General features: G+C 35.6%; 1 protein-coding gene and 1 long non-coding RNA gene across 6 annotated transcripts; both read left to right on the top strand.

The window, feature by feature from the left end:
* Positions 1-49,882: 49,882 nt before the first annotated feature.
* On the top strand, positions 49,883-52,496 carry LOC141670782 (transcription factor MYB83-like). Its single transcript, XM_074476780.1, has 2 exons — positions 49,883-50,303; positions 51,233-52,496. The coding sequence occupies exons 1-2, from the start codon at positions 50,020-50,022 to the stop codon at positions 51,897-51,899; spliced, it is 951 nt and encodes a 316-aa protein (XP_074332881.1). The 5' UTR covers positions 49,883-50,019; the 3' UTR covers positions 51,900-52,496.
* Positions 52,497-55,091: 2,595 nt separating this feature from the next.
* On the top strand, positions 55,092-58,245 carry LOC141672320 (uncharacterized). Of its 5 annotated transcripts, none has more exons than XR_012555451.1 (8): positions 55,092-55,475; positions 55,569-55,651; positions 55,726-56,607; positions 56,767-56,884; positions 57,019-57,091; positions 57,275-57,360; positions 57,599-57,670; positions 57,959-58,245. It is a non-coding gene; the product is annotated as an uncharacterized LOC141672320 (long non-coding RNA). The 5 variants fall into 5 exon arrangements; XR_012555449.1 differs by having other exon boundaries at positions 56,749-56,884; XR_012555452.1 differs by having other exon boundaries at positions 55,096-55,475; positions 55,726-55,768; positions 56,749-56,884.
* The last annotated feature ends 13,844 nt before the right edge of the window (positions 58,246-72,089 follow it).

The raw sequence follows: 72,089 nt of genomic DNA, 5'->3' as shown, positions 1-72,089 counted from the left end.
TATTGCAGTTAGCCTTGCATCAAGGGAATTCACTTTAGTGACAAGATCAGAATTCTTCCTTAGCTGTCTTTTAATGTCAAACATTGTTGCATCTGGAAGTTTAGCATCCAATCTTTCAGAGACATCCTTCTTTACTTGGTCAATCTCAGTTTTGATAGAAGTGACATCCTGATTGTGTTGAAGACCTTAGATTTTATGTAATTGTAGAGAGTTGAGATGTGCCTGTTAGATTTTCCTGGTGCTAGCATTTGTAGTGGATTGAAGAGCATTATGTGTCTCTTGAATTTGATGGATGAAAGTGGTCTTGAAGTGTTAAACATCATATTCCTTGGAAAATACCCAGGAAGGCAGACCAGATCTGGAGCTAGGGCCTTCTTCTCCCCCTGTTTCCATGAGCTCTTCTCTATCATCACCATCATCTCCAAAGAAATCTGTAGATTCACCAGTACCATAGTCAACATCATAATCAGTTCTAGGAGGCATGGTTGTGATGGCATCCTTTGCTCTTTGCATTTATTGAGTAGTATGCACCAAGTGCAGCATCTTTTCTGCATTTTCATTGCCCTGTCCAGCCAAAAGTTGATATGCTGGAATAGGATGAGTAAATGCCTCAGCATCCAAAGAGATGGAATCTATGACAGTTTGATCATGCTGAGATAGTTTCTCTCTGTTTTCATCATTGGCATTCATTGACTCACTAACAATGATGTACATCCTTATTTCTCCTGTACCTGCATTTCTCTCATCTTCTCTCTGTTTTTACATCAAGGGCTCCCCTTGGCTTCCCACCCTCACACCCTCACCTTCAATATCTAAGGTGGGACTCCCCTCACTCACTTTTGCCAGACCTGAAGAAATGGTATGCATTGGTTCACTCCTTTCCTCTCTTTTTGCCTGGGAGCAACCCAGCCTCTCACTCAATTCACTCCCTGCCCTCAGTCCTAAGAGTGATTGTACCACTACTAGGTCATCTGCACTTGTGACAATTATTGGGATTTGAAGTTGTGAGAGAGTACCGACGGATGAGGAACATCCATCGGGATAGTAGTTTGGCTAACCGAAGGATGACTGTTGTTAGGCACATCCGTCGGGATACAATCACTACTCGACGGATGAAGAATATCCACCGGGATAGAAGAAATGAATGAGTTTGGAGTGGAGACTATTGTAGACTCTGTGCAGATTGATGAAAATTTGGGCATAGATGTCTCATTAGACTCAGAAAGAATTGGCAAGTGAGCCAACAAATCATCTAAAAGATGATGCTCACTTGCTTGTATTTTTGGCTTCTCCGATAGAGTTAAAGATGGAGAATTTGGAAGTGATGTATGAATCATGTCTACATCCAGTGAGTGTGTGGATGAATTTGGTGTTTCAGGAGCTTCAATTGTCAATGATTTTGGCTGTGACTCCACATTTATTGGAGCCAAATCAAGCTGACTTTGAGATGGTGCAGTGACCGAGTCTTTAGCTCCAGTTTGCACTGTGTGTGTTCCTTGCGCATCCCCAAGGGTTTTAAATCTTTTCTTTCTGGCATAATTCTGTGGTGAACTTGTGTCCCTAACCCTCTTGGTCTGTGCTCCTGGTTGGGAGCTTGTTTCAATAGTAACATCCTTTTGGGAGGATGAAACTAGAATTGAGCTAATTTCCTTATTAGCAACCACAATTTGTTGGGAAACTGTGGTGTGGCTAATCTTGGGTACACTAATCTCACCAGCCTTATCCTTAGGGTTTCTTTGATTTTCATCATGTCCCTCACCTAACTCACTTTCCTTCACACTCCCCTATTTGTGTTTTTTGCAACTGGTTTCTTTTGAGAGAAACTAGAGGGGGTTTTCTTCGCTTTGGATTTTGAAATTGTTATTTTGGTAGCTTGGGTAGGCATCTGTTGGGTCATTGACACAGATGCCATGGCTGCACTTGAAGGAAAAGAAATTTATGAGGTTGGAAGAGTACAGACAGGGGTGCTTACCTCACTTACCTGAGGGCCCTCTATGATTGGAAAGTAGAAGGAGGGCACCTCTTTGTGGTGACTTACTCTGTTGAGATCTGCAATGATTCTCCTTTCTTGAACCCAACAATTCAGTTTGTTGGTTGGGTTCTCAACAACAATATTCTCAATAAGATGGTTAGCAAGCATCATAAAGAATCTAGCATATTAGACACTTTGCATATTAGACACTTTTACCTCTCTTATTAAGTTCCCCTAACTTATAACCTAACTCAAACTTGATCATGTCACTGAAGTTAAAGTACTTATCAGTAACTAGCATATAAAGCATGTTAAGCATGACAATGTTAACAGAATCAAAATTACTCACTTTACCAGAAAATACCTTAGTTACCACTTCACACAGATAGCTCCATTCCTTTCTAAGACCTAGCCTCCTAATCTCACTTAACTTAGAGGTAGAAAGTGCATAGCCCATATAATTTAGCATGGTAACTAAATTAGCATCAGTGTGTGGATCAGTAGTAGTGTTATCTGGAATTCTAAAGCATGCTTTTATAATGTCACTATTAATGCATAACTGCTTACCTTTAAGAGTGAAAGTTATGGTCTTGTCAGAAGATTGGTACACAGTAGTTGTCCATATCTCCTCCACAACTTCATAGTAGATTGTGGGTGATTCCAGCATAACATAACTGAATTTACAGTTCTTCACAAAGTCCATCATTTTGTGAAAATCTCCAGATTGTGGAATCTCCTTGTTCACAAGAGCTAAGAAGTTGTTCTTTTCATAGATGAATCCAGACTGGGACATGATTTTGATTACTGGTGCCATTGTTAGAGTATGGAAATTTGCAGAGAGAGTATTTGCTTTAGAGAAGAAAGAAGTGAGAGCAATTGATTTGAGAATAATAAAAGAAAAGAATAAAAATGAATTTTGCTTTAATACTATCTCAGAAATAAACTGTCAAAAATACTAAAGTGAAATAAAGTAACCAATCAAAATAGCCCAAAATAGCCGTTTAAAATAAATAAACTGTCAAAATTCTGTCAATTATCCGTCCTGTTATACTTACAAACTGTAAGTATACCCGATGGATAATGTTCAGAGTTTTAACGGCTAAGATTGAGACAATTCGACAGATGAAAGTAAAACAATTATCCGTCAAGTTATAAAATGATCCAGAAAAGTAATTGATTTTATTAACAAATAATATTCCGACGGATGATCAAACTCGATGGATAATGAGCATCCGTCGGGATGTAAATTTTGACTTAGCCAAAATTTCATCCATAGTAGAAAAATCAATTAAGTTTCTGGCTGCATTATAACTTGCAAAAATATCTCAAATGATTCAAGAATAGTTCATCATACCTAACTCACTTACCAACCTTAAAAGGTGGATTCATCAAGTGGCTTGGTAAAGATATCTGCAAGCTGTTTTTCACTTGGAACAAAATGAAGTTCCATAGTACCATTCATCACATGTTCCCTAATGAAGTGATACTTGATGTCTATGTGCTTTGTTCTTGAATGCTGTACTGGATTTTCAGTGAGCCAACCATGCCCCTGCAGCTTGAAATATCCACAGACTTTTCAGTAGTGTTTAATCCAAGTTTAGTTGCAGTGGCCATGGGAGTTTTTGCAGATGTGCAATCCATTAGATCAAACTTCTTTAAAAGATCATAAATATATTTAGTTTGACTAATGAATATTCCATCACTAACTTGCTTAACTTGTAAACCAAGAAAGTAAGTTAGTTCTCGCATCATGCTCATTTCATACTTACTTTGAATCAATTTGGCAAAGTTTTTGTAAAGTTTTTCATCTGTAAAGCCAAACACAATGTCATCTACATAAATTTGAACAAGTACACTAGAGCCATTAACATTTCTAAAGAATAAAGTTTGATCAATAGTACCTCCTGTGAAGTGATTTTCCAAAAGAAACTTTGATAAAGTGTCATACCAGGCTCTAGGTGCTTGCTTCAGTCAATAAAATGCTTTCAAAAGATAGTAGACATATTCTGGGAAATTTGAATCTTTAAAACCAAGAGGTTGACTGACATAGACTTCCTCCTCCAAATCTTCATTCAGAAAGGCACTTTTGATATCCATTTGATAGACCTTGAAATTGGCATGGGCTGCATAGGCTAAGAAAATTCTGATGGCTTCAAGTCTTACAACAGGAGCAAAAGTTTCATTAAAATCTATTCCTTCTTGTTATCAGTAGCCCTTAGCAACCAATCTAGCTTTGTTCCTAACCATTATGCCATTTTCATCCATCTTGTTTCTGAATACCCACTTGATGTCAATTGGATTCTTTCCTTTAGGTTTGGGTACCATCTTCCATACCATGTTCCTTTCAAATTGGTTTAGCTCCTCCTGCATAGCTAAAATCCAATCAGGATCCAACAAAGCTTCTTCTACCTTCTTTGGTTCTTCCTTAGAAAGGAAGCAGCTATATAGACATTCTTCTTGAGTTGCTTTCCTTGTTTGAATTCTAAAAGATGTATCAGTAATGATGAGCTCAATAGGATGATCTTTAGTCTATTTTCTTTGTTGAGGTAGATTAGCTCTAGATAAAGAGGCCTCATTGTTGTCTTGCTGTGTGACTGAGTTTTGATTATGAGAAACTCCCCCTGAGTTTGTGAATCTTTGATTTGAGAAAGGGGTACTTTTTGTAGGTGATCTGTTCTGACTCTCAGCTTCTCTCATTGTTTTGACAGATGATGCACTTTGTATCTCGACGGATGAAGCTGATTGTCTCCCGACGGATAAGGCAGATTGTCTCCTGACGGATGAAGCATTTTGTAACTCGGCAGATGTTGAATTATGTGCTTCATCAGTTGTAGATTTTTCTGCATTATCCTTAATCACTGTTTCTTGATCACTTTCATCATCACTGTCATCACTAACCATCTCCACATTATCAAACTTGAGGCTTTCATGGAAATCTCCATCTTGCAGTCCTACAATCTTTTTATCATCAAACACAACATGTACTGTTTCCATAACAATGTTGGTTCTTAGATTGTAGACTCTATATGCTTTTCCCACAGCATATCCAACAAAAATTCCTTCATCTGCTTTAGCATCAAACTTTCCATGTTGATCAGTTTGATTTCTTAAGATATAACTGTTAGGTCACACAACACTGTAGAAGGGGGTTAAATACAGTGTTTTACACAATCAAATCGATCTTGAACATAAGTAACAGTAAACAGATATATTCAATATAATGAATTATGTTACAATAAGAACTGTTCTCTCTCAGTGATGAACAAATATCACTAAGAGCTGCTAGGTTACAATGTATAATCTTCTCGATAATGATAACACACATAGTGTAAACCCTAAGTTGTGTTTATATACTACACAGTTACAAGATATATTCTAATTGATATGGAATATAATTCTGTCTCCTAAAATATATCAATCAGATATCTTCTACAAGTCTTTCAGTCCTCTAACTCTTTCCATGCATATCTTCCTTTGTTTTAGTCTCGATCTTCTACTGCAAATCAGCTTCCTTCCTTAACTATAAGTCCTCCCGTACTTAAGTTATAAAATGACCTTAAGTCCTGATATTATATTCTGACTTCCAGTAAGTCCTGATTTCAGTAAGTCCTGATATTTCCTGTTAGTTAAGATCTGAAAACTAAACATGAAACATATTAGACATGACATCTCAAATATATCTAACAATCTCCCCCAACTTGTAAATTATGCAAAATATACAAGTTAATAGATTTGATGATGTCAAAAACATTTAAGTACAAATGCATTAAGAGTTTAACTGAATAACTAACTACAACTTACAGTCCTTGTAGCTTTTACCAATCTCACTGAGTCAATCTGAATCCAAAATGATTCTTGACAAAGTTTGATATCAGCTTTTCTTCTTTAATCCTCAGGACCTGAGAGAGTGTAGTCTTGACTTGCTTTATCTCTTCATTTTAACTTCTAATATGATAGATTGCAGTCCTTATAGAAGAGATATGGTTTTTTTCTAAACCATCATTCAGTCTTATTACCCTAGGATGAGAAGAATCTTCATTGTAGTAGGGACATTTCTCATTCAGTATTACCTCAAGCTTAGCAAAATTCTTCTTTATAGGAATTTCACTTTCATCATCTTCAACAATACTTGGAATGAATTATATAAATCTTGAACTATAAATTCTTGCTTTATCTTTGATGGTCTTCAATATGAATTCTGACCATCTCCTGGTAATATCAGACTTTACCTCTAAAAGGTAATGAAAGAATTGAAGTTCTTTCAATGATTTGTTCAGCACATCTGATTCTAACATCTGATATGTCCTTCCATCTTCAAGAAATAGAATCAGATTTTCCTTAACATTGTGTTTGTCATGAACATCCAGTACCACTTGAATAGAAATAACCTTATCAAGGTGTTTCTGTGTAACATCTTCAAGAGGTTTGTCAGTTAACATAAATGGATCTCTATTAGCAACTTCAAGTCCTTTTTTAATTTTAGCTTCATCAGAACCTAGTCCAGCCCTGTCTCTTGCTTCTCTAGCTTTCAATCCTACAGTCATGAAATCAGATAACAATTGGCTTTTCTTTGGATCTGATGGTTTGACATTCATCCATAGAAGTTTCTTTTTGTCAGATATTTTTATCTTGTATAAATCAACTTGAGCGGTGTCAGAGATTAATTTCTTGACTTTATCAGAACTTGCTACTTTTATTGTAGCTTGTTGTTTCTCACTCTGAACAACTTAAGCTTTGTCAGAGGTTGTCTTTGATTCTTCAAAAATCTTCTAACTTTCAGAGTTTGAACATCTTCTTCAGTCAGAGTATCATCATCATGAATTGTAGTTTGATAGACGTGATCTATCTCAACTGATGGAATTTTCCTCTTTTGAAACTTTGTAGGTTCACCAATCTTTTCCTTTCCTTTTGACTTAGGATCAATCTCAGATTGTGATCTTGTTTTGAGCTTTGATGCCTCAGAAATTGTCTTTTCTTTAATCACAATGCCTTTCTCCTTAGGCCTTGGAGGTTTCTTTGCAATAGAAGATTTTGGCTTTAGACTTGTCTTTTCAGCTTTAAATCTAGCTTCTTCCTCTTTGAGATTATCCAAATCCATTCCTGGATTATGTTTCAGAAATAATCTTCTAGCAATTTCTTCATCAAGCGTCTGAATCTTGGGATCTTTGTAGTAGACTGTAGTCTGCTTCCCCTTGAGCTTCAGAGTTTGCATGAACTTTTGAGAATCTTGACTTCCACCATGTATCAGAACATCAGGCTTTGTCAGACTTTGCTCATTAGAACTTGATCTCAGATTTTGAATTTCAGTACTTGCTATCAGATTTTCAGTTTGAGCAGCTTCAGAACTTATCTTCTTTTGAATAGATGATTTGCTTGCATCAGTAATTAGTTTCCTTGAAGAAACTTTGCTGCTCTGCCCTTTACTTTGAACTTGACCTCTACCCTTGCTAGAGTTTCCCTGGTCATCAGTTTCATCATCTTTCTTCTTCAGTATTTGATCATTTGTGCATTTGGACTTAACTATCTTCTCCCCCTTTTTTGGCATCATCAGGTAGTAGGAGTGAGAGAAGAAGCTCTACTGAAGATTGAATTTTATTCAACTGAGTTTTCCGAGAAGTTTGATTTTGTAGGACCTCAGATATTTGGGCCTATTGCTTCTCTTGAGCTTTCTCAATTGCTTCTACCTTTTCAAGTGTAGCTCAGGATATGTCAATTCAAATTTAACATTTATTTGTCAAATCATCACAAATTATTAGTAACCACAATTTTAATCAAAATATTCATTAAGAAATACAGTTCAAGTAGATGAAGTAAAGAATAACAGGCTGCAATGATAACATTCACAAGCACATAACACGAAATAAACAAAGACTAAATCTTGCAATCAACAGAAATTTCATTAAAATATCAAAAGAGTACATTATACGAAATTTGTAGATTACATGCAAAAGTTTACAAGATAATCCTACTCTAAGATAGTGAACATCAACGACCTTGGTCTCAGAAGGAAAGCTATCAATTAGTTCCTCCTGCTGCTGACAAATAGCACTGCAAGATGGATGATCTGTTCTTGCTGAAGAAGAGCCTCTCTGCGTTCTTCTTCCTAGTGATCAAGATGGAGTTGATAGTCCATCTCAAAGAACAAGAGATTTATCTGAACCTCTTATGGAACCAAGTTCCAGATCTCTTCAGGAATGGCAGTGATGTGCCATTCATGTTCCCAGTCACCACAACTGAACTCGACGTTGAAGTTTTCATAATTCGTAAACATGTTTACAAGAACCATTTTTATGAAGAAGGAAAATGGTGAGAATTAAGAGAGAGAGAGAGAGAATGATTTTATGTGAGAATAGAAGATGATATGTCTGAGATGAAATGTTGGTTATAAAGCCAATGGAATATCAAGGGACTAGAGACTGATTAAAGATTAAGTGTAGAGTAAACTTAATGAGCGTCGCCCTAGACCGATGTGTAATGACTTAGGCAATATGCGAACAGTCAATAGTTAAAGCAGAAGTTAATGGGCACGAGAAATAAGTAATAATTACTGTGCACATGCAGTTTTTCAAGACAAACACGTTTACCACTAACCCAAATTATTATAATTGTTTTATCTTACCTAAATATATTCTGATTAAATATGACCGTTTCAGTATTTACCACAAATAAGTCAAATAACAAATAATGCCACATAAGCATCAGAGTTTCCATCAGGATTTAATATCAGAACTTGACTATTATCAAGTTTTAACAGTCATCAAAATATGGCTTCTTTACTCAAAAAGTGGATGTTTGTATCTGTGATTCTTCATAAAAATACGGACTTGTTTTCTTCAGAGTTTAATCATCAGAACTTGTCCTCAGAATTATGCAAATGACTCGTAACTGTTTATCTAAAACAACTTAATAACCACAGTAATTTTCATCATTCATATGGAGTGAGTGAGTATGCATTTAGCAAAATATCATATAAAGATTAAAGTCTGATAAACTTCAGTACATCTTAGAAATAAGGCTTAACTAAGAAAAGTGTTTAAAATCTGCATTAATAATGAAGTCTACTATAGAATAAATTTATGCAAGAATCCACCTCAGCTGTTTGTGCTCATTTTATGCATCTTTTAACATTCTTTTTCACAGTGGCTTCTCAGTGTAAGTGAGTCACGACTACTATAATAATTTATGCTATTATCTGAGTATTTCTCCAATAATTAGAGAATGTGAAAAGTCACCAAGAAAAAATTAATTGCTTTTCTAATGCATATCACTTAATACCAGTAATGCACTTGGATCTTCCCTTCCACATATTTACTATAGATCTCAAAGGAGTACCTGACTTCAATTTTCTTTTCTTTTCTTTTCTTTTCTTCAGATAAGTGAGGCTTATCAAGCATGTGGTTCATCCTTAAGATTTACTGACATCAGAATTTGACAGATGAGAAGCAAGAATCTAGTTTGTGACTTAGTAATAAGATACACAAAGTAAATTTGACTAAGCTCTAAATCAGAATTTGCTTGTGTTAATGAGTTTCCACATAAATAACTAATTCAAATATGGGATTTCTAGTATGTTAAAGACTACTAGGTCAGCATCTAGCACATGTATCCTCATTAGATTGAATAGTCACAGAACATTCAAAACATTATCATAGTATATAGAATCACATCAGATAACAATCAACATTTAATATATTACAATTTAAGCACAGATTTCATGAAGATAAGACAATCTGTAAACACTGATCATAAAGTCTGATGCATAAGAACAAAAACTAAGCAGATTTAGAGAAAGAACCTGAAACCATTCCAATTTCATTTACCAGTCCTGTAAAAGTAGCTTCATAGAGTGGTTTTGTGAAGATATCTGCTAGTTGTTGATCTGTTGGAATAAAATGCATTTCCACTGTACCTTCCATCACATGTTCCCTTATGAAATGGTACCTAATACTGATGTGCTTTGTCATTGGGTGTTGAACTGGATTACCTGTCATAGCAATAGCACTTTGATTATCACAGTAAATGGGTATTTTAGAAAATTCTAACCCATAGTCCAGTAACTGATTTTTCATCCAAAGAATCTGTGCACAATAGCTTCCTGCAGCAATATATTCTGCTTCTGCAGTTGATGTGGAAATTGACTTATGTTTCTTGCTAAACCAAGAAACCAATCTGCCTCCAAGAAATTGGCAGCTTCCACTAGTGCTTTTCCTGTCTATTTTGCATTCTGCAAAATATGCATCTGAGTAACCTATTAGCTTAAAATCTGATTTTCTAGGATACCACAATCTAAGATCAGCTGTACCCTTGAGGTACTTGAAAATTCTTTTCACAGCTATTAGATGAGGTTCTCTTGGATCAGCCTGAAATCTTGCACAAAGACAGGTAGCATACATGATATCAGGTCTACTTGTAGTTAAATAGAATAAAGAGCCAATCATACCTCTGTAGTTAGTAATATCTACTGATGAACCAGTATCTTTATCTAACTTGGTTACAGTGGCCATGGGAGTTGAAGCAGTAGAACTGTCTTGCATTCCAAATTTCTTGAGTATATTTCTGGTGTACTTGGATTGATTGATGACAGTACCATCTTCAGTTTTTTTGACTTGAATTCCCAGAAAGTAACTCAACTCTCCCATCATACTCATTTGATATCTTGACTGCATTAGCTTGGAAAATCTTTCACAAAGCTTTGTATTTGTAGAGCCAAAAATGATATCATCAACATATATATGTACCAGAAGTAAGTCTTTTCCATGTTTGAGGTAGAATAAAGTCTTGTCAATTGTGCCTCTGTTAAATCCACTTTTTAGAAGAAATTGAGCTAAAGTCTCATACCATGCTCTTGGAGCTTGCTTAAGGCCATAAAGTGCTTTGTCAAGCCTGTAGACATGATTGGGAAATTTAGGATCTACAAAGCCTGGAGGTTGTTCAACATATACCTCTTCCTCCAATTCTCCATTGAGAAAAGCAATTTTCATATCCATTTGAAAGACTTTGAACTTTTTGTGAGTAGCATAAGCCAAAAATATTCTTATGGCTTCTAATCTAGCAACTGGTGCAAATGTTTCATCATAATCAATACCCTCCTGTTGAGAGTAGCCTTTAGCAACCAGCCTTACTTTATTCCTTATAATTATGCCATCACTGTCAGTTTTATTTCTGAACATCCATTTAGTACCAACAATAGATCTGTTCTTTGGTCTTGGCACTAAGGGCCGGACTTTATTTCTTTCAAATTCATTTAACTCTTCTTGCATTGCTTGCACCCAATCAGCATCTTGAAGAGCTTTATCCACTTTCTTTGGTTCAAACTGAGATAGAAAGGAATGATAGAGACATTCATTTGATGTTGCAGTTCTAGTTCTGACACCTGCTTTAGGATCTCTAATTATTAAGTCAGGTGTATGTGCCTTAGTCCACTTCCTTGCAGATGGAAGTTGTTCTCTAGAACTGGATCATCCCCCATGATCCATGCTGTCTCTGAGACTTCAGAATTTGAGTTGGATCCATCGGGATTTGAAGAATCAGAGTTTCCAGAATTATCAGAATTTGGCTCATCAGAACTTGATGAATCAGAACATGAAGAGCTAGTGACAGGTTCTGATGCTTCTTGAGAGTCTTGAGTTGTATTAGGATCTTCAGCTTGCTCCCCCTGGACAGGTGCAATTTCCTTTGGAGTTGTTATCAAATTTTCAATGACATCGGAATTTAACCTGTCAGAACTTACAGGATCAGGATTTAAGTCATCAGAATTTGCAGAATCAGAATTTAAATCTTCATTTTCAAATCTCAGCTGATCATGATCATTGAAATCTTCAAGTCCAGTAATCTTCTTATCATCAAAAGATACATTGATAGATTCCATGACAACCCTTGTTCTTAAATTGTAGACTCTGAAGGCTTTTGTGGAAAGTGGATATCCAACAAAAATTCCTTCATCAGCTTTTAGATCAAATTTTGACAGCTGTTCAGGATGAGTCTTAAGAACAAAACACTTGCATCCAAATACATGAAAATACTTCAGATTTGGCTTCTTTTTCTTCACCATCTCATATGGTGTTTTTCCATGCTTGTTGATAAATGTAGCATTCTGTGTAAAACAAGCAGTTTACACAGCTTCAGCCCAAAAGTAGGTTGGCAGCTTTGCTTCATCAAGCATAGTTCGTGCAGCTTCAATGAGAGTCCTGTTCTTTCTTTCTACAACTCCATTTTGCTGTGGAGTTCCAGGTGCAGAAAATTCCTGTTTAATTCCATGTTCTTTGCAGAACTCTTCTATGATTGAATTCTTGAACTCAGTGCCATTATCACTCCTTATGATTTTAACAGAATCTTTGACCAATTTATCCAACTGTCTGACATGATCAGTTAGAGTAGATACAGTTTCAGTCTTCTTGTGCAAGAAATACACCCAAGTGTATCTTGTGAACTCATCCACTATAACCATAGCATATTTCTTCTTTGCAATATACATGACATTGACTGGACCAAATAGATCAACATGCAATAGGTGATAAGGCTTAAGAATTGAGGATTCAATTTTGCTTTTGAATGAAGATTTTCTTTATTTTCCCTTTTGACATGAATCACAAAGACCATCAGGAGCAAATACTGACTTTTGCAGTCCTCTCAGAAGATCTTTCTTTACAAGTTCATTTATGTTGTTGAAATTTAAATGAGAGAGTTTCTTGTGCCAATTCCAGCTTTCTTCAATTGATGCTCTACTCAACAAGACAGATTGTAGAACCATCAGAGTTTCTTGAAAGTCTGGCTTCATAAATGTTACCATGTCTGTAACCTTTCAGAACCACTTTGCCTGTAGAATTTCTTACAACTTCACAGTATTCTTCAAAGAAATCCACATGATAACCTCTGTCACAGATTTGACTCACACTTAGCAGATTGTGTTTAAGTCCTGAGACAAGAGCTACTGATTCAATAATGACATTCCCAAGAATGATCTTGCCATATCCCATAGTTTTTCCCATGTTTCCATCTCCATAAGAAACTCCCAGGCCATCTTTCTCTACAAAGTCTGATAGCAGGGCTTTATCTCCAGTCATATGTCCTGAACATCCACTGTCAAGAACTAGGATGTTTTTCATGTTGCCCTGCAATCACAAAGACCACTAATGGTTAGTTTTAAGGACCCAGACTTGCTTGGATCCTTTGGCCTTTTTAAGTTTGTTGGCATTTGCAGCGGGTTTAATATCAGAGTTTATGCTAACATGCTGTTTATCAGAACTTATATCAGACTTTGCATCAGACTTTATACTAGAAGGAATTAAAGTAACTTTCTTCAAAGAAGGTTTTATTTGATAATAATCATAGTACAAACTATGATATTCCTTACAAGTATAAATGGAATGCCATAAACTACCATAATAAAAACAAGGATTTTGTGGCTTAAATCTAACAGACTGACTCTTAACTCCTGAATTAGGAGGTAAAGAGTTTATATCCTTATTCTTCCTGCAAAAAGAAGCAAGATGGTTAGAGTTTCTACAATTATAACATTTCATTCTAGGAGCATTAGGAACAGGCATATAATTGTTGCTTTTATTCACACCTTCCTTTCCATTCCTATTTTTCCTAGCTTCCTTGACCTTGTTTATATTTCTGATCTCTTTCAGCTTATGCTTAAGCTGCTTCTTTGTCATTAAGCCTATGTTAACTTCAGCTGGTTTATCCTGTTTTAGTTTGTTAAAAGTTGAATTTTCTTTTACTTCTGTCCTAGATTCTTTCATCTTTTCAGAATCAGACTTTACAGTTTTAGCTACAAACTTAACAGGATTTACCTTTGGCTTAGCAGTCTGTTTAACAACAATTGGCTCAATTTGTCCAGTTCCTTTTTCACTTTTATCATCTCCATAACCTAAGTCATCTTTCCAGTTTCCATTATTTAGAAAATTCTGAGTTGTTCTGCCAGAGTTAGTCCAAGTTCTCATAATCTCTCTTTCCTTTTATAACTCAGTTTTTTGAGATTCATTCATTTTTAGCACTTCATCTCTAACATAAAAGGCATCATCTCTTTCTTTCTCAGTTTGATGGAACATGACTAGCTTTTTTTCTAAATAATCATTCCTTTTATTAAAAGCAAGATTTTCAGAAGTTAATTTTTCACATGTTAAAGTTTGATCTCTATAACTAATAAACATGGTTTTAAGATATAATCTCAACTCAGTAATATCATCAGAATGAAAGGCATAAGTTGTTTGAGGTACCTTAAGTTCAGCAGTCTCAGGGCTGCTATCAGCATTTGCCATCAAGGCATAGTTCACCTCATCTTCAGAATCTGAAGTGTCTGTCCGGCTTTTCTTCTTTGTGACAAGTGCCTTGACTTTGTCACTTTTTCCTTTCTTGCAGTTAGGAGATATGTGGCCTCTTTCACCACAATTGTAGCATTTGACATTTGAGTTGTCTCCTCTGTCAGACTTTCCTCCTTTGCCTTCAGACTTTCTGAAACCCTTCTTATCAGAACTTCCACCTTTCCTGGAAAACTTCTTGCCCTTTCTGAGTTTCCTGTAGGCAATCTTTGTGATACCCTTCACCATAAGAGCACACAGCTGCATCATCTCTACATCAACATCCACTTCAGGTAAACTTTCAGTTTCTGAATCTTCGTCCTCATCAGAACTTGATGAGTCTGAATCAGACTTTATGATGAGAGCCTTTTCTTTGCCTTTCTTAGAGACAACCACTTTAGGGGATTCCTCCTCATCTTTAAGAGCAACTGTCCTTGAATTTCTTCCATGTCACTTGCTCCTTTGATCCATCTCAAGCTCATGAGTCTTGAACATACCATAGATGTAACACCCCCAGATCCGGGGTCAGGGATCCGGGTCGTCACGGTCTTTCTTTCCAAAATATCACTTCACTTAATTAACAATAAATAACCTCATGATGTGACCCCACACTAACACACACCATAACCCGTTATAGTCTCAGAGAGGAAATTGAAATAAGTACAAGTCTTTGAATCCACAATTTAAAAGTTATTACAACCCAAAATGATTACTTGATAAGTTTACAATTAATTGCCATTATCTGCCACAAGTTATAATTATACAAAATTGATTCCCAAAAGTAGAAGGTCTGATCTACAGATAGATCTACCTCTGCAGCTATAGCAGCTATGATCTCAACGAGAAGGCGCGGGGCGCTTCCCACGCTCTTGCGCTGGGTCTGCTGGAGTCTGGCCATCTTTCCTAACTGTTGTTGTGTGATGAAGAAATAAAGCAAGAGTGAGAATTACAGCTCGCAAGATAATATATAGTGTAAACAATAACGCAAGTATCTAAATGGATAACTTGCTGGAAACCTTTATCAGGTGGAAGATAATTACTTACTGGATATAAGCAAAAACAAGGGATGAAGTTACCAAATACTTCACTATACTTATATCATTTATAAGGCTACTTGAACTACCACTGTTCAAAGTATTATAGGTTTCAAAAGGTCATCCCATAGATGAGACCACAAGTTAAGACTTGAATAGATTCAATCTTTGAAATATTATTGAATGAAATAAAGTTACGAGATACTTTATTTAGTCCCGATATATATATCCACATATATATCTCTTAAACATTTCCTGGAACCTCTGTTATGTAAAGTATGAACAGAGTTTGTAACATACAATGAATTTTGGAAAGGAAAAGAATTTTGGCATAAACCCGATATCTTGCTGATCAGGGAAAGATACCAATAAGTAACCTTTTCTACTAGTAGATGGATGAATCCCCCACCGGTCATCACCCTGGCCACATAAGGACCTTGTGATGGACCGCCACCCGGCCTCTTACGCGTTGATGGACTGCCACCCAGCCACTTACACTTTGATAGACCGTACCCCGGCCTGTCGCTTATGCCGACTCAATTAGATGGACTTACTTCCCGAACGTTGGGCAAGTAATCAATTCATTTACCAAAACAGCAATCACGTTGCGAATGTAAAATACACCACAGAGCCGGATCCCTCAGGTTTTGAGCGAGTATTTAAATCCCCTTTGAAAGGAAGATCTTAAATATAAAAATGAGTTTTGGGGTCCACTCTAACTTTAAAAATCATTTTGAAGACTCGAAAACATTTTTAAGAATGTTTGGAGTACTGCTGATTTATTAAAATAAATCAGTCCCGATATATTAGAAATATCTGAATATTATTCTTTAAATAATATTCTCATAAAGATAATCCTTATAAAAATAATCGAAGTATAAGTTTTAAAACTCATACTTGAAATGGATATTAAATAACCAAAGATATACTTATATGAAAGTACTATCTTTATTCGAATAATCGAAAATAAGTTCATTATCGAAATATTATTCTTTAATAAAATAAAGAATATTATTAAATAATAAGCGGAGTCATAATACCTCGAATGAATATTATAAATAATATTCATTAAATAAAATAAACGGAGTCATACATCCTCAAATGAATATCCAATTAATAATCATTAAATAGAATAAACAGAGTCATAAGTCCTCGAATAAATATTCAAATAATATTCAATAAAATAAAGTTATCGAATAAACCTTATTCGATCAATAGTTTTGAAAACTATATCCTTATATATATAAATATATATATATATATATATATATATATATAATATACTCGGGAACATCGACTCCCGGTTTAGAAATATGTTCGCCTTGGGGTCCCTTTTTTTAGGGTATATGCAAATTACCGCTTATCTCTAGCATAGGTATTATCAACTGAATCAACAGATATATGAATCAAGATTACGAACCAAGCATGCATATATACCATATCACATGCTACAATATATCGCAAGAATTTGCTAATTAACCAACATGCATTTATTACAAGACAATGCATATACATATATACAGCACAACAACAGTATAACGGGTAGAAAACTTGCCTGAGCGACTGGGGATTATAAATGGCTTGGGACGATTCTGGTAACCTATAAACAACATATAAGTTGGAATTAAACCAAAGTCACTTGTAAATCTATACTTTAACCAATTTAAACTCTAACGCTCGCTTTGCGCTTAATGATTCTCTTAAGTCGCTCGAGTACCCTCGGTTCCACCATTTTTAATAAATTAACCATTACAAATTTTAAGGAGATTCTTTCGCGAGTGTCTTACCAACTGCCTAACACACTTTACATAAATGTTTCATACTCCAATTAGCCCTTTTAGGTCTTTAACCTATGTTTCAAAGTAAGGCGAGGGGTAATGATTCGTTCGCGAAATGTCGTTACTTAAAACGGCCGTTTCTCCTAAACCGTACATCGGAATCAAACGAACTACATATCAAAATGAAGCTCGTAACATGAACTATCTAATAATGGCAATGGTCAAAACCTAGCAGTGAGTTCACTGGTCCTAATGTTAAGAACAAAAACAGCCTAAAGTAAATCGGACATTACGACGGCTATATTTACGCGATTACTCAAATTTAAAACACTCCAATTCAACCCACAATCAAGCCACAATCACAACCCAATCAAAACTCCATCCATACTACATCATAACAGCCCCAACAACTCATCATTAACAATTTATACTTATTCTTAAACTTGAATTTAACTACACTTAAGTTCATTACTCAACAATCCAAGAATTACCACTCCAACTTCACAAAACTAACTAATCTCTACATTCACAACAAGCAAGCCTCCCATGAATTAAAATCAACAAAACTAAACCTAATTACTCAAATAAAGTTAGGGTTTGGAGGGGTTATACCTTCCTTGGAGAGTGGAGAATCAAGAGAATGGGTTGGAATCACCCTTAAAGTCCTTATCCAAGCTTAAACTAAACAAAACTTCAAGAACAAAAAATTTAGTTCTTGAAAAACACTTTTCACCATCTTCTTCCATGATTTTTAGGAAGAGATTGTGAATGATTTAGGAGCTCAAACTTATAGGATATCCATAACTATGCATAAGGAGTCTTAGATAATTACCTTGTGATTTAACAATGCTTGGAACTAGGATTTTGATTTTTCTTTCTTTGGAAAAGAAGAAAAGCCGAGAGCAAGATGAAGAAAATAAAATGATCTTTGTGTTTTGGGTGAAATGATTGTTGGTTGGTTGTTTTTAGCTTGATTTTGGTTAATTACCTTTTTAACCATGAACTTTGTGTGGTTTTAAATCAGCCACACCTCCTTCCCCCTTATGTCATGCTTATGTCACCTTGTTATGTCATCATCCCTTACTTGCCCTCTTCTTATTGGTTTGATGACCTCATCATCCCTAACCTCCTTGATTAACTCCTAATTGTTTGCCTAATGACCGCTGATCTGTTATACGGTTCGCTTATCTTTCGTTCTCGTTTCTCGTTTGAGGGATCATACCCGGGATCTTATTACTTGGGTTTTCTTAACCTTTCTCAATACATTAGATTCCTTTTATGATCCTCTCTTATAATTCTTTAATTTAAATCCTTTTTATCCTGTTACCTTATACTCAATTCTTTCGATATCTGGTGGATTTCCGGGAAAAATCAAAGTGTTCGGATTTGGATTCTGACGATCTTTACATACACTTTTATATCATATAGAGTACCAATAAAATCTCAGAATATCCATAAAAGAACCCCTACATAGTGTGGCATGAAAAGTTTTCTTGTTCAGAAATTTCAGCAAAAACACTATTCATAAGGGTTACAAAAAAACTTCAAAATTTTGGGGTTATTACAGTCTCCCCTCCTTAAAAGGATTATGTCCCGGAATCAAATAGAAAACAAATGGGGGTACTTTTCTAGCATTGCGCTCTCTAGTTCCCAAGTTGATTCTTCCACATTATGATTCTGCCATAGCACTCTGACTAGCTTGATCACTTTATTCCGAAGCACCTGCTCCTTCTTATCCAGAATTTTTACTGGTTTCTCCACATAAGTCAGATCTGGTTGCATATCCACCTGCTCGTACTCCACTATGTGTCTGGCATCCCGATGATACTTCCTTAGCATTGACACATGGAACACATTATGAACTTGTTACAAGTTAGGGGGTAAGGCTAGCTCGTAAGCTAACTTTCCAATCCGTCTTAATATCTCAAAAGGTCCAATGTATCTTGGGCTTAGTTTCCCTTTCTTTCTGAACCTCATTAATCCCTTCCAAGGGGATACTTTTAGTAGTACTAAGTCCCCTACTTCATATTCCTTGTCATTTCGGGCTAGGTCTGCATATTTCTTATGTCTGTCTTGGGCTGCTACAAGCCGCCCTCTGATAAGATCCACTATATCTTTGGTCCTTTGGACCACTTCGGGTCCGAGCATCTTCCGCTCCCCTACTTCGTCCCAGTATAAGGGAGATCGACACCTTCTTCCGTACAGGGCCTCATAAGGCGGCATTCTGATGCTAGCATGAAAGCTATTGTTATAAGAAAACTCGATCAACGGCAAGTGATCATCCCAACTTCCTTTAAAGTCTATTGCACAGACTCTCAACATATCCTCTAGTGTCTGGATGGTCCTTTCACTCTGCCCATCCGTCTGGGGATGGTACGTGGTACTCATATTTAACTTGGTCCCCGCATATTCTTGAAAGCTCTTCCAAAATCTGGAGTTGAATCTGGGGTCTCGGTCTGAGACAATGGACGCTGGGACTCCATGTCGCGTCACTATTTCCTTAAGGTAAATGCACACCAGTCTATCGACTGTGTATCTCTCATTGATAGGAATGAAATGAGCTGACTTTGTCATTCGGTCTATAATTACCCATATGGCGTCATGATTGGCTTTCGTCCACGGCAAGCCTACAACAAAATCCATCGCTATATGTTCCCATTTCCACTCGGGAATCTCCAGGGGTCGTAAAAGTCCATTGGGTCTCTGGTGCTCTGCCTTTACTCTTTGGCAAGTCAAACATTTGCTTACCCATTCTGCTACGTCCCTCTTTATGTTGGGCCACCAGTAATATTCTTTCAAATCCCTATACATCTTGGTGCTTCACCGGGTGAATGGAATACCTTGAGCTATGACTTTCATCCAAAATCTCGTCTTTAAGTTCTTGAACATTCAGAACCCAAATCCTATAGGAATACCTCATTATCCCCTTATTGTCTCTCTCAGTATGGATCTCTTCTCCAGTCATTGACTCTCTGCCCTCATTCATCATTCTTTCTTGGCACAATCTAATCTTTTCTAATAACTCTGGCTGCATTGATATCTCAAACAGCTTTTCAGTTCCGGTTCCGGTTACCTTTACTTCTATTTCCATTCTTTCGAAATCCCTGATTAATTCCTCCGAAGTCATTATCATTCTGAGCCTTTCCTTCCTACTGAGGGCGTCAGCCACCACATTGGCTTTCCCCGGATGATAGAGAATCTCACAATCATAGTCCTTGATTAGTTCTAACCATCTCCTCTGGCGCATGTTGAGCTCTTTCTGCGTAAATATGTACTTGAGGCTCTTATGGTCTGTGAAAATCTCGCACTTCTCTCCATACAAGTAGTGCCTCCAAATTTTTAAGGCAAAAACTATTGCCGCTAGCTCAAGATCAAGGGTAGGATATCTAATCTCGTATTCCTTCAGTTGTCTCGTGCATACGCAATCACTTTACCGTGCTGCATAAGCACACACCCTAATCCTTTGTGCGACGCGTCACTATATATCATAAAATCTCCTTTTCCGTCTGGCAATGCCAACACCGGGGCCGTTACCAACATTTTCTTTAATTCCTGAAAACTGTTCTCGCATTTCTTCGTCCATTCAAACTTCTCTGTCTTACGAGTAAGTCATGTCAAAGGGGCTGCGATCTTCGCAAAGTCCTGTACAAATCTACGATAGTAGCCGGCCAATCCTATGAAACTCCTTACCTCTGTGGGTGTGGTTGGCCTTTCCCAATTTGAGACCGCCTCTATCTTGGAGGGGTCGACCAATACTCCTTCTTTATTGATCACATGTCCTAAAAACTGTACTTCATTCCGCCAGAATTCACACTTCGAGAATTTGGCATATAACTGTTCCTCTCTGAGTATTCCTAGAGCTATCCTCAAATGCTCTGCATGTTCTACCTCAGTCCTTGAGTAGATCAAAATATCATCGATAAAAACTATCACACACTTGTCCAAGTACTTCTTAAATACTCTATTCATTAAATCCATGAAAGCCGCTGGGGCGTTGGTTAATCCAAAAGACATTACCAAGAACTCATAATGCCCATACCTGGTACGGAACGCTGTCTTGGGAATATCTTCGGGTTTAATCTTTAGTTGGTGATATCCAGTTCTCAGGTCAATCTTCGAAAAATAAACAGCATCCTTTAGCTGGTCGAACAGATCGTCTATTCTAGGTAACGGGTACCTGTTCTTTATGGTTAGCTTGTTCAACTCTCGATAGTCGATGCACAGCCTCATGCTCCCATCTTTCTTCTTAACAAATAACACTGGTGCTCCCCACGGAGACACACTGGGTCTTATCATACCCTTATCCAAGAGTTCCTGCAATTGGGTAGCTAATTCCTTCATTTCTAACGGGGCTAACCGGTAAGGTGCTTTTGAAACTGGCGCCGTCCCTGGGGCCAACTCAATAGCAAATTCAATCACTCTATCGGGTGGTAATCCCGGAAGGTCTTGTGGGAATACATCTTCAAATTTGTTGACTACTGGAATATCTTGTAAGTTGGGCACCTCCTTTTGCGTGTCTATCACATAGGTTAGGTAAGCCTCGTTTCCTTTTCGTAGCATCCTTTTGGCCTCGGCCATGGTCAAAAATTTCTGCGTCTGCCTCTTTCCCCTAAATATGACTTTTTTCTTTCCTGGAATATTCAACTTAACTTTCTTCCCTTTACAGTCTATCTGAGCATCATTTCTAGATAGTCAGTTCATTCCCAAAATTATATCAAATTCCCCTAACTTAAAAGGAATCAGATCAACACTGAAAGATTGTTCCCCTATGCCTAACTCACAGGCAGGGTGAATCAGATTAACAAGAATAACTTCATGGTTGGCTATTTCTACTTGTAAGGGCTCTATCAAGGGTTCAGCTTTAAGTCTTAATTTACGCGCAAAGTCCCTTGATATAAAAGATTTAGTTACTCCTAAATCAAATAAAACGTTTGCACTGACTGAATTTAGATAAAGGGTACCTGCTATCACATCTGAATCTTTCATAGCATCCTGGACTGTCATGTTGAAAGTCCTTGCAGTAGGTGGCTTATTAGAAGCAGCCCTGCTTGCTCCCGAAGCTGCTGGTTTATTCATTGGGCATTCCCTCTTCCAATGACCCAGGCGTCCACACTGATGACAAGTGGTGGTTGGGCGGGTAATGGGGGTTGGCGAAGTGCACTTGTCCAAATAGTGACCCTCTCGACCATACTTGAAGCAGATTATCGGCTTTCCTTTACACTCCCCAGAATGCATCCTTTCACAAGTGTTACAGGCTGGCAATGGGGGTCGAGACTGGTTGGAATAGGACATTCTTGACTTCTGGCCGCTCTGGCTCACATTTACACTCATTGGCCGCTTAAACCCAATGTCCTTTCTCGGTAGGGACACTGCTCCCCTATTAACTCTAGTTGGGAAGTTCCTTCCTGCGGAACCTCCACCCATGCTCATACTTTTCCTCTTTATTCCCTTCTTCTCTCTTTTCTTCTGCATCTGTTCACTTCCGGCTTCTACAATTGTTGCCTTTTGCAACAGAGTGGCATAATCAGTAAGCTCAAGGATTGCCACCCTATTCTGAATCCACGGTTTCAGTCCCTGCTGAAACCTCCTAGCTTTCTTTTCCTCGATGCTCACAAACTCCGGCACAAACCTTGATAACTCAGTAAATTTCACTTCGTACTCTGCTACAGATAAGTTATTCTGCTTTAGCTCCAAGAACTTAAGCTCCATCTGGTTTTCCATAAACCTCGGGAAATATTTTCGCAGAAACAACTGACTGAATCTTTCCCAGGTTATAATAGCATCTGTCTCGATATTTTTCTTGGCCTCCCACCAGTAGTTAGCCTCTCCTTTCAGAAGGTAGGTAGCAAATACAGTCTTCTGTGCCTCATCGATACTCAGAATCTCAAAGGATTTCTCCATTTCCTTTAACCATGCCCTTACCTCAACTGGGTCGGCTGATCCGTGGAACTCGGGGGGCTTAAGGGACTTAAAAGCCCTGAAAGAGTTTGCCACAGCATTGTTATTTCCTTGAGGGGGTGGGTTGGATTGACGTTCCAAGTTCTGCCTTAGTAGTTGCATGAACTGGCCCATGGGATCCATGCCTGGGTTTGGTATTGGTTGCTCAACCTCAGTTTCTCCTTCCTCAGCCTCTATCTCAAATCCCTCAACATCATATGTCTCATCCTCCTCTTCATACAGGGAGTCATCTTGTTCAACATAATCCTCGTCTTCCTCTTCACTGTGTTCCTGGTTCCTATCATCCTGGTTATGGCTTCCCTGGTCCTCAGATCCAGGGTTCGCTCTAGTTCCAATCTTTCTTGGCGGCATGCTACTGATAATAAAAAAATTATTGGGAAATTCAACGTTAGGTCACAATCATACACAACATTGTGCCTTGCACAGCTCTATAATGGGGAGAATGTATCTCGCAATTCTATTATTTTATGACAGTTCTAATAAGAAGTGCAGTAATAATAATGATAAAAATAGTGATCTCGTCACTAAGGAACTGAACTGAAAGGAAACAAATATATACATAATGCGAGAAATATATAGTTTTATCTGGTCAAAAGTACAACAGTGCTACAGCCATCTGTCCCAAAAGTGATACACAATAGTCTATCTGTCTAGTCAGAAAAAGGGATGTTATATACAAGTCAACTATCCCGGAAAATTGGCTCTTACTAAGGCCTCGACTAACTAGACAACTAGACTATCCCATCGTCAGTCCTGAATCACACACCGGAGCGGGTCAGCTCCCATACCCTTTCCATCGCACGACGGAAGATATAGTCGGCTTGCCGCCTGGAGATCCTACCATGCCTATCCCCCTGGAGCGATCGGAGTCTCGCCCGGGACGTGAGCTCTATCCCCGTCAGCCCCTCCTTAAGGATCGGGGTATAGTAGCCCTGGTCTCATAAGCTCGGGTACGCCTACCCGCCCTCTCTGCATCCAACTCCCTCTTGGCCTCATCTAGCCGGGCCTCAGCAACAGCCACTCGGGTCCTCAGCACATCCTGAACATAGCCGTGGGCTAACAAAGACTGCATATGGGCAGGGTCGAGAGGTGGTGAATCCGGAGCCGCTGGGGGTGCCTCATCGGTCTGCCTAGGCTCGGGAGTATGGGTCTCTGAGCTGTCATCATAGGGGTTCCAAGATAGTGATGGAGGGGTAGGAGCTCTGACCACCGGGAGTGAGGGTAAAGGGGTACCAGTGTACTCCACTATAGCTCTGACATGCTCCTCAGCTACTGGGACCTCATCCGGGTCCTCCTCATCTGAAATAGCAACAACCTCTGTCTCTGACTCCTCTGAGGGGTCCTCCTCATCCTCCTCCATCCCAGGCTCCTCCTGATCCTCGGCATCTAGCAGTGCCTCATCATGCTCACGCTCGAACATCTCAAGGTCCTCTATCTCATGTGCCTACACATTAAACGAGCTAAGTTACTATCATGATACTTATAAGGGTTCCTGTAAGGGTTTTAACTGTCGGCGCTACTTTAAGTAGTATGTCCATGAACTTGGCAAGAGTTCTTATTATCTTTGTGAGTTTATTATTATATCGTCGCATCATCTCTGAGGTTTATAACGCTTGGCTCCGATACCATTTCTGTAACACCCCCAGATCCGGGGTCAGGGATCCGGGTCGTCACGGTCTTTCTTTCCACAATATCACTTCACTTAATTAACAATAAATAACTTCATGCTGTGACCCCCACACTAACACACACCACAACCCGTTATAGTCTCAGAGATGAAATTGAAATAACTACAAGTCTTTGAATCCACAATTTAAAAGTTATTACAACCCAAAATGATTACTTGATAAGTTTACAATTAATTGCCATTATCTGCCACAAGTTATAATTATACATAATTGATTCCCAAAAGTAGAAGTTCTGATCTACAGATAGATCTACCTCTGCAGCTATAGCAGCTATGATCTCAACGAGAAGGCGCGGGGCGCTTCCCACGCTCTTGCGCTAGGTCTGCTGGAGTCTGGCCATCTTTCCTAACTGTTGTTGTGTGATGAAGAAATAAAGCAAGAGTGAGCATTACAGCTCGCAAGATAATATATAGTGTAAACAATAACGCAAGTATCTAAATGGATAACTTGCTGGAAACCTTTATCAGGTGGAAGATAATTACTTACTGGATATAAGCAAAAACAAGGGATGAAGTTACCAAATACTTCACTATACTTATATCATTTATAAGGCTACTTGAACTACCACTGTTCAAAGTATTATAGGTTTCAAAAGGTCATCCCATAGATGAGACCACAAGTTAAGACTTGAATAGATTCAATCTTTGAAATATTATTGAATGAAATAAAGTTACGAGATACTTTATTTAGTCCCGATATATATATCCACATATATATCTCTTAAACATTTCCTGGAACCTCTGTTATGTAAAGTATGAACAGAGTTTGTAACATCCAATGAATTTTGGAAAGGAAAAGAATTTTGGCATAAACCCGATATCTTGTTGATCAGGCAAAGATACCAATAAGTAACCTTTTCTACTAGTAGATGGATGAATCCCCCACCGGTCATCACCCTGGCCACATAAGGACCTTGTGCTGGACCGCCACCCGGCCTCTTACGCGTTGATGGACTGCCACCCAGCCACTTACACTTTGATAGACCGTACCCCGGCCTGTCGCTTATGCCGACTCAATTAGATGGACTTACTTCCCGAACGTTGGGCAAGTAATCAATTCATTTACCAAAACAGCAACCACGTTGTGAATGTAAAATACACCACAAAGCCGGATCCCCCAGGTTTTGAGCGAGTATTTAAATCCCCTTTGAAAGGAAGATCTTAAATATAAAAATGAGTTTTGGGGTCCACTCTAACTTTAAAAATCATTTTGAAGACTCGAAAACATTTTTAAGAATGTTTGAAGTACTGCTGATTTATTAAAATAAATCAGTCCCGATATATTAGAAATATCTGAATATTATTATTTAAATAATATTCTCATAAAGATAATCCTTATAAAAATAATTGAAGTAGAAGTTTTAAAACTCATACTTGAAATGGATATTAAATAACCAAAGATATACTTATATGAAAGTACTATCTTTATTCGAATAATCGAAAATAAGTTTGATTATCGAAACATTATTCTTTAATAAAATAAAGAATATTATTAAATAATAAGCGGAGTCATAATACCTCGAATGAATATTATAAATAATATTCATTAAATAAAATAAACGGAGTCATACATCCTCAAATGAATATCCAATTAATAATCATTAAATAGAATAAACAGAGTCATAAGTCCTCGAATGAATATTCAAATAATATTCATTAAATAAAATAAAGTTATCAAATAAACCTTATTCGATCAATAGTTTTGAAAACTATATCCATATATATATATAAATATATATATATATATAATATACTCGGGAACATCGACTCCCGGTTTAGAAATATGTTCACCTTGGGGTCCCCTTTTTTTTTAGGATATATGCAAATTACCGCTTATCTCTAGCATGGGTATTATCAACTGAATCAACAGATATATGAATCAAGATTACGAACCAAGCATGCATATATACCAAATCACATGCTACAATATATCGCAAGAATTTGCTAATTAACCAACATGCATTTATCACAAGACAATGCATATACATATATACATCACAACAACAGTATAACGGGTAGAAAACTTGCCTGAGCGACTGGGGGTTATAAATGGCTTGGGACGAGTCTGGTAACCTATAAACAACATATAAGTTGGAATTAAACCAAAGTCACTTGTAAATCTATACTTTAACCAATTTAGACTCTAACGCTCGCTTTGCGCTTAATGATTCTCCTAAGTCGCTCGAGTACCCTCGGCTCCACCATTTTTAATAAATTAACCATTACGAGTTTTAAGGAGATTCTTTCGCGAGTGTCTTACCAACTGCCTAACACACTTTACATAAATGTTTCATACTCCAATTAGCCCTTTTAGGTCTTTAACCTATGTTTCAAAGTAAGGCGAGGGGTAATGATTCGTTCGCGAAACGTCGTTACTTAAAACGGCCGTTTCTCCTAAACCGTACATCGGAATCAAACGAACTACATATCAAAATGAATCTTGTAACATGAACTATCTAATCATGGTAATGGTCAAAACCTAGCAGTGAGTTCACAAGTGCTAATGTTAAGAACAAAAACAGTCTAAAGTAAATCGGACATTACGACGGCTATGTTTACGCGATTACCCAAATTTAAAACACTCCAATTCAACCCACAATCAAGCCACAATCACAACCCAATCAAAACTCCATCCATACTACATCATAACAGCCCCAACAACTCATCATTAACAATTTATACTTATTCTTAAACTTGAATTTAACTACACTTAAGTTCATTACTCAACAATCCAAGAATTACCACTCCAACTTCACAAAACTAACTAATCTCTACATTCACAACAAGCAAGCCTCCCATGAATTAAAATCAACAAAACTAAACCTAATTACTCAAATAAAGTTAGGGTTTGGAGGGGTTATACCTTCCTTGGAGAGTGGAGAATCAAGAGAATGGGTTGGAATCACCCTTAAAGTCCTTATCCAAGCTTAAACTAAACAAAACTTCAAGAACAAAAATGTTAGTTCTTGAAAAACACTTTTCACCATCTTCTTCCATGATTTTTAGGAAGAGATTGTGAATGATTTAGGAGCTCAAACTTATAGGATTTCCATAACTATGCATAAGGAGTCTTAGATAATTACCTTGTGATTTAACAATGCTTGGAACTAGGATTTTGATTTTTCTTTCTTTGGAAAAGAAGAAAAGCCGAGAGCAAGATGAAGAAAATGAAATGATCTTTGTGTTTTGGGTGAAATGATTGTTGGTTGGTTGTTTTTAGCTTGATTTTGGTTAATTACCTTTTTAACCATGAACTTTGTGTGGTTTTAAATCAACCACACCTCCTTCCCCCTTATGTCATGCTTATGTCACCTTGTTATGTCATCATCCCTTACTTGCCCTCTTCTTATTGGTTTGATGACCTCATCATCCCTAACCTCCTTGATTAACTCCTAATTGTTTGCCCAATGACCACTGATCTGTTATACGGTTCGCTTATCTTTCGTTCTCGTTTCTCGTTTGAGGGATCATACCCGGGATCTTATTACTTGGGTTTTCTTAACCTTTCTCAATACATTAGATTCCTTTTATGATCCTCTCTTATAATCCTTTAATTTAAATCCTTTTTATCCTGTTACTTTATACTCAATTCTTTCGATATCTGGTGGATTTCCGGGAAAAATCAAAGTGTTCGGATTTGGATTCTGACGATCTTTACATACACTTTTATATCATATAGAGTACCAATAAAATCTCAGAATATCCATGAAAGAACCCCTACATAGTGTGGCATGAAAAGTTTTCTTGTTCAGAAATTTCAGCAAAAACACTATTCATAAGGGTTACAAAAAAAGTTCAAAATTTTGGGGTTATTACAATAGATTTCATCAATAGTAGTTTCATCAACAACATAGCTGTCTCTTATAGTAGTAGACTTCAAATCCCAATTTTCAGGAAGAGCTAAATGGAATTTTAGATTTGAATCTTCAAGATCATATTCCTTGTCAACAAGTGACAGATCATTCAAGAGTTTGACAAACCTGTCATATAATTCAGTTAATGACTCACCAGCTTTTGAGTCAAAGTGCTCATACTCTTGAGTGAGTATAGTCCTCCTGTTCTTTTTTGATTGCATCAGTTCCCTGGCATCTTATCTCCAAAGCATCCCATATGTCCTTTGCAGTCTTGCAATTAATTACCATGTTTGACATGACATTATCAATGGCACTATGCAGCAAATGCCTTAGCCTTGCATCCTTGGCAATAGATGAGATATCTTCAGCTGTGTACTCACTTTTCTCCTTGGGTATGGTCTTTGCTGGTTGATCAGCAACTACAACAGAGAGCTTGGTAGGCATATGTGGTCCTTCATTAATTCTGTCAAGGTATTCTGGATCTGTAGCTTCTAGAAACATAGCCATCTTCACTTTCCATATGGGATACTCAGAAGGTCTCAGTATGGGAACCCTAATAGTCTCATATCGACTATGAGTTTGGGTGTTTTGAGTTTCTTGAGTTTTGGTGGGCTTGGTTGGAGTTTGTGTTTCTTCAGACATGATTGTTTGGATCTTTACTGTATGTGTGTTAACAGAATAGCTATCATACCACTTGTTAGGTCACACAACACTGTAGAAGGGGGTTGAATACAGTGTTTTACACAATCAAATCGATCTTGAACACAAGTAACAGTAAACAGATATATTTAATATAATAAATTCTGTTACAATAAGAACTTTTCTCTCTCAGTGATGAACAAATATCACTAAGAGCTGCTAGGTTACAATGTATAATCTTCTCGATAATGATAACACATATATTGTAAACCCTAAGATGTGTTTATATACTACACAGTTACAAAATATATTCTAATTGATATGGAATATAATTATGTCTCCTAAAATATATCAATTAGATATCTTCTACAAGTCTTTCAGTCCTCTAACTCTTTCCATGCATATCTTCCTTTGTTTTAGTCTCGATCTTCTACTACAAATCAGCTTCCTTCCTAAACTGTAAGTCCTCCCGTACTTAAGTTCAGATATGATATTAAGTCTTGATATTATGTTCTGACTTCCAGTAAGTCCTGATATTTCCTGTTAGTTAAAATCTGAAAACTAAACATGAAACATATTAGACATGACATCTCAAATATATCTAACAGTAACATTTACAGCTAAAGACATGAAGAAAATTTAGAGTTGGCTTCCTGTTCTTGAACAATTGGTAGGGTGTCATACACTTTGCTTGATTAACCAAAGAGATATTCCGAGTGTAGCAGGCAGTATTCACAGCTTCAGCCCAAAAATATGTTCCGAGTGTAGCAGGTAGTATTCACAGCTTCAGCCCAAAAATATGTTGGCAACTTTGATTCTTCAAGCATTGTCCTTGCAGCTTCAATAAGAGATCTGTTTTTTCTTTCCACTACTCCATTTTGTTGTGGAGTTCTTGCTGCAGAAAACTCATGCATAATCCCATTCTCTTCACAAAATGATCTCATCACAGAATTCTTGAACTCAGTTCCATTGTCACTCCTGATTCTTCTTACTTTAAAGTTAGGATGATTGTTGACTTGCCTTATATGATTGATGATGATTTCACTAGCTTCATCTTTAGACTTTAGTAAATATGTCCAAGAGAAATTAGAGAATTCATCCATAATTACTAGGCAAAATCTTTTTCTTGATATGGACAACACATTGACTGGTCCAAACAAATCCATGTGCAGTAATTGTAAAGGTTCTTCAATTGTTGAATCAAGCTTCTTTCTTAATGATGCTTTAATCTGCTTTCCTTTCTGGAAAGCATCACACAATCCATCCTTAGTAAACTCCACTTGAGAAATGCCTCTAACCAGTTCTTTCTTGACAAGCTCATTCATGGTCTTGATGTTTAGATGGGACAGCTTCTTGTGCCATAGCCAACTTTCATCTTGACTTGCTTTACTAAGAAGAAAAGTTATTGATTCTGCATTTGATGAGTTAAAATCAAGCCATATCCCACAGTATAACCTTTGTTGTCATCTCCAAAAGTAATACTTGGGCCAGCTCTTTCCTTGAACTCAGTGAGCAGGGTAGAATCTCCAGTTATGTGCCTTGAGCAACCACTATCCAGATACCAAAGATTCTTTCTGTTTCCCTGCACACATCAAAATCAAATCAAGTTGATTTTGGTACCCAAGTTTCCTTGGGTCCTGCCTTGTTAGCTTTCTTCTTTGGTTTCTTAGGTTTGATCTCATTTGACTTGGGAATTCCTAATTCATCCATAGTCATCAGAGTTAGACCTTTGAAACCAGTCATTAAAACAGAATTATCATACACATTTTGATTAACAGGAAAAGGCATGCTATTTGCAAACACGTTGTTCCAGTAAGGCATGGTAAATGGAATTTGAGGCATACTAAATGCAACATAATAAGGATTAGGTGCAAATGGCATATTAAAGAATTATGCATTCATATTCTGAGTAGACATAGCATTCATAGGAATGGTAGGCATGGCATTCATGTTGGGAAAAGAAGAGGGTGCAGACATGGAAGTAGGCATAGCAAGTTTGCAATTAACAGATAAGTGATTAACACTACCACACTTAACATAAATTTTTCTTGGTGCATATTTATCAGGTGTACAGTTGTTATGTTTGTTAATTCATACTTTCCCATTTCTATTGTTTTTCTTTCTAGCTTCTGTTTTAACCTCAATCTTTTCTAATCTGTCATTCAATTTCTTGATAGATAGATGACCAACATTAACTTTCTTTTCCTTCCTGACTTGACTTGATTCTCCTGGAACAAAGTTCTTAGAAACTGATCCATATTTCTCATTCAACTTAGCTAGCTTAGCTTTGCTAACTGGTTTACTCACAGCCGACGGATGTGGCTCCTAGTCACTCGACGGATAATCCATTTGATTATCCGACGGATGATTTTCATCATCCATCGAGTCCACATCTGTAATAAATCCTTCAACCAAATTGGACTCAAGTTTCTCTTTGCTCTTCTTCCAGGCTGCATCACAAAAGGACTCAATACCTTGAACTTTAGTGATTTGAGCATGGACATCTCTAGATGATTTCCATGCCTTAATCACTTCATGTTCTCGTTCAAGCTGCTTCTTTAAAATTTCTTCTTTCTTCAAGGACTCAGTTAATTCATCCTTAGCAATCTTACACTCAATTCTCAATTTCTCAAATTCAATAAACTGAGACTCTAGCATATTATTTCTCTCACTTAAAATAAATTGTTTTCTTTAATTTTAGCATTTTCCTTAGTGAGGGACTTAAGTGTAACACGCAGGTGATATAATTCCATGGACATGTCATTTATTGCATCATTGCACTCAGCTTTAGATAAATATGGTAGGTTAGTGGTGATTACCTGATTGCTTGAAGAACTTGTTTCTGTTTCATCAGATTTGGCCATTAAAGCTAGATTGACATAGCTTGTTTCTTCATCTTCATCCAATCCATCTACAGCCCAATCATTCTCCTGTGTGATGAAAGCCCTTTCCTTTTGTTTGAGCAACTCAAAGTATTTCTGTTTATAATCAATAGGCTCAAACTTCTTTTTGCTGGAATCGGACTTTCTACATTCACTAGCAAAATGACCCGCCAAGCCACATTTGAAATACTTGAATTTTGACTTATCAACCATGTTTCTGTTTGGCTTAGCTGCTCCAAAATTCTTCTTGAATTTGAGCTTGGAAAATCATCTGGATAAGAATGCTAGATGTTCATCAATATCATCCATGTCATCTTGGCTCAATTGATCTTTATTTTCAGTTACCATCCCTTTACCCTTGCTTTCACAGATCTTTGATGTAGACTCAACAGCTTCTACCTTCATCTCTTTCTCCTTCTCTAACTCAGCAACCAGTGCTATGGACCCTCATTTCTTCCTTCCTTTCTCCATCCTTTCATCTTGTTCTATTTTAAGCTCATAATTTTTCAGGATGCCATATAGTCTCTCCAAGGTGAATTCCTTGTAATCATGTGAATTTCTGAAGGAGACTGTCATTGGCTTCCACTCCTTTGGAGGAGATCTAAGGAATTTGAGGTTAGAGTCTTTTGTTTGATAGACTCTTCCATACAACTTCAGAGCATTTAGTAGTTTTTGAAATCTACTAAATATATCAGTGAGAGACTCACTTTCTTCACAGTGTAAATGCTCATATTGCTGAATCAATAGCTGCATCTTGTTCTCCTTTACTTGCTCAGTAACATCATAAATAATCTAGATTGTGTCCCAGAGCTCTTTGGCTATTTTACAGTTAATGATGTTATCAAACATATCACCATCAACTCCATTGAACAATATATTCATGGCCTTTTTATCCTTCCTGACTTGCTCAATATCAGGGTCTGACCGTTTATGCCTAGGTTTTGGAACAGATGGTTCATTGCCAGTTGCAGCTCTCATTGATACATGAGGACCTCTCTCTATGCAGTCCACATAAGCCTCATCTTGGGAAAGAAGATGTAGGTGCATCTTCACCTTCCAGTGGTGATAGTTGTCTTTGTCCAGAAATGGAATCTTTACTCCAACATCCTTTTTGTTCATCTTGTTGTTTGTTGTGATCTTTATACTCTTTGTTCTTCAAGAGCTTGATCTGATACCAACTGTTATTGCCTAACAATACAACAAGAATTACAGAAGGGGGGGTTGAATGTAATTCTGGCCAATTTTTCAAATTAAAAGAATGTTCTAACTTGATAAATATAACAGTGTTTGATTAGCAGTGGTGCGAAATAAAAGAGAGATAAAAATCAAAACACTAAGTAATAAAAATACAAGCTTTTAAAACTTTCTGGTGGATTTGAAAGCATCCACTAGATATATATATATATATATATATATATATATATATATATATATCAAATGAGAACCCTATGAAGCTTTGAATAGCTCACATCTGCTTACAAGTTTGAACAACTAAACTACAGAGAAATGCTTACATAATATAACTTGATATGTTTCTCTGAAAAATAAGCTTGCTTAGTTAATTGTTCTATTTGCTACACTTGGTTTATATATCACCAAGTTTACATGACAATAAGACAAGATAATAAAACAAAACATATCTAGTCTAACTCCATGCTTCTTCATTACTCTATTTCAGCATCTTTGAATATCTTCACAATTGCATGGAAATGGTAATGCTTCTTTGTTCTCAAATTCCTGCTTAACAGGCTGCCACATTCCTTTTACAAACACCCAACGCATGTGACTGTGTTGTCACTGTCAACAGCTATTTGAATTTGATCATCCGTCGGGACTATGTTTGTCATCCGTTGGGAGCTATGTTGATCTTCCATCGAGAGTCTTGTAGATCATCCGTCGAGAGTCTATTTGTCACTTGACTCTATTTCACTTATACAAAATTACAAGACATTTCATATTTACAATTAGTCAACCTATTCTGCATATCAATCTAGTAGTCAACATGACTTACAGAACCCTATACAATCTACTTGACTAATACATGATGTTTATAGAAATGTGCTATAATACTTATTTGTTACATAAGCTACTCACTCGATGGATGTCAATCTGTCATCCGTCGGGACTGTAAAGTTCATTCGTCGGGACTATATTAGATCATCTGTCGAGTGCTACAAAATTCACTAAGTTAAATCTACTAAGGTGTTTTGTTTAACTTATCATCAAGTTCACAATATATTCCTAACAGGCTCAAGTGCTTTAATTGTCAATGAAGGCCAAACATCTACTGATGAGCCAAGATCTCAAACTCCAGTTGCCTCAACAAGTGAGCAAAAACAAATGATTCACAGGAACAAGTCATTCTGGAATTGGAAGAGGATGAGTTCTACACTCTTGATGAACTGGATGAGCTAGATCAGTTAATGGCCTATCTGGCTAGAAAATTCCCCAATATTAGAGTAAAGAAGACAAGATACTTCAAGGGTAAAGGACAGTCTTTCAACAAAGACAACAGTTGGAAAGGAAAAGGGAAGTACACTTCTGAAAGAAAAACTAGCTACAAAACATGATCTGTTGATAAATCTAAGATAAGGTGCTACAACTGTGATGAGTTGGGTCATTTTGCTACAGAATGCAGGAAACCCAAGAAAGTAAAGAAGGATAAAGCTTATCTTGAATTGGAAGCAAAGTATGAAGCTCTTCTGAAGAAACAGCAAAGCAAAGCTTATATTGCAGAGGGTAAAAGTTGGGATGACTCTGAAAATGATGAAGATGAAGAATTTGGAAATTATGCACTCATGGCCTTGGAGTAAGGAGAATCATCCTCATCTAAAACACAGGTACCAACTATTACCCCCATTGATTTAAATGTGAGTTAATATAAGGAAACTGTAGAGAAGATGAGCACAGAAATGTTTCACATTCACACAAGCATGGTTGCTGCTAATGAAGAAGTTAGCAGATTAACAAAGATAAATGAGAAGCTTGAAAGTGAGAAGCAAGAAACTGAATTGTTGTTGGTAGAGCTTGAAGCTGTAAAGCAAGAGAATGCTTATCTCAAGAACAAGCTCAAGTGTGAAAATGAAATTGAAGCAGTGATAAGGGAGAAGCTGGAAAAGAATGAGGTGAAGTTGAAGTCTTTCAAGAATGCATCTGAATTAATTGGACAATATCATGAGAAAAATAAATCATGTGCAAATATTGCTATTGGTCTTGACTATGATGCCTTGAACAGCAAGAAGAAAGAGACAGGTGACAAAGGAAAAACAACAATCAATGAAAATGTTCCAGCTATGCTGAAAAAGGTTGCATCACCTATGTTCAAGGCATGTGAAGTCAACTTCAGTGAAGAAGAATTGATTATCAAGCAAGAAATTGCTGATAAGGACAAAGAGAAGAAAACTGCAGAATCAATTCAGTCTTCTAATACTAAAGAAAAGCTCATGGACAAGCAAAGTCCCAAGACACCTGTCAAAGAGACCAAAAATGAAGATGCAAGAAAGAAAAAGAAAAATAGAAATGGAAAAATAGGGATAAACAAAAGCAACAATTTTTCTTATGTTGCAGATGCTCTAAGAAAGAAATGTGAAAAATGTTGTTCTGTGAATCACCTAACTCACCTTTGTAAAAAAGCAGTTAGCAAGCCAACTGAAGGAGTCTGTAAATACAATGAAGCAAATACAAATGATCCCTACTCTTTCTGTAATAAGTTTGACTGCATTCCTTGCAACTTAAAAGTGATGAAACGTTGTCACAAACTGAGAGTAGACCTCAAAGAAACAAGAATTGGGTCTACAACAGAAAGGGAAAATGCTCAACAGTCAATGAACTCTATTTTATCTGAAACTACTCATTCTACTTCTGCTAAATCAGTTAACAAGAAGAAAGTACCCAACATTGCTTGGGTTGCTAAACACACTTAAAACTCATTGTGTGCAGGGGAAAGTGAAGAAAGTCATCTGGATCATAGATAGTGGATGTTCCAGGCATATGACAGGTGATAAAGCCCTGCTATCATAGTTTGAGGAGAAAGCTGGCCCTTTGGTGACCTTTGGAGACAACATCAAAGGATTTACAATGGGATATGACAAGATTGTTTCTGAAAATGTTGTCATTGATGATGTAGCACTAGTAGCTGGTCTTGAAGTGAATCTTCTCACTGTTAGCCAATTTGTAGACAAAGGCTTTGAATTTTTATTCAATAAAGAAGAATGCACTTTTATCAGCAAGAAAACTGGTGAAATTGCTCTGAAAGGAGCAAGGAAAGGAAGCTTGTTTGTTTCAGACTTGAACTCAACAAATAAGGATGGTATTTGTTGCTTCTACACCAAGACATCAGAAGAACAAAGCAAGCTATGACATAAGAAGTTGTCTCACTTGAATTTCAAGGTAATTAATACCTTGGTCAAAAAGGAGTTGGTAAGAAACATGCCTAAACTGGAGTTTGCTAAAGTTGAAGTTTGTGAAGCTTATCAGAAAGGAAAAATGAAGAGATCAAGTCACAAGTCAAAAACTGTGAATTCTATAAGTGCACCATTGCAACTTATTCACATGGACTTGTTTGGGCCAGTAAATGTCTTATCAATTTCAAGAAACAAATATGCACTTGTGATGGTGGATGATTTCTAAAGATATACTTGGGTAGAGTTCATGCACTCTAAAGATTAAATTCCACACATCATAATTGAGCACATCAAGAAGATAGAAAAACATGTTGAAGATTGCAACTGTGTAAAAAGATTGAGAAGTAATAATGGAACATAATTCAGAAATATAACATTGAGTGAATTCTGCAAAAGCAAAGGTATTGTTCAAGAATTCTCAGCTGCTAGAACACCTCAACAAAATGGAGTAGTTGAAAGGAAGAACTGAACATTAGTTGAAGCTGCTAGAACAATGCTGCAAGATGCCAAGTTGCCAACAAGTTTCTGGGAAGAGGCTGTTAACACTGCTTGTTACGCTCAGAACATATATCTCATTAACAAGGCACATGGTAGATCACATTACTCAATCATGTCTAAAAGGAAGCCTACTGTAAAGCATCTTCATGTGTTTGGAAGCAAGTATTACATTTTGAAAGATAACTCTGAATATGTGGGAAAATTTGACTCAAAGGTTTTTGAAGCAATTTTTCTGGGATATTCATTGGAAAGAACAGCCTACAAAGTTTATGTGATTAGTCAAAAGAAGATTATGGAAAGTACAAATGTGACTTTTGATGATGACAAGTGTCCAGGCTTGGAATGCCTTGATGATAATGAAGCTGAAGCCCTTGCATTTGAAAACCTCAACATTAACAGTGATTCTGATGGGGAAGATAAAATTGTTGCATAACAGATGATAAATGAAGAGACTACTCAACAGGAAAATCATAGAAGTGGAAGCTCATCTCAAACACCTGAATATGATAGCACAAACTCAGGGGGAGAAAGAGAAGAAGGATCTGGCAGTCAAACTAATAATGAAGAAAATGATGAAGGCACAAGTCAGCAAACTCATACAAGGAAGTGGGATAGAAGTCACACTAGAGAAACAATTATTGGTGATCCTACTACTGGTGTGAGGACTAGAAGTGCAACTGCTAATGAGTGCCTACATGCATATTTTATGTCTCAAGTAGAGCCTAAGAAAATTGATGAAGCTTTACTGGATCCTGACTGGATATCTGCCATGCAGGAAGAGCTGAATCAGTTTGAAAGAAGCAAAGTTTGGAAGTTAGTTCCTGCACCAAAGAATAGAAGCATTATTGGAACAAAATGGGTGTTCAGGAACAAGATGGATGAAAATGGTATAGTTACCAGAAACAAAGCAAGGTTGGTTGCAAAAGGCTACTCACAAGAAGAAGGAATTGATTATGATGAAACTTTTGCTCCAGTTGCAAGACTTGAAGCAATAAGGATCTTTCTAGCATTTGCTGCACACTCAAATTTTAAAGTGTATCAAATGGATGTCAAGAGTGCTTTTCTAAATGGTGAGTTAGATGAAGAGGTTTATGTGTAACAGCCACCAGGCTTTGAAGACCCAGAGTTTCCAAACTTTGTGTACCAATTACTCAAGGCTCTATATGGACTAAAGCAGACACCTAGAGCTTGGTATGACACACTATCAGAATTTCTCCTGAAGCATGGTTTTACTAGAGGTACCCTAGACAAGACTCTCTTTTATAAGAAACATGGAGAAGATATGATCCTAGTTCAGAACTATGTGGATGATATCATCTTTAGTTCTACTAATGAGAAGCTTTGCCAAAGATTCTCTAAGCTTATGCAAAGTGAATATGAAATGAGTATGACGGGAGAACTAAGTTACTTTCTTGGACTTCAAGTCAGTCAAAGAAGTGATGGTATCTTCATCAGCCAAACTAAGTATGCCAAGGATCTATTAAAAAGGTTTGATATGGTTGATTGTTCACCTGCATCTACACCTATGTCTATTGCAACAAAGTTGGATGAAGATAAGAAAGGCAAGCATGTAGATATCTCAAGCTATAGAGGGATGATTGGATCATTGCTTTACTTAACTGCTAGCATACCAGATATCATGTTTGCTACATGTCTGTGTGTAAGATTTCAAGCAAATCCAAAAGAATCACATTTGATGGTTGTAAAGAGGATTTTCAGATATTTGAAGGGAACTCCAAACTTGGGATTATGGTATCCTAAGGGAATTGGTTTTGAAGCTGTTGGTTATACAAATGCAAATTTTGCTGGATACAGGGTTGACAGGAAGAGTACTAGTGGAAGCTGTCAATTTCTTGGACAAAGACTTGTATCCTGGTATAGCAAGAAATAACAATCTGTATCAACTTCTACGGCTGAGCCTGAATACATAGCTGCAAGAAGTTATTATGCTCAAGTGCTTTGGATTAGAAATCAGCTAATGGATTATGGCCTAGTGTTACACAAAATTCCTATTATGTGTGACAATACTAGTGCTATATCTATAGTAGCTAATCCAGTTAACCATTCTAGAATAAAGTACATTGATGTAAGATATCATTTTATAGAGAACATGCTATAAATGGTATAATTGAGCTCATTTTTGTTCCAACAGAAAAACAATTAGCTGACATTTTTACTAAACCTTTGGATGAAGCAACTTTCACTAGACTTGTTGGTGAAATTGGAATGCTTAATTCTTCATCCTAAGGAAAGAACTCAGCTAATATTTTGTAGCAGATTTATTTCCAGTAAATAAAAATTAATTTGATTTAATTGGAAATTAATTGAAATATGAATTATAAATATTTCAGAAATCTCTGCATATTTATTTTTCAAAATTCAAAATTCAACTTGGAATTTTTCAAATTCTAAGTAAACTTCTCAGTGTTGATTTATATTTTTAATATGTAAAATTAACACAAGGCAGAATTAAAAAGATCAAAAGTATATAGAGAACTGAGTTCTCGATAAGTATAATTGACTTCTCGACAAGTCATTTTAGGACTTCTCGAGTGAGTTCTCGATAAGTCAATATTCCGACTTCTCGAGTGACTTCTCGATAGGCTTAAATATGACTTATCGATAAGTCCTTGTAGAGTTCTCTAATAGTGTAAATTCATAAAGTTCTCTACAAGTATATTTTTTTAACTTATCAACAACTCAAAACTGAAATAATTTAATTTAATAAATTATTTTGGTAAAATACTTTTGGAAAATTTATTCTAATATATTTTAAATTTATTCAAATAAAAGTTAAAATTAATTCAGTCCATTTTTGGACAAACTGGGTATTTATTTGACATCTCAATAAGTCAATTTTTAGTTCTCTATAAGAGTAATTTAAAATGACTTCTCGATATGTAATTCATTTCTTAAAGTGACTTTTCGATAGACAAATTTCAAACGTCTATTTTTGAGTTCTCGACAAGTCATTCACTTTTACTATAAATACCCAGATTTCTCGATACGCATACATACTTACAATTTTCGAGATCTCAAGTGACCTAGCCATTCAAGAAAAAACCGATTTCCCTCTCAGTTTCACTCCTTTCTCAAAAATTCTTCTTACCCATTCTCACTCACTAAACTACAATGGCACAAAACACTGTTAGAGAAACTATCCCAGAGAAAGGAACTAACTATTTGGATTTTATTAATGCTAACCAAGCCCCTGATAGTTTTAAGGGGTTTGTGAAATTTCTGTCTGAATCTTACATTGCAGGAGCCTTGACTACTAATCAAATGTTGTACCTGGATGTGTTGCATGCGTTTTGGACTACAGCTGTGGTGAGGACTGTAATGAATGATAATTATGTATCAATGGTTGTGACTTACTCAGTTGGAGAACAACAAATTGAGTTTAATGAGTAGGATGTGAACCTAGCTTTGGGATTGCCCACTGCAAATCTGTTGGAGGTGCCAACTCCTGATGAGCTGATTGAGTTTCTGGACTTCATCAACTATGGTGGGAGAATCAACTTATCAAGCTTGAACAGAACTAATCTAAGGAAGGAGTGGTCATTCATTTTTAATTCAGTGGTGAGAGCCTTCACATGCAGGAAGACAGGATATGACAATATTTCAAGTGTGGTACAAAAATTGGTGTGTTCAATTGCCCACAACAAACACTTGAATGTTGGTATGTTGATCCTGGAAGAACTTGCAACCAGGCTAACTATGCCCCTGTTAGCTAGAGGTAAGGAAATTTTCTTCCCTAGATTTATTATGTCCACTTTAAATAATAAAGTAGCAGACATACACCTATTGAATGGTATAGATAGTACTAAAATAGGCAATTGTAAGTAAGTGTCCAAAATAATATTTGGCTCACTTACTACAAAGAATAAGGTAAATGTAGGTCTGAAAATCACTTCATTTATGTTGAAGAGGTTTAGGACTTACCCTTACCCTATGCCTAACATGAGATCTAACAAACAATCTAGCACAGCTATGATCCCTGAACCTGTGGAAGCACAAGCACAGGAACACCAACAGGGATCTTCCCAAGCTGCAACCATTCTTTCAAAACCCTTAGAGGCTAATGAACCAACCACCTCATCTTCTCAAAAGGATGAGGTGAGTAAAAAGAATAGAAATGGGGCAACCTTAATTGTGGTCACTGAGAATGGTGAGGAGATAGATGAAAAAGAGTCACCTCTGGTCAAAAGATCCAAAAGAAGAAGCAAACTGAGCAGACCACTTTAGCCTCCTCTGTATCCTCCCAACAAGATGTAGTTGTAAAAGCAACCAGTAGTGAGTCTGCATAGCCTGCACAAGAAGCAATTCAAGTGTATGGTAGGAGAAATAAGGAAGGCACGCACTGTGAGGACACATCTCTTAAAGATCCCTCATTCATTCAGGGGGAGCTGCCAACACTCACAAATGAGCAGCAAATTCTTATGACTAAAATTTCTTCTATTCCAATTCCACTTGAATCCACTTCTCAAGTGTAACAAAAATCAAGTGACTTAGCTCAAGAAGCTTTGCTCACCACCCAGACACTACATTTAGATGGTGAGAGGCTACATGCTGGGGTAGACCTTCATGACACCATCAAAACCATGGGGGTTTCATCAGTTTTTACTGACGACCTCATGGATGATTCTAATGCCTTTATGTGTAAAACAGTCTTCACAGACTGCAAGGTTTGAGGGTAGTACTCCTGAGGGGGAGCTATCTAAATCCTCTCCAATTCAATTGGAGGTTCCTCATGTAGGGATAACTCCCCTCACAACCCTAGCAGAAATTACCTTGGCAGTCGAAGCTAGAAGTACAATTGCCCATGATCCTGTCATAGGGGAGGCAAGTATAGCACATTCAAGTGCCAGTGTGTTGCAAGACACACAAGGGTTTGAGGCTGGTGTACATGACGGTAACTCAGTCAAATCCCCTCCAATTCAATTGGAGGTTCCCACTACAAGTGGAGAACAACACACTATCAATAGAGCAATCTGTGAGTCAAACTGTTACTTCAGTCACAGGTGTTTCTGAACCATCAACCTCACAACCTCAACAATCTCACATTCTCACCAACTGGCTGCAATAATCTGTCTCTAAACCCACATCTGTAGATGATCTCTTAGTGGAGCAGATTTCTGGACTGGCATACATCTCTCAACATCTACTCACATTTGATATGAGCAATCAGGACTATCAGGCCATCATACTCACCTACAATGAATATGTGGAGAAACGAAAGGAGAAGATTATAAATGATGAAGAATAGGATGGCAATTTGGATGCATGGCTATCTCAAGACTTTGTGTTAGAGATGGATCAAGTCTTGTCCAGATTCAGGAAAGAGTATGTTACTATCCTTGGAAGCAATGCAAAGTCCCTGGCTCTACAAGAAGTATATGATGCAGTCATAGAAGTGCACAAAGCTCAACTCAAGGATTTTTACCTTTTTGGTAAAGCTCTTGAAGTCAAATTGACTGGTCATGAAGACAGGATCAAGAAGATGGTAAGGGAAAAGATGGATGAAATCATTTCCTCTCAAATTGAGATAAAAAATCAATTCAAACACTTCTCATACCAAATGTCTAGATATGATCTCAGTGGTGTAGATAAAAGCATGACACAACTCAAGGAATCCTTTGTTGCCTTGCATAATCAAGTTCAAAATCATATCACCAACTCTAATGACACAAGGTTAAGTTGGATCAGATGCACACTGCAAGATACACTCCTTCTCCTTTGGTCATGGATGAAATTCAAAAATTTATGCAAGCTACATTTGGGTCATCTACTGCTGTCTCTACATCAAGCTCCCATCAACCTGCATCCACTTCAACAAATCTATAGATTCAATCTCTACAAGGTCAAGTCACAGCATTGCAAGACTTCAACTCTTCTTTCCATGCACAAGTCCAGGCCTTAACTTCTCTAGTCAACAGGCTGACATCCAGACCCTGGTGGACTCTCACAGGCATCTTCAAATACAAAACTCAGTTGCCTTGGGTGCCATCATGGGGAAGCTCAATATCCTTACCTGAACAGATTAGACCACAAATTCCATCTCATCTTCTCATGCCTGTTTCCAAGACTAATGGGGAGATTGAGGCAAGGATTGCACAATCCAGGGATGTTCCACAATCTCAAATGTTTGTTCATGAGGGACAAAGCTCACATACTCAAGTTGATGTTGGTAAAGAAAGACTACTGAGAGCTGCAGAAGGACCTAATCAAGATCAGGAATTCAATGATCTTCTAGCAGCACTAAGAGTGTCTCTCCAACAAAACTACATGAGTTGCAAGAAAGCTTTAGGCAAGAATATAAATTTTGTAAGAGCAGTGGTGGTGAAGATTGACAACTTTCTACTGAAGAGAATTGTGATAAACATCAATAATGGTGGGGTAGACAGATGTCTTCAGGTTACTTTGAAATGCCTTCACACATTGAGGGCATCTGAATTGGATGTTATGATTGACAAAGTCCACCAAGTAATTCCTGAAGACACTCAACTTTTACATGAGCTTAAAAATGCACATGTAGCAGCTTTTTCAGAAGCCTATCTATCTCCAAACAAGGGAATTGTTTATGTCTGCCCATCCACCAAGCAAGCCAAGCATCTCTATATTCCTAAGCATTGAGTCAGATCAAATTTAAGGATGCTCATGACTCTACAATCTGATTTGAAGTTCAAGAAGAACAAGAAAGATGAAGATGTTGAGATGATAAAAATCTTGGAAAGATACATGAGAGATTATGACAACATGTTGCTAGCTACTAAGTACAATCTGAGGAAAGATGAGGATGATGATGAGCAGAAAGATGATCAAAAACCTTTTGGCTCAAATCCAAGTCAATCCCAGGCAACTGGCAGCAAGGTCAAGAAGCAGGAGGAGAAGAAGAATGATGAGAAGAAAAAGGGAAGTGAGAAGAGAACTAAAAAGGCTCATAATAGCTCGGAACCACATCAATCCCTAAAAATCCAAACACAATTAGCTCAAACCACAACTCAACCTTTAACATCAACCATCTCAAACATCAAACCACCTTCAATCTCAAAGACAAAATTTCTGTACAAACAAACAGCCAACTCTTTCCTGAAAATCCCAATCACCACAAGCCAGATAAATCTTAAGAAAATCATAACCCTGCCCTTAACCAAGCCTTCACTTAAAGTCAATCTCAAATCTGTTGGAAGAAAGTCAAGCCTACAAAGAAATAAAAAGTCACTGAAAGGGCCATCTGGAATTGCTTCAAGCAATCTTACTTTCTACCACAAAACTGGTGCATCTCAAATGAAGACCATTTTCAACAACTTGCTGAGGAAATAATCAAATTCTGGATTGTATCTCTTAGGGAAGTTAGAATTTTCTATGAAGATGGTTCCTTCACCTTTCTTGGCAGCAAATTAATGGACTCTCTTTCAAACACAAAAATTAAGAGAATAATAAGCTTGCTAAAGGACAAGGATACTGCTACAAGGGCATGGAGATCAGTTCTATCTGAATGGTTGATTGAAATGGAGGAAACAAAGAAAAGAGATGAGGTTGAAGCTGAAGAGAGAAGGAGGAAGTATGATGAAGAAATAGAGATGTATTTAAAAAGATCAGAAGAGCTAAAGGCCAAAGGAATGAGCAGAATCTCTAAAGATGGAAAATTTCTAAACATTAAAGCTGGTGGATTCTCAAGGTTCAGAATAGATTTGCTAGACAGTGGTTATCCCAAGGTAGCAAGACAAAAACTTGTAGAAGCTCTAAGTGGAACACCTATCATAGAAGAACTTGAAATTTTAGATCACTTGAAGGATTTACTTAGAGAAGAAGCAGACACAAAAATTGTCTTTACCTGATACTTGTAACCATTGAATCTTGTAAATCTTATGTTGTACAAAAGTTGTAATTCTATCAAGTTTAGTGTATTAATTTTATTTTCCATCATTTTAGACTTGGGGTTAGTCTTGTTAACATGCATGAATTTGTGTTAAACAATCTTCTCATAAATCTGGGGAGATTGTTGTATAAGACATGCCTTTACTTTAGCAAGACTAAGATATTTTGTCAATCCTAAGTAAGTTGTATTGTTATCTTAATTTGTATTTTGTACTTGTAAGATTTAAAGTCTATAAAAATGTCAAATGAGCAGACTGGAGTATTTTTCTATAAACGGTGTCAAGCCTAAGAATTCTATCTGGAAGAAGATCAAGAAGATCATGCCTCAGAAGAATTATGAAGAAGCTTGGAGTTAAATAAATCTGTTTTAGAAAAAATATTCTAAGTCAAGATCTCTACAAGTCACAGATTTAGTGTTATAGAGAAGTCATTCGAGAACTCAAAATGACTTATCGAGAAGTTAGGAAAGGCACTAGAGAACTCATAGAGATATCGACAAACCAAATTGAGGACATAGAGTTTGGAGATATCGACAAGTCATTTCTTCACTAGAGAACTCAGAGTTATCGACAAGTCAACATTCATTAGAGAACTCTGAGTTATCGATAAGTCAAATTTCACTAGAGAACTCAGAGATATCGATAAGCCAAAATTCACTAGAGAACTCTGAGTTGTCGATAAGTCTAATTTGACTAGAGAACTCTGAGTTATCGATAAGTCAGTAAACCATTAAAGAACTCAGAGATATCGATAAGTCAAAGTGAAGATATGAAGACTAGAGATCTCTACAAGCCAAATTCTCTTATAGAGAACTCAGATACCTCTACAAGTTAAATTTGCTATGGAGTATTAGAGATCTCGATAAGTCAATATACTTATCGAGATGTCAAGTTCTCTATAGACCAAATGGAGATCTCGAGGTAAAATCTCAAAGTACAAAATTGCAGATGAGTTTAATATCCAAGATTAACAATCAACAAAAAATCCAAACAACTGGATTGACAAGTCTCGAAAAGCAGCTTGAAGGATGTGCAAGATCAATGGTGAAGATTAACTGACAAAGGAAGATCAAGATAATCACAGGATGTTAAAGATATGCTAAGCCAGAAATAGAAGATATACTTTTCTATAAATGGAAATGACAAGTGACAGGTTAGAAAAGTTAATAGCATGTCTTATTCTACACTGTGTAAACCAGCAGTTAACTGAGTTATAAAGTTAACACTGGTCCTTTAATCAGAAGGAACAATTTAGATAGAAAATCTTGTAACACTCTCAAGAAGAAGCTAAGCTCTTTATCAGCAAAGAGCCTAGAAATTTTGTAGCAAAATATTTTAAATTTTAAGATAAAATTAAGTGAGTTTTAAAGATCCGTGTTCTTTATTTTCTACAAGTTGAATTTCTGCATGAACACATTTTACTAGAAGATTTAATTCACTTTGTTCAACAATAAAAGATCAAAAAAAGCTCAAAAACAGAAAAACACATTCACCCCCCTCTGTGTATTATTCATTTCCTAACTGGAATCATATTATAATTACGATATTTCTATTTTCCATAGATTTTTTTTATTTATTAAAATAATAAATTGAAATCCTTTAAACAGTGTTATTATTAATTAATAAGGAAACCATCTCTTAAGGGATACTTTGGTTTCACCCCTTTTCGATTTTACGAACTTTTGATTTCACCCTGTTTTATATATTAAAATAGCTCTAAATATACCATTTTTATTCTTTTTTTATTCATGTATGACTTATAATTATATATGTAATATTTTACCCGTTTTTCGATTCTTATATACCACATATTTATATTATTTTTATATAAACGAAATCGTATATACATTGTAATTTCTAGATTCATACCTACAGAATTCTATTTTAGCACCAAATGCAAATTTATACATACATAATGAATATTTTATTAGAAAAATTATGCAATCACAAACTATATAAAAATACAAATTGAGCTAAGAATAAGAAATTTAATATGCAATTGCTTAATAATATTGATTTAATTTATTCTTAAATTATCCATCAATCAATCGTGTTGCGACTAAAGTTTCGATGTAAAATATTATTTATTTATTTTTGAACAACAGATGCATAATAACGTTGAGTTTGTTATTCTCATAAGATTGAGTTAATGAAAACTACATATAATTTAAAAAGAAAAATTGCAATAATCATATAATTTGGTTTATTATATATTTTATTAAAAAATTAAAATAATTTTTTATAATCATTATTTAATATTGATATTTTGATCTAGGCTTGCTTTGCACCAGCTATCTACTAGTATAAAAAAGAGAGCTGTGCACACATTTATAATCAGTCCAGAAATAACTTAATAAGTAAATGAAAGCTTGTGTGGTTCTTATGTTTATGACGTGAAAACAAAGGAATATAATCATGAGCTTGAGCAACGTGAAAATTAAGGAATTAAAATCACGACTTCGAATAAATTTGAAACACCTGTCTATTTATAATGTGGAAAGATGAATCCCATTATATTTTGAGTAGCTTCACAGTTTTCTTTAAATCTTAATAACCGGAATATCGGGGAGTCTTGATCAATATATGAGCATGCAGGATGAAAACAATAAAATGTAACTAATCTTCATATTATAATATCTTCATGAATCAACATGGACCTAGACGTACAGTATTAATGAAGCGTAGTTTCAAGTAACTTGTGTGGGATATAATTGGCTACGATGGATCTAGCAACTTCTTTACTTGTATAGATTGAGATTTCTAAGTGAAGGAAAAGGAATCATGTATGGATATTACTTAAGACGAGGATATGATACATATGTGTACTTGAAGAATCATGTTTATACTTAGCAAAAAATTGAAGAAGAAGAAGAATCATGTTAATTCTACTGAGAACTGGCTCGTATAGTTGGAAAGATCATTGAATCAATGCTAAATTTGACTCAATCAGTTTGATAACTAACATCATATTGTCAAATCTGTATTTGGTAACTCTTTAGACTTTCTTAGTATGGAGATTAGTATGTGTTTAACATAACCTAATAATGCGTATTAGTTTGTGTTGAAATTAATCAAAAGGGGAACCTAGTGGCCGGTGACTAATTTATATTCAACCACCTCTCATCAAATTCTGATGGTGTATTGTCTTTTTTTTTATCTTCTGGGAGGATAACAGTCGAAGAAAACAGTCTCTTCAATTGTATTTAATATTGTTTTTTCATTCACAATGACTTCTATACATGTATACACTTTCACAATGACTTCTGTACATGTATAAATAATTAATTACATTACTAATGAGGTAGAAAGCTTGGCCTGCGCCAAGGTGACAATGCGTATGTTACAGTTTTTTTTACTATACCGAGAAGATCCCCAAGGATGATGATAGATAAAATCCTTAGCTTAAATATCATGAGTTGATTAACTAAAATTTGTTGAAAGTACTCCTAATATACTCCCTCCGTCCCAATTTATCGGTCAGTTTGACTTTTACACGTAGTTTAAGATGTATTGACAGCATAGTTCCGATGATTATTTTTCAACTTTTCTTTTTGTGAATAAAAATTTAAGATTTGAATATTTATTTACAAAAATAAAATTTGAAAGATAATCAACGGAACTATACGGTCAATGCTCCTTAAACTACGTGTAAAAGTCAAACTGAACAGATAAATTGGGACCGAGATAATATTAGCTATATTGAGCTATATTTTAAAAATATTATCTATTATTTTATGAAAATAAATTGGTGATAAAAACATACATTTGTAGTTGAAGAAAAGGAAGGAGGGAGAGAAAAAAGCCCAAGATGTATCGGATGGATTTTACATAATATCTATATTTCTTTCATGGTTTAACAAATTTATTAGATCAAAGCATGATAATTATAATTATACGTAACAGAAGATAATGGATGGTAATGTTTTTTCTATAAGATAGCTATATTTTTCTGCAATTGAGACTATTTAGCTAGTTGGTCATATGGGTTGGAAATGCTCAAAGTCACTATTTTGGACAAAATTAATTAATTACGAGAGCGCAATAACAATGGGAAAAAAATAAAGAAATTATCTTTTAAAGCTTTGTAACATGTGTGAAAATAAGATCATAGAGTTTTGGGTAGTCGAATAAAAATATCTTCAAGTAAACGTCCCCAAAATAATTATGAAGAGAATTAAGTAAGTATAATTATATCACTGCTCTGGCGGCAGCTAATTTGCTTAGTTTATGCGTTACCACACAGAAAGGAATTGGTTAGTTTTATTTTGTTATTGGCTTCCCTTGTAATGTGGCAAAAATCATTTAGAAAGTTGCTCAAAAGTTGTGTGGAAACAATTCAATTTCCACCTTGTACCAATATTCATTGGAGAAGTGTACTAAAAGTACTTGTGTACTGATTATTAAAACTTTTTACTTGAATTATACGTGTGTGGTCGTGGCAATGAAGAGAAGGACAGAGAAAACGAAGGCTTCGGGGGATGGAAATGATGATGAGTATAGCAAAGGTGGTGGGGTTTTTGCTTAGTTATACAATCTCTGAGTTTGCATGGAGAGAGAGAGAAGAGTATTTAACATTTTAAGATAAATACATGTAATTTCCTGCATTGTATGATTCGTGATATTTATTGTATGAATAGTATATTTTTTACCTGAAATCGAATCTAAAACCTTAAGATGGTATTCTCTACAACCCGGCTCTCGGTCAGTTCAGCTACCGAGGCTGGTTTTATTTTCAACTTTAACCCTAATTCAAATGCACTCATAGATGATATATTAGTTTACTAGTGTCACCGTGCATATATGATATATGTATGGATATCATGTGCATGTATATGTATAGTAAATCGATAGGTAGAGTAGTAACAAGAACGGTTAAAAGCAAAAGCTCCATGAAAATGACGGTTGGTCTTCTTGTCTTTGACTCTCTAAATATATATGCACACAATGCATATGCCTTCACTCACAAGGTAATCATCATATGTCTGGCTAGGAACGGAACACATTTTGCTTACACTTCACATAATCCCTGTATCATCATTCTTCCGTTTATATATACATTTACTCCTGTCATGTACTAACAAATTGAACAACAACAATACTTGTAAATACTTTTAGACATTGAGAGAGAAATGAGAAAGCCTGCAGATCAAACGGAGAAAGGCAACAACAAGGGGAATGTTAAACTAAGAAAAGGATTATGGTCACCGGAGGAAGATGAGAAACTGATGGTGTACATGTTGAGTAATGGTCAAGGATGTTGGACAGATATTGCTAGAAATGCTGGCTTGCAGAGGTGTGGTAAGAGTTGTCGTCTCCGGTGGATCAATTACTTGCGGCCTGATCTCAAACGTGGTTCGTTTTCGTTACAAGAAGAAGAACTTATTATTCATCTGCATTCCATCCTCGGCAACAGGTTTTTATCTACATCTATGTTTTTGTACATCTGTCTTCCGATTAACATCAGAATTGAGGGCTAAACCGAACCTCCCGTCATTATATATAAAGTATTCAGATCTCAAAGTTCATCTATACTTAGGTTTGCATTAAAATATTAGTGATAAATTTTTCAGCTCCTAATTAGCCTTTCCAAATCCCGTACGTACTAAACTGTGCTTATATAATGTGTAGGACTTCTGCATGCATGCCTGATCATACATTATTGCAGAACTAAACATATAACATCAGTGGCAGATGACTGATAACTGAAACATATACAGGCTTATCTAGCTAAATGTGCGGGCACATAAACTTATCACACCCGAAACCCGTTCCAAATGCATGAGTTGTCATAGTATTGATTATTCTATCATAATTGAATGAAATAGATTAATTCTTCGTGTGTGCACATGAATTCCACGAATAGAAGCATGACACGTGTAATTTGGGATCCATTTTGAGATATACAGCATTACTCGTATATTTGATCTGAGATAAATCAGCCTATAGTACATAATTAATTTATGAATGTTGTAAAAGGACTAATCATACTGTCGTTGAATCTTAATCACATTTCATTGACTTAATTCCCGTTAGTGCCGTTTCTTATCAGCATACATGATTACTCTGTGTTTGTTGCATATACATATGGACACGCAAAATATGCATTTCAAAATGAGTTGATTACTTGCATTACAAAATTACTTAATTAGCTTTTGTTGCTTTTCATTAACCTGATCTTGATATTACCATACAAATTAATTATGTCAAATACTCACTAGCTTAATTAATTAGACTGGAGGCAAATGAACATTTGTTAAATTCAATTCGATTGATCAGTTAAACATGCATGTACTATATAATGAATCTGATCATGCAACAAATTGTTAATTTGATTCAATTTAGGTGGTCTCAGATCGCAGCGCGATTGCCAGGAAGGACAGATAACGAGATCAAGAATTTTTGGAACTCGACAATAAAGAAAAGGTTAAAGGAAAATCTCACTTCCACAACTTCACCAAACAACAGCAATTATTCATCAAATCCTACAACTGGTTTCATTGAAGGAGGAAAGATATCTTTTGAAGAACACGAGCTTATGAACTTGTGCATGGATTCGATTTCAACTACTACTTCATCTTCTTCCATCCAAAATAGCATTACCTCTGCAACTTACCAGTTTGATCCTTTCCCTCCGCTACATGACAACAGCTACGATATAGCCGTTGCACCGAGCTTATTCAATGTATCTCATGATGGCGCACGAGGTGGATTAATCTTTGATGATTATAGTGGTTTTGAGCAATACGTGACGGGGTTTGAAAATGACCTAAGTGTTCCTTCTTTGGAAAATGATGGTAATGCTAAACTGATGTTTGATAAGAGAAGTTCTAATGGGAAATACGTGATTGATAGTGATCAGAGCATAAAAGTAGAGGATTTTGATTTTGGTAACAACAATAATTGGCAGGGAGAACAAAACTTAAAAATGGGATCAGATCAATTGGATTGGGAGAGTTTGTTGGCAAATGTCTCTTTCTCACCTTACCTTGATATCCAAATTGATCAATAACTGCGGATCACAGAAACACAATATCTTCTGGGTAATAGTTTAAATAATTTTCTCGAGTCTTTAGGGATCGTACAATTTTTTTCCCTGCGAAAATTTGTATATTTGTACATGTTTTTCGTTGATGAAACCTCGGTTAGAACATAAAGAGATTATACAATAAGTACTGTGTACAAGCTGAGTGTTGTTTCAAAGATGTATATGGACTTCAACAATCTGTACGCGGGAACTGGAGTTTAGGAAATAATGTTCATTGTTTATATAAGAACGGTGGGCACACATTAGTCACTAACTCCAATAAAATGAACTCTTTTTATTGGTGAAATTGATGTGAATGCAGGGGTCATTAACATTTATTATTCAACCACCAATAAGAAGAGCCTATTTCTATGGAAGTTAGTGACTATTGTGTGTCAGTAGGTACACCATGGAAATCCCATATAAGAAAGGACTTCATATATATACTGAATTGTTTTCCACCAGCGGGGGAGCAGAAATAAATGCTTTGTTTTATGTGAACTTGTACAATAAGCAAAAAAAAAATTAAACAAAATTTAAGTGTACATTAATCTGAAACATTAGGCGGAAAATTTCCGTGTTTCTGGCAACCCAAAAATAAGTGAAACAAATGTTCACAAGTTCATTCATGAGAAAGCAGAAGATGGAGTCGGAATCAGCACTTTTCAGCTTTGCCTTACGCTCTCGATCTGCCAGTCCAAAACCCTTAACACTTTGTACTGGAATATAATTGTACATAGTTTTAATTTAATAAAGATAAATATTTTTTTATTGTAATTGATTACACATGCACACCAGAAATCATATTCTTGACCTCACAAAAGGGATAACAACTCAAATAATGCACCAACAATTTGTTGGCAAAACAATTGTTATTAATATACCTAGGCGGGAAAGTTAGTTAGGAAGGGAAATATATATTTCTTTTCTAACTAATTTTCCCGCATAAGTAAATTAATAACAACTGTCTTTATTAAACTAAAACTATTTACAATTATATTCCAATATAATTTTAAACACAAATTTTTTGAAATCTTATTCTGGTATCGGCTATAACCCCCTCAACAAATATAGTTTTAGACACAGATTTTTTAAAATCTTGATTCTAGTACCAGCTAGAACCACCCTCATTCACAGAACTTCTTTAGAGGTTTTAACGACTCTTTTTCCTATTTTCCTATGATAAGAAGAGTATATAATACGTATCTGTCGATCTAAAATTTTAGAGTGTTAGCGAAAATCCCCAACAATTTTATATACCACAACATTCATATCCCCTCAATATAACATTAAACAAACATGAACAAATTCGACACATAAGTGGCCAAATAGACTCAAGAAACAGACCTAACAATGCAGTTATAGATTAACCTCAGAAGTACGCCTCTGTGTGAATAACAATCCACCTCGGATTAGGACCCGAATCTTTCCCATAAGTTTCATACAACCAGGTGTACTTGATGACTCTTCTAGTGAATGTCAACTTCACCTCCATATCTGCCAGCGGCTCAAACCAATCTCTAGCTAAATAGCCCATACTGATATCAAGACCGTCCTAACTATCGGACCCCAAGAAATGAGTAAACCCAAGATATAGCCAATGTTCTCAAGGGTCACTGTCATCTCCCCCTGTCTCATGTCTCATGAAGAAGATGTTGGTCTTGGGACGCCACCTCTTCACAAGTGTCGAGCATCTCATCGTTCCAACACCACACCTGGATTAGCAAACACACCAAAGCAAATCATATGCAGTAGCTCCTTCTGAACATTAGACAAAACCAAAAAACGCATGCTCCTGTTTCTACAATAACACTACAAAGAATCCCGTTCACGTCCCTCCCAAACATACGAACTGATATGATACTCATTATCGAAGATACGATCTGACTAACGGGACCCGTCAATATGTTATTCATCCTAAAACAATAAACATAAAAATAATTCAATAAACTAATCGTAAACAAGGGGAAAAAATTGTATAAGCTATAAAAAATGTAACCAACTAAAAATAAGATGATTTTGATCAAATTTTTACTAATCCTTTGATTGGTTATGTGATCCTTTGATTGGTTACATGTCGGTTGGGACAATCATGGGTTAGTACTTGTTGGTTATTATCATATTTTGCGACCAACCATGTTCAATTGGTTACATTTGATTAAAAATAAGAATAAAAAATAACAATCATGTGACGATTGCATTTGAATCAGTCGCTAATGACCACTATTTCTTGCGGTGATACCTAAATTGATACTCAGAATGAGCTACTGCATAGGATTGGTTTTGGCGTATTTGTCAATTCGGGTGTGGTGTTGTAGAACTATGCGAGACTCGTAACGACACTTGTGGAAATGTGGTGTCCCGAGAACAATACCTTCTTCATAAGACACGGGGAGATGATAGTGACCCTTGAGGATATTGGTTGTATCTTGGGTTTACCCATTTCTGGGCGTCTGATAGTTGAAGACGGTCTTGATAGCAATATGGGCTACTTTGTTAGGTATTGGTTTGAGCCGCTAGAAGATACGAATGTGAAGTTGGAATTCGTTAGAGGAGACATCAAGTACACCTGGTTGTATGAGACCTATGGGATAACGAATCTCGTTCCTGATCCGAGGAGGATTACTATTCACACACAGGCATACTTGTGATATTAATTTGTTTAGTAAGTTAAATAACTAACAATATAGTTATAGACCGAATGCTTTTGAGAGCTTAAGTGACGCAGTACGAAACCATAGGAAAAGAAAGCGCTAATCCTTATAAGGACTCTTACACGAAAAATTCTTTAATACCTTGAATTCACAAGGCAAACCTTTAATCCACAACAGTTTTCTTGAATCCACAAGAAAGATAATAGAAAATTTTTAGGGTTTTAATTTCAATATAAATATTATTAAATATTATATTATAAAATTAATATACCTCTATAAAGAAAAAGACTGGGGCGTTTAGGTGGCGCCTCTCAATCGTCTCATTCTTTTTTTTTTTTTAATTTTCTCAATTTTTTGAGTTAGTAAATATCAAAAACTATAGTTACCTTATATTCTCCTAAATATATTATCATCATTCGTAATATCCTCCTAAAGTTTTTATATCTTCCATTAAGATTTTTGAAATCTACGTACCATCATAATATTCTTCTAAAACTTATAATTTATCTTTAAATAAACTTACAATATTCTGCTAAATTGCAAATATTTTCCTAAATATTAGCATCATTCGTGAGATCATCTACAATAGAAGTTTGGGTTGTCAAATCGGAAGCAATTCAATTAAATGGCTTCAATTAACCGTCACTTCAACTATGGCGTCGCAACCGCCATTAGTTCTGCCGATTGAAGACTCCCTCGCTGCTCCGTTATCGGCACTCCTCATACCTATCCTAGATTGTGTTATTATCCGGAGCGAATGGATTGTCAATTTTAGATTCGAGATACGTTTTCTTAATATACTAATCAATGTAATTGATGAATGCAATGGTCGTGAAATTTTGATGCATAGTATTCCAAGGCGAACATTGTTGACTAGTTTATTTTTATTCTTCAAGTTATTCATCAGGTTTGGGAGCTCTTTCGGTTATTTTTAACAATTCCAATTTTGTATATGCTGCTGCATTTTCAATCTACTAACATGATGAAATTTTGAATGTAGCACAAGCGCTAGGAGATCCATCTGGTATAATTGAATAAGTGACACCGCCTGTCTTTCCTTCTGGCACACTTTTTCCTCCCGAGGTGAGTTACTAGATTTTAATTAGTTCCCAATTTCTGATTTTACAGTCATTAGTTACTAGATTTTAATGTTATAGGTGTGGTGGAGGTATACTATTTTTGCTGATGGAAGTGCTCATGGTAATATTTTGTCACTTCAGTTAAAGTATATGTTGTTTAGTTTCGCTTCTTTCCCTAAAATAAGTGTTCGAGTAGCTAGTAAGATACTTTCTTTTAGCTAATTCCGATAAATTCTTGTCTAAAATGCTTAAAATAATTATAAGTCATGTCTTAACTTCTTGCTCTTGCTAAGTTAGTTATTAGTTACGGAATGTGTATTTGCATTGTCTGGATTTGCAGTTTGATTTAGGGAATGAATCTGATATGTTTTGTGTTGTATAACACTCTTTAAGATGTTAAATGTGATATCGTTATATGCATATATGACCTTATGAAGCTCATTCTTCTTTCTGCCCCTTGTTTATGACCATTTGGAAACACTTAATAGTTGTGAAAATGAGTCGTCGGAACCGTTTGAAGCAGTGAGATGAAATCAGTGCAAAATTGAAGTTGTTCGGGAATTTTTTAGCTTTGATATAACCATCTTGTACTCAACTGAGCATATAATTTTAGCCAAGTTTTCCTTCAATAATGAGCGGAAACCAAGGTAAAACTGTCTTCTTTTGACAAAAACAAAGCTTTCATTTTCCTTTAACAAAGAAATGCAGCTGTCAAGGCTCATAGCTGATTACTCAATGATGTACCTTGCACAAACCATTTGTGGTACTTAATTGTTTTTCTTTCTGATTTGCAAACACTAAAGGGAATGAATCTTCTGATAATTAGGCCCAGCCTGTTGACGAATCGTAAAACGTAAGATTGTTGTTTGTGCATTAATTTGTATGAAATGAACTAAAGTGTTGTATGGAAGCAAAGGAGCAACAGTATAACTGGAGCAACAGAAAAGGGGAATCAATTAGGTCAACGCAACCCACTCACTCTCATCTCTTTCTATCTGTCAACTCATTCAGAGTCTGTCAACCCACAGCCTGATAAAGAGTTTTTTGGTTGATTCTATATATTATACACGCCTTGTTAGATTTCTACTTGTTTAATTATAGAGTTGCTGGATATTCAAGGCACAAAACAAGCTCCCTTGACTGGAAACCAAGGGAGATATGATTATAGGGAACATGAGAACATCAGTAAGGTCATTACTCAGTGGCAATATATTACTGCGGTTAACTACTCATTTGGGTAAAGAATATTATCTATTTACTGAATACTTAAACCTTTTGTAGACAAAAAAGTTCAGTTTTTATTTATGTCATTATCTTGCAGCACTCCTAGTATCTACTAATCTTTGGATTTCTTTTATTTTATTTTTCCAGAGGTCAAGGTCATCCTTCAGGTTTCTTTCCCTATCTTGGGCCTTCATGGAAGCTAGATTTTGAGTTAGAAATGGTTAGTTTCTTGGCACATTCTCATGTACCAGCTTTTACCCTTGCACATGTCTTTTTCGTGTTTTTTAAGTTTGCCAGAAACACCAATACAGTGACAGTTAAAAAGAGTAGTGATTTTTTATGCTATTACTTCCTCAATATTCTCTTGTTCAAATAATTTTTAACCAATATTTTTTATACCTAGGGTGCATTTGAACTTGGCAGCACCGTTTGCCCGATAGAAATCAAGTACAACAAAGTCTTCGTAGATGCCTTTTGGAATAGCAGAAAGTAAGATCCTTTTAATAACATGTAACCAATTTTTATCATGGACTGGAAATGCCACTTTTTGAAAGCGTATACACTTATATATAAATTTTAGAAATTACCAGATTGCTCTTGCAGTCTTGCTGCTACTTTCACTTTTTACAGTACTGATTCTTTATAGTACTTACCTGTTTGTTAATTAAATTATGATTCTATCCTTTATCGCTATATTTTTAATTTACTTTTACTTGGTGTCATTCAGTAGGTACACTCCTAACTGTTTTATGTAGTAGGAAAAGTGGTGATACAGTGGTCCGAAGAATGGAATATTATGGTAATTTTTGTACTTTTTTTTAGATTACAACCTCGTACATTATTCATGTATAATTTGGTCATATATTATTAATCTTTTTTGCGTTCTGAATTTTTAGAATTCTTAAAAATGAAAATTGATTTGATACAATATGATATGGTTTTAACATGTTCCTTAATTAGTTTAAACCTTTGAACGTGGATAAAAATGTTTTAAAAACGATATACTAGTTATTCCTAACAACCCTCTGGTGAATATGCTGCTGGTTGAGACCAGATATCTGATATGATACCTCGGTGGATTACACAGGAAGTTGTCAATCATTTGAACACATTAAGCCTAGTTTGTTTTTATTTTTACAAGGGATGTGTCTGATACAAGCAAGAAGAAGCAATAAGAAGGCTGCAAATAAAAAGGCATTTGGCTAGAAGGGGTGGAAAATCGGTGGCAGCTGCCATTGTAGTTTTGGAGAACTTGATATAAAATATTGATGATGCCATAATGTAGTTTATACGAAATTTGATTCTTGTATTTATAACAATTTACGAGTTTTATATTTGTTAATTTAATTTGAGTTAGTCCAATTATTCTTATTATATTTTTATTTATATTTTGGATTAAAATATCCCTCATTTTTATTATTATGTTTGTAAAAATTTAAGGAAAAACAGTACAAACAAACTATTTAATATGAATTTTAAAAACTATTTAGGTGGGTCCCACATATTTGGGGCCCACTGTTTAAAAAAATCAGAACAACTGCTGCAATATAGTTTTATATGTTGCTATAGTATGTTATTACAACATCTATATAGATCTATTATAACATCTGGAGTTATGTTACCTTAGACATGTTTTGATGTTGCTATAGATACTTATAGTTACTCCTAACCTAACTAATGTGTTTCTATAGCCCTTTTTTGGCCTATAGCAACATCAAACAGACTCTATAGAGACACAATTTTTGATGTTACAAGAAGCAATCTATGGTGTAGTGTGACTAGTAAATAAAATAATTTTATGATATTAAATTTGTGAATAACGAGAGATCGACTCATATGAGTAAACATGTTAACAAGAGGACGATTTTTTAAACTTCCTATTTTATTATAATTTTTATTATTCATAATTTTAAAATCATTAAGATCAGATAAGAAATACAAAAAAAGAACGGAATATTATTTTAGAAGGCCGCTGTGAACCGCGGCTTAGTAAACTAGTTATTTAAATAAGGATAGAAAATTATAGCATAATTAAAGGTAGCGTGATCATGCAGTATTTTAGAATAATCATGCACAATCTCTCCATACTCTAGAAAAACTTCTGGTGTAAAAACCCAATTTGGCATGATCATGCAGTCCAGCAGCGTGTTCATGTCATCATCTATCCTCAATAACGTGATCATGCAGTCCTCATCGTGATCATGAGTAATATTCCATAATTTTTAGAATTAGACTAATAATAAAATAATAGAATAAAAAGGTAAAATTAGATAAAGATTAAGATATTTAAAATTAAAATTAGAGTAATGGGCCTAAAGTTTGGATCAGATTTTAAATATGGATAACTTATAGGATAAGAAATAGTGTTTTGTAATGTTATAAATACACTATATTCGTCTCCCTCAGTTTTATTATTAATATTCGTAAACCTTTTTCTCTCAAAAATCAGCAATCTTGTAAAATTCGTATAAAATTTATCGTAAGTCAAAATTTATTGATTATGGACTTTTCAGAAAGCTCTTTTCGTTCTCTATAACTTTCGTGTTTCGTGTTTTCCAAGATAACATCGTTTAGAGGGTCAAAAGGGTAAATTCAGATTTGGTCAGATTTTGAGGTAAGTTTTCGATCGATTTTACTAGTTTTTTTTTAAATTGTGTGTTATGCGTGTATATTTAATCATGAAAACATGGACTAAGTGATAATATATTTAAAGGTATAATGTGTTATAGAATAAGTATCGATGTATATGTGTAATGTCTAGACGATATTTTTGAATCTATGATTTATGCCATGGTTTGTGAAAATATCGAATAAGAACTTAGGACCGTAGTCACCGGATTGTAGTGACAGTTTTTAAAAAAATTTAGGACTGTTATCACCATGTTGTAGAATTCGTAGCATGAATTATGGGTTTTGAATTATTGTTGTTTATGTGCTATGTGTATCGTATGTATCGAATATGAATAAGATAGTATATCGAGAGTATTTGTTTTATTTATCGTATCATATAGATTATCATATTTTGTTATATCTATACATGTTACTTGGCCTACTAGTTGGATCGATCGGTTTCTTGCTGGGCTTCACAGTTAATTTTTTTTAATATTTCAGGTTTTGTCTAAGAATTTTAGTTGGATAGTATTGGAGTTCGAGGACTTAGGATTGGAGTAGATTGACTTTTGGACTTCCGTTTTTAGCTGCGCATTTGTAATAGTCACATTTGTAACATACTTTTTTTTATCAATAATTTGTATTTTGTTTTACTTTTGATTTTAGAATTAATAGTCCGGAAGTGCGGACTGTTATATCATGCCTTTGCCATTCTCGCGTCTCATTACACCCTCGTTATGCAGCAAAAATCCTCCTACATCAGACTCCACCACTTCAAATGAAATCAACCTCGAGTTCTCATCTAAAATCAGAGCATCATATGTTTCATGTTTATCTCTCCATTGTGGAATCGATTTAGGTAAATTCCCATTTGGAATCTTGTACTTAACTTACTCCTCCAAAATAACTTTTCGACAAGAAATCACCACAAAAATCAACCCAAACCATCAATAATAAACCATCACAAGAACAAATTTAAAGTCGACATTAGAAAAATCACGTATTATTTCAAGAGATACCACACATTCATATGATTGCTTCAATACATCCTTATCTTCCAACGGATACAAGTCATATTTTCCATCATTATTTATGGATTCAACTATTTCCTCTCTACTTTTGTGACATAAGTTCAGATCAAACTGATATGGTCTACCCATTACTAACTCACACGATTCCAAATCAAAATTATCAAAAACAGTGGTATCTTTGTACCTCAAACTAGGAATGTCAATCACAAAATTTTCACCTACGGTTGTAACAATCATTGGATTATTCCAAACAATATTATCTGTTGCGACATAAATTTGTAGAGGAAATTTGATTTCACAAATAAAAGTTCTCATAATATTCACAATTTATCACAATTTGAAAAGTTTCGGGACTCATCTCGATGTTTGGGTTAAACTCTCATGTTGCAAATCATCTAACTCTAGTGATGTATAAGTGTTCAAAGACAATGTGTGCACACCTTTAACAAGACGTTTAACATCACCCTCATTCTCGTCTTCATAAATATTTTCGGGGCCTTCTTTAATATGTTATTCTACATCTTCATTCTTATATTTTTTTTTATCAATTTATCATCTGCGCCCACTTGATAAGACACAAAATATTCACCATTTGTTATCTCACCTCCTTCTTCAACCTCATATGTATTCAATAGATTATCCTCTTTTGATTGAGGACATTCATCAAATACATTATCTTCAAGTCCATAATGCTCTACCATATCATCCTCATATTTCCAACCCAACAAGCTACCCTATTTTGGTTGAGGAAAACTATCAAACATATTGTAAACATTATCAGGTTCAAAATGTTGAACTGAATCATTCACCTGTTTACGCTCTTTATGAATCTTTAAATAATTCTCTTCTAAAAATTCTCAATCATCAAAGGTCTCATTCGTCGCCATATTTGGATCAATTCCTTTTTTGGTCATTTCTGGGCCTCCGGTCAATTCAATTTGACAAAAATTCATGATCTGGAATTCGAGTACTATTTTGTTGAAAATTTTATTTAAGTTCTTTTAGCTTATATTCTACGGGCCTATTTTCTATGGGCTACTAGGGGATTTTATTTCTAAATTTTATTTGGATTAGGATTTTATTTATGTATTCTCCAAATTCATATTGAATTTTTTATTTTAGGCCAATATTTTTGGGCATGACTACATATAATTTTCAAGAACATTATGGATTTTTTTTATTTTTTTTCTTAATCCTTCGAATTTTCTTGAATCTTCAAGAATGTGCTAGATTTGGGCTTTCATTCGCGGGCCTTTATAAATGGGTCTTTTACCTGCTGTAGCCTGTTTCTTTCTATGCCAAGAGGAGAGTAACAGTCTAGAGCCTGTTTCCAACGGTCTTGTGACCGGCAGCCAGTTTTATAAATGAGTGGTGTGGGAGGTAACACTCCAGTACCATATCAAGGAGATTTGGGACTTCTGTGCATTTTATAAAGAAAAGTACTACTACTATGTGCACAAACAAATCATGATCTTTTAGGGGCATATGGCGGGCTTGTTGTTTACCCAAGTTGGTTGTATTTGGGACAGTAGGCTACAGCTTATTTTTAACTCGAAATCGGGACTTGACCTGGTTTTCGAAAAAGACTCAAGATTTGACTTGGGTTGTCACATATGGTATCAGATCCGACTCTCGAAATCTTGTGCGTTCAGTTGCCGGAGGTAGGGATACGATGGGTGGTGGTATTATCTCATAATTGACAGGGATCCAGAGGTGAAGACACGAAGCCAACCAATATTATACCAAAATGGCTAGAAAGGAATGATCAGGACTTGCGGGTTGTTTGTTTAGGCCATACAAGGATGTCAGGAGTTTAAATTGGGGAGTTTGTAACTCCCAAGTCTCACATCGAGGAGATTTGGGACTTATGTTAAGTTAATAAAGCAAAGTACTACTACTATAAGCACTAAAAATCATGATCTTTTAGGAGCCTATGATGGGCTTGTTATCTACCTAATTTGGTTGTATTTGGGATAGTAAACTTCGGTTTATTTTGGACCCGGAATCAGGACTTAACCTGGTTTTTGAAAAAGACTCGAGATTTGATCCTGATTGTCACATGGGAAGTCATTTCTTATTCTCACTTTTCATTTCTCATTTCTCATTTTACTCTCAAAGTTGTTCTCATTTTATCTCTAAGGGTTTAATGGATTTTGGGCCTGTTTTCAACACTGTTTTCCACCTATAATTTCAAGGGTCTACCGTTAAGGCGATTTCTGGCCACCTTATTCTGTTGTTTGAAGATCTGTATATCTTCAATTTTTATGGGTTTTTTTCTTGAAGATCATCAAATCTTCAAGGTATACGCGCTTTAGCTTCATCTTTTCTGGGTTTAGTGTTCATCTTAAGAATATCAATGGCAGACAGAAGAGCTCAGTGTATCGCGAAAATGAACATTACCAGGAATGGTAATAACTTCTCTATTCACTCTAGATATTCTTCCCTTATTGATATCATAAACACGAGAGGGTGAATATCCCTCATACGCATAATTAAAAGCTTTCTATCATGGAAATATCTTCTCATTCTCGTTTTCATAAATATTTTCAGGGCCTTCTTTAATGTGTTCTTCTACATCTTCATTCTTATATTTTTTTATCAATGTATCATCTACGCCCACTTGATAAGACACAAAATATTCACCATTTGTTATCTCACCTCTTTCTTCAACCTCCTATGTATTCAATAGATTATCCTCTTTTGCTTGAGGACATTCATCAAATACATTATCTTCAAGTCCATAATGCTCTATGTTGTACAAGACATGCATGTACTTTAACAAGACTAAGACAATTTGTCAATCCTAAGTAAGTTGTCTTGTTATCTAAATCTGCATCTTGTACTTGAAACACTTAAAGTTTGTAAAAATGTCAAAGGAGCAGACTGAAGTCTTTTTCTATAAATAGTGTCAATCTTAAGAATTCTATTTGGAAGAAGATCAAGAAGATCATGCCTCAGAAAATTATGAAGAATCTTGTAGTAGAATAAATCTGTTTTAGGAAAAATATTCTAAGTCAAGATCTCTACAAGTCACAGATTTAGTTTTATAGAGAAGTCATTCGAGAACTCAAAATGACTTATCGAGAAGTCAGAAAAGGCACTAGAGAACTCATAGAGATATCGACAAGCCAAAGTGAATACATGGAGATTGGGGATATCGACAAGTCATTTCTTCACTAGGAACTTAGAGTTATCGACAAGTCAACATTTGAAAGGCATATGTTATAACCTATTTGTTTATTTGAGGATTTAACTCAACTCAAATAAGAATGTAACAAGTAAATAGTGGATCTACCGTCAAAGAGATCTCACAAAGTAACATCTGTCAAAGGATTCAGAAACAAGGTTCATCTACGGACTTGAGGAATTACTTCACTGGAAGAAATTCAAGAAATTGATTAAGCCTCAGTGATATAAATCAAGATTGTGGATTTAATCAAGTGACAGAGATCTTGTCAGGGTATCATATAATTACAGGGATTTAATCTGAAGAAAATCAAGTTATCAAAGTCAAGACATGAAGAAACGTCACGAAAGTTAGTCACTCATGAACTAGACAGTACATCGAGTGTCAACATTGAAGTGGTGGAATTGATTAATAATTAACAGTGATTTTCAGAAGATTTTCAGAAGAATGGTTGTTGTTCAAGAGTAGTATTAATTCTCTATTAATTAATTAAGTCATATAATTTAATTAAGAAAATAAATTAAATCTGCAAAGATTAATTTATTGATTAATTGAATTAATTGATTAATTAATTCTGAATTAATATTAAGAATGTTCTGAATTATAATTGAATTAAAATCAGTTTTAATTCAGTAAGACAATTGAGATTGAACTGGCATGACAATCTGGAATGTCATACCGATTGTCATGCCAGGCCATTCCTGATTGTCTCACCGAAAGTTCTACTGGAAGAAGAATTGTCTTGCCAGTTCATTTTGATAGTCTTGCTAGTTCATTCAATTGTCTCACCGAAAGTCATGGTGGTTCAACAGATTGTCTTGCTAGCTCAACGGATTGTCTCACCGATTGTCTCGCCAGTTCAGTTGATTTATGGTGATTGAATATAAAGACAACCAATTTAGACAATTACAACAGACTACAACAATACAACTCAAGAACAAAAGAACACAGCAGCAGCAAAACATTTCATCTCTCTGTTGAATTCAAGATCAATAATTTCTAGCTAGTAAAGTTAAATCCAAACCACTAGAAATCATTCTCTTGTTCTTGTGTAACTATCTAGAGGATCAAAATCCCTAGAACTTAATCTCAAATTGCTTTTAGCATTTGATTCTTTTTATTGCAAAAATAGAAAAAGTTCATGTCGAATTTATTCTAGATTTGTGATAATTAATTTGAGATTAATCCCTTGTAATCGATACTGTTGTTGTAACACCTTTCAAGTTTAATAATATTTTTATTTAACTTGAATTTTGTTTCAATTGTTATTCCGCACTAAATTTGATTAAACAGTATAGTTTGTATTCAACCCCCCTTCTACAAACATATTGGGACCTAACAATTGGTATCAGAGCCCTCTGATTAACGAACAAATCAAGATCCTAGACTTTTGTGATTTTTCAACTCCTTGAATTTTTATTTATTCAAAAATTCATAATGACTTCACAAAAAGTTGGAACCGTTAAAATTCCACTATTTGATAAAGAAAATTATATTATGTGGAAGAAGAAGATGCTCTTGTTTTTACAAGTTGCAAATCCCAAATATCTGAACTTGTTAAAGAAGGGTCCAAAAATTCCGATGGTTATTGAACCAGAGGTTATAGAAGGTGATGTTGTAATTACCAAAGCTAGAACCTATGCAAAAGAGCCTGAGGATTTTTCTCCTGCTGAAAAAGAAGAAGCCTCCTTGGATGCCAGCCTTCAATTAATTTTAGTTGATTCCCTTGATCCCTTGATGAACAGACATGTGATGAACTGTAAAAATTCCAAACACATTTGGGAAACTATCGAGCTGATTAATGAAGGTACATAGGAAGTTAGGGAGAACAAGTTAGAGATCCTAACCTCTGAGTATGAACATTTTAAATCCAATCCAGGAGAAGGAATTACTGAAGTGTTCGAGAGGTACAATGCATTGATCAACAACCTGAACATAAATGGAAAATATTATTCAATCAGGGAGATCAATAAAAAGTTCCTTTTAACACTGCGAACTCATCTTGAACATAGAATCACTTCCATAAGAGAAGCTAGAGATCTGAGTGAGATTTCTTTGGATAGACTCTATGGTGTGTTAAAAACCTATGAGTTGGAGCAGATTCAGCAGAAGGAAGTCTACGGGAAAGATAGAATGGTTAGAACATCTACTGCTCTAGTAGCTGAAGGTCAACAACAACAATAATCTCAACAGTCAGAGAGAATGGTACAGTATTCCAAGGCTGAGGAAAATGTGTTAGTAGCAGAATATGATCCTCCTACTACAAATCAATCCAGTGATGATTTTTACTCCTTGGAAGAGCTGGAGTAATTGGAAGATGAGTCAATGGCCCAGATTGTCAAGAGATTCTCCAATGTCAGATTCAAGAGAAATCCCAAGTTCAAGTACAAGTCCAACTACAACAGATTCCAGAAAGATGGATCTTTATCCTCTAACACCGACAGTGGTGGATACAAAACCGGGATGGTTGATCGGAGCACCATTAGATGCTATAAATGCAATGAGTTGGGACTGCCAGAGAATGCAGGAAGCCAAAGCAAGTAAGGAAGAACTCTTATGATTCAAATCAGAAGAGTAACTCTGAAAGGGCTTATCTGGCAAAGGGAAGAAGCTGGGATGATACTGATAGTGAAGATGAAGAAGAAGGGAATCTTGCTCTTATGGATATTGATGGAAATACTTCATCGTCAAGAAAAGAGGTAAAATTTAATGATGCTGAATTAGTTTATCATCTAGGAGGTTCCTTAGATTGTGCTCGTCGTGATAATGAACTGTTAAGTCAGCAGATCAAAGACCTTGAGAAAGAGGTCAATGAATTAAGACTTGTGCACATTAATCAAGACAAATTAAAAGAACAAGTATCTTTTCTAGAGAATAGAGTTAACTGTTATAGACAACTCGAAACTATTCTCAAAGACAAAATCACCGGTCTTGAGACTAAGGTTAAAGCTTACTTTAATTCTTGTTCGAAGGCCAAAGAGTTCTACAGTAAGCAAGCTATTAATCAAACATCTGGAATAGGTTTTGATTACAATGCTGCTATTGGAGAATTAGGCAAAAACTCCCCTCCTCATGTCTGTGCTAAAGGTAGGGAAGTACCACATGTGCTTAAGGGTGTTGATAAACCCCTCTATAAAGGATCAATTGATGAACCATTTGATGAGGCCTCCTTTATTATTCAAGAAGAAATACGTGCTGAAGATCGTGCTAATGAGAAGGTTGTTTCCAATCCAAGTGTATCGAAAGTTCCAGTCAAAGTTGTGAAAGCAACTGAGACTAACTCAGACACACATGAGTTGGATAACAAAAATGCCATGTCTACCATGCATAATTTGCCTGTTGTTAATCCCTCTCATAAAGTATGTGGTGTTTCTGATTGTATGTCTTATGCTTTCAATTTGATGTATGCTTATTTTAATGGTAAGTAAGTTTCTACTGATAAGACTACTCCTCGTCAGCATGTGAATAATAGGAAGCATGATAGGTCTAAGACTGCTAGTCCTTCTAAGGCTAGAAAGGAGACATTTGTGCCTAAGCCTAAACAGAAATTTCTTAAGGTTGTTTACAAGGTCAAATGTTCAGTCATTGAGAAAGTTGAGAATATAAAAGTTAAGAATGTTGATTTTCCTGATAAAGGCCAATTCTACAAGTATGTCGGACCCAACCCAGTTTGGGTTCTGAAGAAGGTTTAATCCATTTGTATTGCAGGGCATTAAATAGGTGAAACCGGCAATATGGATTCTTGACAGTGGATCGTCAAGACATATGACCGGAGATAGAGCCCTACTATCAAATGTGGTTGAGAAAGCTGGCCCAGTGGTTACCTTTGGAGATAACCCTCAAAGGTTCAACTGAGGGATATGGCTATTTACAAGCTAGTAATGTTATCATTGAACTCAAACTTCTTTCAACAGTAGTGATTTCTTATTTCATTTAAAATCTTTTGAAATCACTATTGTACATCATTTCTCTCAAAAGATTAAATGTATAATTTTCATTCATTATCGATCTTAAGTACATTTTATCTCTATATTGCCATATGTTTTGTGATACAAGTTCAGTCTCCAATGGCTTTCTTTCATTGACAGTCATGAGGTTGAAAACCCACAACTTCTATCCTAGATTGTAAAGACAAACACAGAAACAGAACCAACCAACACTCTCTTACCACTAAAATATAGTATGAATGAGCGTGAGAGAGATAGTGCCTTAGTGCACCATATAAGGAAGGTTCTGAAATCAACCCATCAGCTCTGTCTCCTACATAGATGAGTAGTATTTAAATCGAGATAACTGCTAGCCCCCTTACATCTTCTCAAAAAGATGTAATGGCTGAAAAGGCACAAAAACAGTTACTAGATTCATTCTCTCATCAGGGTGCGTCTATTGAAATTTGTCTGTCGGCCAAGGCATCCGATGTAGTGTCACCACCTCAAATATAAACAATTCTTGATGCACAACGAAAGGTTACACACACAAAGGATGAGTTGACGGAAACAAGAGTTTCGACCATTTTAAGGTCAGATTCGATTGTTCAAGGTTCTTTAATGGAAAAATTGCCTTTACAGGTGTTAGGAGAGGATACTGATCCAAAAGCCATATGTCAGTGGTTAGTGTCTACCTCCCCAGGCTTAAATCCCCTGGATGCATCTGCGGATAGTGGATCTGACATAGGTGCAGATCGGCAACTTGTTGACAATGATTCAGATATTACCTGATGAGTCACAAGAAAATGTCTTCACATACATTAGAAGGGAACTTTGATCTTTATGCTAAATTCGTTGGATCATTGTTTACCTTCCCAGAATTCAAATCTGGAACCCTAAAAGGGAAACTAGCAACTTGTAGATTATAACTCAGATTCATCTGACGAGTTTAACAAGGATGGGGATTTGTGAACTCCCATTGCACCACCTGTGACCTCCTTAAGGATGGCTAAGGTGATTTTCCTTGCATGTACAGCTGAATTTTGGAGCTATGAGAGGAGTGATACACTTGTGAGAATGAGTGTAAACACGAGTGGAGAGAAGAGTGAAACACATGTGAGGTACACTAAAACAGAATCACACACTCACAGTGAGGAAGAAAGAGAAACTACTTGTTATTTCTTTTCCAACCAAGTGAAATATGAGAACTCCTTCAGACAACGGCATACATTCTTTCTCTTAGGGGAGATATAAACTTAAGTAATAGTTTGGAGGATTCCTCAACTAAGGGGGAGAAATAGCAGGGAGGAAGAAAAAGGTAAAGCACATGTACACAACACTACACCATTGTTGTTTGTAACTACGGATCCTATTGTACGGGAGAGGTGGCAAACACAAGGTGATTTCCTAGTAAGGGAATAAGCTGTTTTCCAAAAGGGGAGTACCATTGGTTTTTATCTGCGGATCCTATTGTACAGGAGATGTGGTAAATGAAGGTGATCTCCTTTAAGCAGTTAATTCTCATAGGGGGAGAAGCAAGAGAGATATGCGCTTCTCAACAGGAAATGTGGTTGTACAAAAGAAGATAAAACTACTTGAAGATATGTTCAGTCTAGAGGAACATCTATTTGGAATCTGCAAAATGTTAAATAGTATCCAGAACTTTTCTGATATTTACTTTGCATTCTTGTTTACATATTTTTCTTATTTGTTAGTTGAGTTATCCTCTAGGTATTTGTTGTTATTGTCTAACAAACAAATAAGGGGAGATTGAAAGGCATATGTCATAGCCTATTTGTTATTCGAGGATTTAACTCAACTCAAATAAGAATGTAACAAGTAAATAGTGGATCTACCGTCAAAGAGATCTCACAAAGTAACATCTGTCAAAGGATTCAGAAACAAGGTTCATCTATAGACTTGAGGAATTACTTCACTGGAAGAAGTTCAAGAAATTGATCAAGCCTCAGTGATATAAATCAAGATTGTGGATTTAATCAGGTGACAGAGATCTTGTCAGGGTATCAGATAATTACAGGGATTTAATCTGAAGAAAATCAAGTTATCAAAGTCAAGACATGAAGAAACGTCACGAAAGTTAGTCACTCATGAACCAGACAGTACATCGAGTGTCAACATTGAAGTGGTGGAATTGATTCATAATTGACAGTGATTTTCAGAAGATTTTCAGAAGAATGGTTGTTGTTCAAGAGTAGTATTAATTCTCTATTAATTAATTAAGTCATATAATTTAATTAAGAAAATAAATTAAATCTGCAAAGATTAATTTATTAATTAATTGAATTAATTGATTAACTAATTCTGAATTAATATTAAGAATTTTCTGAATTATAATTGAATTAAAATTAGTTTTAATTCAGTAAGACAATTGAGATTGAACTGGCATGACAATCTGGATTATCATACCGATTATCATGCCAGGCCATTCCTGATTGTCTCATCGAAAGTTCTACTGGAAGAAGAATTGTCTTGCCAATTCATTTTGATAGTCTTGCTAGTTCATTCAATTGTCTCACCGAAAGTCATGGTGGTTCAACAGATTGTCTTGCTAGCTCAACGGATTGTCTCACCAATTGTCTCGCCAGTTCAGTTGATTTATGGTGATTGAATATAAAGACAACCAATTCAGACAATTACAACAGACTACAACAAAACAACTCAAGAACAAAAGAACACAGCAGCAACAAAACATTTCATCTCTTTGTTGAATTCAAGATCAATAATTTCTAGCTAGTAAAGTTAAATCCAAACCACTAGAAATCATTCTCTTGTTCTTGTGTAACTATCTAGCGGATCAAAATCCCTAGAACTTAATATCAAATTGCTTTTAGCATTTGATTCTTTTTTATTGCAAAAATAGAAAAAGTTCATGTCGAATTTATTCTAGATTTGTGATAATTAATTTGAGATTAATCCCTTGTAATTGATACCGTTGTTGTAATACCTTTCAAGTTTAATAATATTTTTATTTAACTTGAATTTTGTTTCAATTTTTATTGCGCACTAAATTCCATTAAACGGTATAGTCTGTATTCAACCCCCCGTCTACAAACATATTGGGACCTAACAACATTCATTAGAGAACTCTGAGTTATTGATAAGTTAAATTCCACTAGAGAACTCAGAGATATCGATAAGCCAAAATTCACTAGAGAACTCTGAGTTATCGACAAGTCAAATTTGACTAGAGAACTCAGAGATATCGATAAGTCAAAGTGAAGATATGAAGACTAGAGATCTCTACAAGACAAATTCTCTTTTAGAGAACTCAGAGACCTTTACAAGTCAAATTTACTATGGAGCATTAGAGATCTCAATAAGTAAATATACTTATCGAGAAGTCAAGTCCTCTATAGACCAAATGGAGATCTCGAGGTAAAATCTCAAAGTACAGAATTGTAGATCAGTTCAATATCCAAGATCAACAATCAACAAACAATCCAAACAGCTGGATTGACAAGTCTACACAGCTTGAAGAATGTGCAAGATCAATGGTGAAGATTAACTGACAAAGGAAGATCAAGATGATCACAGGATGCTAAAGATATGCTAAGCCAAAAATAGAAGATATACTTTTCTATAAATGGAAATGACAAGTGATTGTTTACAAAAGGTAATAGCATGTCTTATTGTACACTGTGTAAACCAGCAGTTAACTGAATTATAAAGTTAACACTGGTCCTTTAGTCAGTTGTAACAATAGAGAAAAAGAAAGAAAATTTTGTAACTCTCTCAAGTAGAAGCTAAGCTCTTTATCAACAAAGAGCCTATAAATTTTATAGCAAAACATTCTTAATTTTAATATATAATTAAGTGAGTTTTGAAGATTTGTGTTCTTTATTTTCTGCAAGCTTAATTTCTGCATGAACACATTTTTACTACAAGATTTAATTTACTTTGTTCAATCATAAAAGATCAAGAAAAGCTCAAAAATAGTAAAACATATTCACCCCCCTGTGTTTTATTCATTTCCTAACAAGTGGTATAAGAGCAAAATCTGAAAGTGAACATATTGAAGATCTTGGAAGAATGAATACACAGAAAATCAGTAGCATCAAAATTCCTACCTTTGACAAAGCTAACTACACTCTTTGGATAAAGAAAATGATGTTATTTATCAGGATGGCCAATCTACTCTACATTTAGATCCTCAAGAATGGGCCCTTCACTCCAATGGTTAGAGTTGAGGAATCTACAGATGGAGACATGGTTATCCCAGCTCATTATGCTCCAAATGATCCTTCTGAGTATATTGAGCCTGAAAAAGAGAAAGTTTCTCTGGATAGTGGCTTGCAATTAATATTAATTGAGTCACTTGACAATGTGATGTACAACAACATTGTTAACTGTGACACTGCCAAGCAAATATGGGAAAATATTGAGATACTCTGTGAAGGAACTGAGGAAGTTAGATCAAATCAGAGAAGGATACTGATTTCATAG

Source organism: Apium graveolens, chromosome 7 (genome assembly GCF_009905375.1).
Source record: "Apium graveolens cultivar Ventura chromosome 7, ASM990537v1, whole genome shotgun sequence".
In the NCBI taxonomy this organism is placed as follows: domain Eukaryota; kingdom Viridiplantae; phylum Streptophyta; class Magnoliopsida; order Apiales; family Apiaceae; genus Apium; species Apium graveolens.
Note: the sequence above shows the minus strand (reverse complement) of the source record. Positions and strands in the feature narration are given on the sequence as shown.

Excerpts from the sequence above, each read along its gene's own strand:
- LOC141670782 (XM_074476780.1), top strand. The coding sequence starts at position 50,020 with ATGAGAAAGCCTGCAGATCAAACGGAGAAAGGCAACAACAAGGGGAAT. Across the intron at positions 50,304-51,232 it reads CATTCCATCCTCGGCAACAG|GTGGTCTCAGATCGCAGCGC; the intron begins GTTTTTATCTAC and ends GATTCAATTTAG.